This window comes from Zootoca vivipara, chromosome 2, assembly GCF_963506605.1.
Source record: "Zootoca vivipara chromosome 2, rZooViv1.1, whole genome shotgun sequence".
Lineage (NCBI taxonomy): Eukaryota > Metazoa > Chordata > Lepidosauria > Squamata > Lacertidae > Zootoca > Zootoca vivipara.
In genome coordinates, this window is record NC_083277.1 from 104747006 (window position 1) to 104817130 (window position 70125).

At 45.8% G+C, this 70125-nt stretch overlaps 4 protein-coding genes across 6 annotated transcripts in view; 3 read left to right on the forward strand and 1 right to left on the reverse strand.

The window, feature by feature from the left end:
• The first annotated feature begins 849 nt into the window (after positions 1-849).
• PYM1 (PYM homolog 1, exon junction complex associated factor) lies at positions 850-6040 on the forward strand. Of its 2 annotated transcripts, XM_035103924.2 has the most exons (4): positions 869-915; positions 1932-2051; positions 3217-3310; positions 5023-6040. In XM_035103924.2, exons 1-4 carry the CDS (start codon positions 885-887, stop codon positions 5534-5536), a joined length of 759 nt encoding a protein of 252 aa, XP_034959815.2. In that variant the 5' UTR covers positions 869-884; the 3' UTR covers positions 5537-6040. The 2 variants fall into 2 exon arrangements, with proteins under 2 accessions (XP_034959816.2, XP_034959815.2); XM_035103925.2 differs by lacking the exon at positions 1932-2051 and having other exon boundaries at positions 850-915.
• An 18090-nt stretch (positions 6041-24130) lies between these two features.
• On the forward strand, positions 24131-42354 carry MMP19 (matrix metallopeptidase 19). Of its 2 annotated transcripts, XM_035103923.2 has the most exons (9): positions 24131-24466; positions 27878-27966; positions 28858-28988; positions 32551-32766; positions 33596-33841; positions 36992-37120; positions 37839-38003; positions 38727-38854; positions 40279-42354. In XM_035103923.2, the coding sequence occupies exons 1-9, from the start codon at positions 24359-24361 to the stop codon at positions 40504-40506; spliced, it is 1440 nt and encodes a 479-aa protein (XP_034959814.1). In that variant the 5' UTR covers positions 24131-24358; the 3' UTR covers positions 40507-42354. The 2 variants fall into 2 exon arrangements, with proteins under 2 accessions (XP_034959814.1, XP_060127971.1); XM_060271988.1 differs by lacking the exon at positions 24131-24466 and having other exon boundaries at positions 27935-27985.
• A 1331-nt stretch (positions 42355-43685) lies between these two features.
• On the reverse strand, positions 43686-58562 carry LOC118079603 (transmembrane protein 198). The gene is made up of 5 exons (XM_035103922.2): positions 58397-58562; positions 53003-53240; positions 48745-49320; positions 46444-46592; positions 43686-45338 (listed from the first exon to the last, which is right to left on the reverse strand). Exons 2-5 carry the CDS (start codon positions 53181-53183, stop codon positions 45192-45194), a joined length of 1053 nt encoding a protein of 350 aa, XP_034959813.1. The 5' UTR covers positions 53184-53240; positions 58397-58562; the 3' UTR covers positions 43686-45191.
• A 10543-nt stretch (positions 58563-69105) lies between these two features.
• DNAJC14 (DnaJ heat shock protein family (Hsp40) member C14) overlaps positions 69106-70125 on the forward strand; it is a 12102-nt gene continuing 11082 nt past the window's right edge. The window contains exons 1-2 of the mRNA XM_035103921.2: positions 69106-69207; positions 69534-70125. The exon at positions 69534-70125 is cut by the window's right edge and continues 921 nt beyond it. Of these exons, the coding sequence (XP_034959812.2) occupies positions 69604-70125 (522 nt within the window). The 5' untranslated portion in view covers positions 69106-69207; positions 69534-69603. The remainder of the gene's footprint in view (positions 69208-69533) is intronic.

The window sequence follows — 70125 nt, forward strand, 5'->3', positions numbered from 1 at the left end:
GGAGATAATCTTTTATGCACGTGGAGATAATCTAGGATTTCAGTTATGATCTACCTTATTTATTACTGCACTTTGCGACTTAACATTTCACAGCATAACAATGAGAATCGTTCTGCACTTGGCAATGCCCTCCCTGCTCTTCAGGTACTTAAAATGTCCACAAACAAGGATTTTCGAAGTCACAGAAAAGATTTAAAACGTTTAACAAATGGGCAGAGGTCGATGAGGAAGAACGAAGGCCCCTCCTTTCTTTGGACATTTTTGACTGGCCTCCACTGTTCCTGTCAAAATAAGGAACCCAGGCTAGGGCTACTTAGGCCAGGCTTGGGGAACTTGCTGCCACGTAGGAACCTGCTTCTATTCCAAGTCGTTCCTCCGGTTAACGTGGCTCTGTATTGCCAACACGGGCTGGCAGCAACTCTCTGTAGTTTCAGGTCGCAGCTTTTCTCCAGCCCTACTCGGGTGCCACTGAGGCCCGAACCTGGCACCTTGGTGCATGCAAAGCATATGTCTTCCTAACTCCCACCATCCTTGGCTGAGGCCAATGGGAAGTGGGAGACACTACGAGTCCCAACAGCATCGGCAGCGCTGCCTTAGGGGTAAAGTTGAGACGACTCCGCTTTCCACCTCAGAAACACGGGGTTTTGCGTTCTGACGTGCTTATGACGATTGTCGGCGACGTCTATCCAGCCCCTGAACTTTCCGAAACCCTAGCAACGACGCCGTTAACCCTTCAACGAAGAGAAGGCGCTTCCTCAAAAACAAAATGGCCGCAGAGCCGTTTCTCTTTCCCCGTATCCTCCCCGCCCGCACACTCTCTTCTCCCAATTACGCCACATCCGGAGGCGGAGGCGACGCGACCGGAAGTTGGTCGCGTTTCCAAGATGGCGACTCCCTATGTTACTGATGAAACCGGTGAGTGGCGGGGAGCCGCGGCTAGGATGGGAGGGGGGCTCTCGGGTGCCGGCGTCCCCCTCCCCGCCACCGCCACCACCCTGCCTCACCCCAACCCCGACAGGTGCCTCGCCCCACCCCACCCCCGTCCGTTCGCCGCGCTCCTTGGTTATCCCCGATATGACGCCCCTCCCCTTCTCCATCCTTGCTCCGCCTTCCCCTTCCATTCTGCTCCGCGACCACGCCCCCTCTGAAGGCCTTTCCCGCTCCCCGGTTGCGGCTTATCCCGCGCTGCCTTCCGTTGTGGCCCCGCCCCTCGGCTGCGGTGGTCCCGCCCCCGCGGCCGTTATAGCCGAACCTCCCCTCAGTCGCCTCAGATCCCTCTGGCCGGAGGGTGGAGGCGGGTTCTCCTCTACGCCTTTCTTTTAGGACCGGCGGTATTGAGGAACAGCGACGGCGGTTAAGCATTGCCTGCGGCTCGCACTCTAATCCCCCCGTCCCTCTTTATATGAGGACAGTGATGGTGTATAAATCATGAGACCCTTAATCTCAGGGTCATGGGTTCGAGTGCTGCGTTGGGCGAGAGATTCTTGCATTGCAGGGGGTTGGACTAGATGACCCTCGCTGTCCCTTCCAACTCTACAGTTATATGGTTCTGACCTTGCATATGGTGACTCTACCTGGTCGCTCCCTCCAGTGCCAGATTAAACCCTGTGGAGGCCTCCAGGCGATTGAAACCTTGCAAATGATCTCCTAATACCTTTTTGTAATTTTCTTTCAAGATCGCGTCAACGCATCATTTTGATCCGTTGTTACAGGGCCCCTAAAAGTGCCCATTTGGTAATCTGGCACTACCCTCCCTCCCCGTTATGAACTATGTGGAAGCAACGCAAACAGGTTTCAGTGAAGCTACTCCCACCCTGCCACCCCGTATCTAGCTTTTCCACACACAGGTATCCCCTGTTAAGCCAAATGCTGCTAGGGTTTTAAGACTGCGAGTGATTACGGGCCTCTTTTCTCCCACACCCAATACCAAGAGACCAGATGCAAAGTAGGAAACTTGGATAGTTGTGCAGAAGATGAAATTTCAGCAGGGATGGAAAAAGCTGCACCTGCTGCTGCTGCTGCTGCTGCTCTTTCTCCTCTAACAAATCAAGGTACAGAAGAAGCCTTTTCCTCAAATACATATGTAGTGGCAAGGCTTCGTTTTATTTCTGTTTGCTTACTGCATTTATATCCTGCCTTTCCTCCAAAGAGCTAAAGCAGCACCCATGGTTGTCCTTGCCTTTATTTTATTCTCGCAAGACCTCTGCGAGACAGAGGTGGTGACTGGCCTAAAGTCAGCCAGAGAACTTTGTTGTTGAACGAGGATTTGAACCCAGTCTCTCATACCGTAGTCATGCTCAAACTGTTACGCTGCCTAGGCTCAAGTGACCAGTGCATTGTGCACCCTCTGACAGATAATAGTGGTGCAGTTTTTTTTTCTTTTTTCCTACATTGCATTATGGTAGTTCCAATACTCTTCCCCATGGCTTCTAGTGAATGAAACGATTTGTGTGCGTCAGCATATGCTGGGCACTTGCATATTTCATCTTCAATATGGAATTTAAAATACTGAACTGATTTACTCTGCGATCCTTGCAGTAGCCCTGTAAGTGAAGTGTTATTGAAATGTTAAATGTCCTGCAGCAAGAAATTCGCTTGTGGGATAATCAGATGGGATGAGCTGCAGGAATATTTTCACATTTATTTCTGCCTGCAAGCTACTTCCTAATGGGAACATGCAAAGCCGCTAAATAAAGTATGGTTCAAATAACTTGACTTGTTTGAAACTGATGTGTCTTTTTATAGTTTTGCTTTGGAAATGTTTTTATAGTAATTTAGTAAGTATATTAAATAATTCTAAAACCATTTCCAAAGCCAATTTCCATAGAAGCAAAATTCCTCTCGGAGGCAGTAAAAATCAGAAATCAGTATGTATAGGCTAAAGCTCCTCTATTGGCTAGCAAGGGTGATTTTACACCTTAATAACTGTTGATATTTATTATTGTGGTACTGTATATTTTGGGTTTATGGGCCGCAATAAAGCTGTGGGTGGGTGTATCAAATTTAGGCATATGTTGTGTTTTGCTTTTGCTTTTTTAAAAGGTGTGATACAGCTTCATTGTTTGCTGCCTTGGGTGGACATGGTCCAGAAAGGTGGCTTATGAATATTTAAAATAAATATTCACAGGATTTTTTAAAACACTGAAAAGCCCACATGATCACGTAGACATACATAAAGATAGGGTATCTTTTCACAAATATTTTTGAATGTTTTAGGGAAATACATCGCTTCCACACAGCGTCCAGATGGCACCTGGAGGAAACAGAGGAGGGTAAAGGAAGGCTATGTTCCCCAAGAAGAAGTGCCCGTGTAAGTTAAACACTCATCTCTGCTATCCTCTCTTTCTTTTTTTTCTTCTTTCTCCAAACAATGCATTGCCCTAATTTGGTGCAAGCAAAGGGTACATTGCTTGGTATCTTCCCAACAGTACAAAGGAAATAATGTAGAAGGAAATCTGGAAATTTGTGTGGGGCCCATCTATTGTATGTCATATCTTATCTGTTTACACGTATATGTAAACACAGCTCCTAATTCCATTAACACGATTCTATTTTTATGTATTTAATATCAATTTAATAAACTACTGTTAATGTAATTAGGAGCCAGCCATGTCGAGCATGTAAACAGATCAGATGTGCCATACAACAGACGGACCCCACACCAATTTCCAGATGGTACAGACCTATGCTCCTTTCTCCATTCCTCCCATTTTACCATTTGGTACCTTCCCTTCAATCTCACCTTCAGATTATGATTATGATAAACCTAAATATCTGAAAGAGTGGCTGGGGAAACCCAGCCACATGGGTGGGGTAGAAATAATAAATTATTATAATAAGAAACAAAGGACAATCTTGTTGAAACTTGTTTTTCAAGGAATATTTTCTCCCCACTGGCCTCTTGTTATTGAAAATGAGAACAACGTGCAGTTCTGTTTAGGCATTTTGCATATCTGCAGTTAGGACATCACAAACCAAACAGAAACTCCTGTCTCAGTAGTTCTCAGTGTGAAGGTGCAGCAGGAAGGAATTGCAGCAGGAATGGTAAACACACTTGTGTTTGACTTTAGATACTCTCCCCCTCAATTTAAATAAATACATGGGGTGAGATCCAAAGAGCCACCAAATTAGTTTTGTGCCGCCAAGGAAGCTTGTTTCTCAAACCGCTCAATCTGCCACAGTGGGAATTTCAATTTGGGAATTTCAAAAGCAATTTGCAATATTGTCAGGTATGGGGAATGGTTGTCAACATTCTCCCTAGGCACTCCCTGGCCACTCAAAATTTGTGTAAGGTATTTATTTATTTATTTGGTTCCATCCAGTGGTCAGGGACAACAGGACTAGTAGCCCTACAACATCACGAGGGTCCCAGGTTCCCCATCACTGCCCTAGGACCAGGTGATTTAGTATCATAAATAACATTAATGTGGCTTTATCACCCATGTCTTTCTGGCTTTAGAGACACCATTGATGTATCAACAAAAGTGCGCCGAAGGAAGCCATCTATACCAGGCTTCGAAATAAGTAAATAAATTCTGTACCTGCCCCCCTACCTTTTGTAGGTGCTCCTGCTGCACTTTCCTCACCAATCAATGTTTATGGGGCTTCCCCACCACCAACAAAATAACAAACCATCATAGCTAAAAACATCCCTTTAGACTTGGGACGGGCGTTTACTGAAGCAATTACCCCAGACTGCAGTATGCGCCGTCCATCTGAGAACCAAAAGGTGGCATGGATTCTTCAGGGCACTTGTATGCAGCTGCAAAATCAGTGTCTACCCTAAGTAAGCAGCTGCACAGACCATCACTCCTTCCCCAGCACTTGATGCTGCAATATCTGCTGCTTTTTTTATGGAAATGAGCTGGAATTACAAATGGACAATTCTATTATATTTTTAGGGGCTCCCCTGCTCTCCTTTCTCATAGAAGCACTGAAGATAGGATTCCTCCCTTCCCCCCCCCACCTCCTTGATTTCGAGTACTGATAGAAGAGAGTTCTGATAACTTTTGTTCCATGCAGGTACGAGAATAAATATGTGAAATTCTTCAAAAGCAAACCAGACCTGCCTCCGGGCCTGAATCCTGAGGCCAACCCCCCGGTGGCCAGGCAAGCTTCAAAAGGACCAGAAAGTGGTGAGATAGGTCTCTCCAAGACGGCCAAGCGGAACCTAAAACGCAAGGAGAAGAGGAAGCAGCAGCACGAGAAAGGGGATCGTGATACAGAAGATCTGATCCAGTCATTAGAGAAAACGACCTTGTCAGTGACACCAGGCAGCAGTGGGGATGCTAAGCTGGCTGTCCCCGACGGTAGCACAAGGGCCCCTGCAGGCAGCGGTGATTCCTCATCTGCCACAGCCAACTTGGAGAAGAACAAGAAAATAAAAAACGTGAAAAAGAAATTGCGGCAGGTGGAGGAGCTGCAGGCACGGATTGACTCTGGGGAGATCAAGCAACCAACCAAAGAGCAGTTGGACAAGCTGGCTCGAAGGAAAGCTTTGGAAGAGGAACTCGAGGACCTGGAGTTGGATTTGTGAGGGGTTGGAATTTCAACCGGACATAGTGTGCATAGGAACAAACCGTCCCCAGGGGAACATTCTGAGAACTGTGCAACACACAGACCAGAAGAAGCTGTCTTCAGGCTCTTCCTTTGTACCTTTTTATTTTATTTTATGTTGGGTGCTGTCTGAATTTTTAAAAGTATTTCTTCCAGCTATTGATGTGTTAGATACCTGAGGACTCTAAAACCTATTTGCCACCCTCCTTAAATTTCCTCCTAGTCTCTTCCTCCCTGTTGAGGTGGGTGGCTGGGAATGTCATGGCACAGGGGGGGGGGTGGCTTTCAGAGGAACCTGAGTGGGTGGAGTGTCCCCTATCTTCCTTCTCCCTGCCCCTGTATAATACTCAACACCTTTATGTTCTCTGTAGTGGCCACTCCACCTCCCATCTTCTCTTCTTCCTCATTTTTAAAAGAGATGCAATAATAAAAATTGCAGTAGTGATCTCTGCGTCTAGGATGTTCTTCCTCCCTTTTAATCCAAACAGCCTCTTGGTCTAAAGCTTGTTTTTTATATATATATAAAAAAACACCCTTGTACACCCTTCCCTTTTTTAAGCTGGTAACTCAGTTAAACTATTCTTTCGGGTGGCAATTGTGAAAAAGGTAAAGTCAGCGTGAGGGGTTGAAATTGAAGCTGCCAATATTGTAATGTATATCTGAAAATCTATGGTGTAAGGTAAAGGACCCCTGGACAGTTAAGTCCAGCTTTTCCGAGTCATGTGGCCAGCATGACTAAACCGCTTCTGGCGCAGGAACACCACGACGCGTGCCGGAGCGCAAGGAAATGCCGTTTATCTTCCCGCCAAAGCGGTACCTGTTTATCTACTTGCGGTGGTATGCTTTTGAACTGCTAGGTTGGCAGGAGCTGGGACAAAGCAACGGGTGCTCTCTACCGTGTAACCACATTTGGGACACTAGTTCCCACATCTTCTGAAGGATATTGTGGAGCTGGGAAAGGTATGGAAAAGGACAACCAAAATCATCAGGAAGCTGCTCTACTTCCCCTGTTACCAGGCTGGGAAACTTCTGGCCCACCATAAATTGAACTACAATTCCCCTCATTTCTGACCATCACTTGCTGACTGGGCCTAATGGGAGTTTGGGATCCATCAGCATCTGAAGGGCCACAAGTTCCCTATCCCTGCCCTATGAGGAAGGGTCAAATGCGGAGAAAATGGGTTAGAGACCTTTTTCTTCCTCATACTGTAATACGTGAGCGGAGTATCATTCGATGATATCGATTGGCAGTAGATGAAAGGACACATTCAAGAAAGGAATTCCGTGCCATGTGTAGATTTATGGACTTCGCTGCCACAAGATGTGTTTACGGCCACAGGCTTAGAAGCTTAAAAGGGGATTAGACACATTAATGGACTTGTCAAAGTATGATCCCTATGAGTTATGGACCTGCTTTTCTGCCCGGCTGTGTTTAATGTTGCATCTTGGACTGACAGCCTTAGTACACAGCCTCGCTCTATCTCTGTTCATGAGCAATGAGCTGAAGCTCTTAAAAAGCGAGTAGCACTGAGTTATCCACCCATCCTGAACTAAAAGACTGTACACTGCTCCTCTGCTAATCATGTTCTCTCCCAGCAAACATAAAAGCAGGGCTGGGAAACCTTCAGTCGGAGGGCCGCATTGCCTTGTGGAGGCCACATGCCAGTGGCAGGCAGGCCCAGAAACAAAAGTGTTTAGAGCAGGCTTCCTCAAACTCGACCCTCCGGATGTTTTTGGCCTACAACTCCCATGATCCATAGCTAGCACAACCAGTGGTCAGGGATGGTGGGAATTGTAGTCTCAAAACATCTGGAGGGCCGAGTTTGAGGAAGCCTGGTTTAGAGCAATGGATGAAAATATTCCTTTCGTTTCTACACAAATTCGCACTTCTTGTGTTCTCACACAGCCAAGCAAGAAGCATCAGAGTTCAATTATGCATTCTAGACAGGCAAAAATGCCCAGGGAGGTGCAGGGTATGGTCTGGGGAGAGGCCTGGAAGGGTACATTTTACCCCTGGGCTTGAGGTTTGCCATCCCTGCTCAAAAGAGAGGTCGGATAATGAGAGAATAGGATTCCATGTCTTGCTCTTCATTGTCACTGTCCAGCAGGTGGCACCAGAAGGTCTTAGTTGTGCAACATCCCAATAAAGTATAGTATATTGTTCTATTACTAGAGTGTTGAGCTATTTTGCCCTTCCTGAACCCCTCCATACATACGGTAGGGGGAGGTAGTAAAGGATCCCCCCCTTTTTTTAGCCGAGAGGGTGAAATGCCAGTGCTGGTTGGCAGATTCTGTAGCTGTCTTTTTAGGTCAGTGTGGCTGGCGGTGGATTTGGGGAGTATTGCTGACCTAGTTCCCATCCCAGACTCTTGATTATTTTCCAACCCGGCAGCATCACCACCCAATCTTCCAGGGCACTCCATGCTCCATATTCCTCAGGATCATTACAAGTGCCAGTCACTGAGATCATGGCTGAGAATAAAACGGAAATTGCACCAGTGTGGAAAAAGCAAGATTCCATTTGTGTGTGTGTTTTTCTCGGTTTGCACAGCTGCCATAAGTGGCAAGAAACTGCCGTGCACTTGAGGTTGAAATCTTGCCCTTGGGAGACTACTGCCCAAATAGCCAAGGTTTGACAGCCTCTTTGTTCAAATATGGTGCTTATCACTTTAAAAGCACTCAGAAGAAGGGGGCAGTTTTTGATCCACAACAGACAGGATAACGGCTGGCCAAAGGAAAGATTAGTATGGAAAAGTGAATGCAGCCGCTGCTTCTCCCACCTTGCTTCTCGGTCAGGCTGGTTAGCTCCCCTTTCTTTTTCCACCTACTTGAACCAAAATGGATGTTCACATTTCTGGAAGCAGAGGGTGGTTGGTAGAAGTGGTGTAGGCTGGGAGTTCTCCCACTGAATCAGATGAAACAGAACTGGCACACTGGCACCTGTCCCTTCCAGACACGTGATCCTCTCCTGCCTTGTTTTAATTTCTACTGAAACCTCTGTTTTGAGATCACTGCATTTTATATCTTGCTGTTCCATCTAAAGAGCTTGGGGTGGCATCTATATTGTTCTGCCCATCCCTGATGTTTGACTTAACAACCTTGTGAAGTCAGCTAAGCTGAGAGATGGTTTATTAGCAGGCCTAAGTTTCACGGCTTTGGGGATTCGAACCTGCGTTTCCTTGGCCCCAGTCTAGCTCCTGCTCTGCTCTGGTTCTCAGAAATAGCAATAAATGATCCTCAAACTCATTTCTGCCCAAGCTGAGCAGCATGCAAAAAGCCCTCTTAACTCTGCTCCCATGTGTGAATAACAGCTGAGGCTTCGACAGTTGCCCATCAGGAACAAGCAAGAAATTTAATACTGCATCTCCCTCCTGTACATCACACTGAATGAACAACAGCTTAGGCTCTGTCAAGAGTTCTCACCTGCTCATTCCTGCCCAAATGACTACCTCCTTTTTATAGTACTGTGTCCATATACATTCACAGTTTGCTGACGTCTGTCTGTGGATCGTTCCTTGCGGTACATTTCGTGTTGCGATGATCCAACACATAGTCATAAACAGGCGTGGAAGACTCTGGATTTTAAAACTTTCTGCTCAGTTTTTATTACCCAAAGGCTTTGACAGTAGTAGTTCAAGTAGCAAACCAATAGTAAAACAGGCGTCATTTCACCAATGCAAAAACCAGTGGTTCTGCACATACACACTTGTCTTGCCATACTCTCCCCAGGCAAGCAAGAAGGATTATTACACTTCAAGGATACATTCCAGCCTGGCAAAAGCACTTGAGGATGCAGAGTCAGGCCAGCGAATTGTGCAATCTGGAGAGTGGCATGGCCTATAGAGAGACCCAAGTGCCTTAAATTCTCTTGCATGCCTGCTATTACCCCTATCCTTGTGAACCTCCCCCTTCATGCTATTTGCACACCTGCACATTAAATGCAAATCGAGTATGCACTTCACATAATGTCACGTTGGGCTCTCAGTGTATCACCAGTTGCAATTTGTAAGCATGTTTGTGAGGTTAGAGCAGGCATCCCCAAACTTTGGCCCTCCAGATGTTTTGGACTACAATTCCCATCTTCCCTGACCCTGTTAGCTAGGGATCATGGGAGTTGTATGCCAAAACATCTGGAGGGCCGCAGTTTGGGGATGCCTGGGTTAGAGGATGTCAAACCTGGATTCAGTTCCTGTTGTGTCATGAAGCTTGCTGGATAACCTTGGGCCAATAAGTATTCACAGAATTGTTAGGATAAAATTAGATATTTCTTATGTATGTTGCTCTGAGCTCCTTGGAGGGACAGGGTGCCTGCCTCATGTGATCCATAAATGATAATCATTTATTTCTCCTTAGTTTTGATATTAAATAACTGAGGGTAGCCTTTTAGATTTTGTTTCTGCCTTGATTTTTTAAATAATTGGTTAACTTTTATTTACATTATTACCCCTCCAATTTCTAAAACAGGAAATGCTGTTTGTTTGAAGAACAGATAGAAAGGAGGAGGAGGAAGAAACCCACCCTGTTCTTTCTGAATGTTGCCAAATTTTCTTCACACAGCATCTTGTTTACTTCCCATGATAAGGATCCCTGCGTGTATTGCTGAAATTAAACACAAACATTTTGGATAACGAAGTCTAGCAGGCACATGTTGAACTTAGATTGCATAGGCTTGTTTGTAGGGAGCTGGTGCTGGGAATGCTGGACAGGGAGGCATTTTGAGCCCTTTCGAATATGATTCTGCTTGGAGAAAAGCCAGCTCATTATATTCTGCTGACTGAGATAGACAAGATGGAACCCCCTCTCCACATAGAGTTGTCACCCAGACTATCAGTTGAATCTTATTTCAAAGCTGCTGTGCTACTCCACACACACCACTATCCACTGCCTGAGGCAGCTACCTTACTCTGCCTAATGATAGGGCCGGCTCTAGATAAGAAAAGCATCAAGATTTCTGAGAGGAGCTGTATGTGCACATTCAGCTGTCTTACAGTGAGTCAGACCATTGGTCTGTACATAGGGTTGCCAGACTCAATAGAGGACAGGACTTCTGTGCCTTTAATTGCCCTGCTCTCTTTTGAGTTTGGAAACCTTAAAGAGAAAGAAGCAGACCCTTTGCTTGGAAATTAAACAAAGGGTCTGCTGGTTTCTCTTTACTAAGGTTTCCAGACTCAAAAGAGAGCAGGGCAATTAAAGGCACAGAAGTCCTGTCCACTATTGAGTCTGGCAAGCCTATTCTCACACAATGCAAGTTAACCCTTCTTCTGGATTGCCCCCTTACAGAGTGATAAATATACAGCAACATGTCTCTCCTCTCAAAACCTCTGTGCTACAGATAGCTACATAACCAGCTGTGCTCTCTAATGCCCTGTTTCCTCATAGCTTGTCATTCTTGTCGTAATAGGTTTTTATTTTGATTGATGCTTTGCCCCATCCCCAAGGCACAGAGCAAATCACAAGATTTTATTATCTTTTTTAACCTCATAATGGCTAGTGTAACAGCAGAGAGAGGTAAGTGAAGAATCTGAGTGTTACAACCGTTGTCATCCATGAGGGGCTACTGCAAAATAAAAAGACATTTTCAGTAATGTGCAGAGGCCCATTCTGTTTTATCCCTCATCTGTGCTCTGGTTATCTCTCATCTCGGTCATTGGCTTTCCAGCATTCTGCCTTCAAGGAACACTTTCCACACGGGCTTGTCTGCCATAGGAACCTCTGAGCATTGCCAAGGATTCTGGGGGACACTTTAGTGTGTGCACCCATTTCATATGGAACACGAGTCAGCCATGTTGGATCTACACTATTGTTCTGCATGAACCGAGATTGTACCCTAGAACAGGAGTTTTCAGCTTATTCCATCTGGGAGCTATCATTCACCCAAACATATTGTTACATGCCACCCAGGTCTCTGAGCAGCAAGAGATTCCAGGTGTTTCTTTTGAAATCAGGCACAGCAGAGACTGTGGCGTCTTTATTATATATGATTTATTTATGCACATATTCAACCTGAGCCTATGATAGAGGGACTTACAGTGTTGGCACCCCAATAGGTTATTCATTGCTTCTCCCATAGCTGCAGCCATGGATTCAAACAGTAATCAAACTTGTTCTAAAAGGTGGCTCTGACCCTCTCTCCAGCTTGCTTCGTTTTTCAGACTACAACATCGCTGCCAAAACCCATTCCTGATCTCAGTTCGAAAACTTTGTTCCTCTCTTCAGACCAACTTGGAACTGAGGAAGCGGCCCCTCCCATTTCCCCCCTGGCAGGAAGACCCCCTCTTTCTGGCTTTCCTGATACCCCATCACTTTCCCTTTGTATTTGATTAATGGATCATCTCCCAAGCCATTTCCTGAGCATGGGAAGTTGGTATGAACTGTGTTTTAACACTTCACTAAATCCATTGTCTGGCAGCCAATTTTAACACTCCAAGCTTTGATTAAATTCTAACACCTATCAGACCTAGGAATTTAGGGGGTTCTGGAAGCTAAAAACCCTGGCACCCAAAACTCATAACAATGTATTTAGGAACCCAGTTTGCATGTGCATCATAGACCTGTCTCCAAATAATTCCTGTTTCACATCTGTGCATAGCTGCCAAGTTATCCCTTTTTTTAAGGGATATTCCTTTATGCTGAATAGGCTTCCTCATGAGAAAAGGGAAAACTTGGCAGCTATGCATCTGTGAGATGAATACATTATTTCTAAGACAAGTATTTTTTTTAATTCAGGGGTGAAAATAGACTTAATTGCTTGCATGAATGCCAACATTTTTATTACTCTGGTGGTAAAAGCCCTGCTTTCTTCTCTCCTTGGTAAAGAGGCGGGCTCCTTATTCCAGTCCTCAAAAAATGGGTATGTGCCACTCATGTTCAGGCAGGTTCTTGTTGCTTGTGGTAAATAATAAATGCCTCCAAGTTACCAGGCAGGGAAACTTAAATAAATTGAAAATAGGAGTTGGTATTTTAGCCCATCAGTGTGCCAAAAATGATTTTAAAAAATTCCTTCCAGTAGCATCTGAAGAAGTGTGCATGCACACGAAAGCTCACACCAATATCAATCTTAGTTGTTCTCTAAGATACTATACTGGAAGGATTTTTGTTTGTTTGTTTCGACTGCAGCAGATCAACACGGCTACCTACCTGTAACCAAAAATGATTGACAGGGGTGTGGGGGCAGACAAACTGGTAAATATGCTAGTGGGCCAGTATCTCTGGTAAGCTTAATTGCAAAGTTATTATACACAGGTTTGCTTCAAGAGGTTAAGCATCACCTCTCCAGTGTCTTATAGAGCATATTCATCCTTTGCTTTTTGTTCTCAACGCCATTCTTCTTCTCCATTCTTTTTGACATACTTAACGAATTCCAGATGTGAGAAGGCCCAGCTGCAGGTTCACAAAGGTTAACGATCTGCAGTTCCTTGCTTCCATGTGTCTGTGCGTATGTGTTAGCAACAGTGTTTGTTAGGGATAAAAGTTTGTGACTAATTAAAAAGTTCATTGCAGGGGGCGGGGAGGTGAGGAGTGAATGCCTTGGGGATGTTTCCATGGTGACCGGTCATGATGACTAACCCATCCACATGCCAAAAAAACAAAGCGGCTCTGATCTGTCTGAAGCAGGAATGCCAAAGCATCAGAGCAAAATATTTTTAAAAGTGTGCGATAAGTAAAAGAGGCAACTATTTGAGATAGCGCAGTTCCTTTCTGCAGACATGAGACAAAACCTTACAGTACTTTGTTTCCCAAACCTCTGCTACTCTATGCATTTTCTATCCTGCATCTGAAAGTGAAAGCAGATGCCACTCTCAGCTTCCCCCCCAACACACAAAAAGGATTATTTTTTTCAGCCTGGAGGTTGTTTTCCACCTGTGCTTCTCTGTGTGTCAACATTAGTGTCTCTCACCCCTGCATGACAAGCTGCAACTGCTAAACTTCTCTCTGCCACATAACTTGCAGGAACCCTACTCTTCTCCGCAGCTTGACACATCCTGGGTTGTATTCGACTAACCCAGGGAGCGGGTGGTGCTGTGGTCTAAACCACTGAGCCTCTTGGGCTTGCTGATCAAAAGGTTGACAGTTCAAATCCGCGCAACAGGGTGAGTTCCTATTGCTCTGTCCTAGCTTCTGCTAGAAAAAAACTTTCGTTAAGCGGAAATTTCGTTAAGCAGGGCATTCGTTAAGTGAGGCACCACTGTAACTGACTCAGTGTAGACCCATCAATGTTAACGACCATATATCAGTTCACTCCATTAGTTTCAATGGGTCAACTCAAAATTAGTTGACTACCCTCTCCACCACCACCACGCCGGAAATGTAATTGTGGAAATGCCATTTCTTCTTTGATCATATCTCTAGGGGGGTGCTTTTGAATTCCGCAACTATCTGCTGCTCTAGCAAATACCGTTGCTCAGTTGCCCACATCCTTTCCCTCCTAAGTGGGGAAAGAAGGATGAAAATAGAAATAAAGTATTAGCTCAGGAGGACATGGGTTTTGCTGTGCCACACAAGTTTCCTAACTGACCTTGAGTTAATCACTTGCAGGCTGCATATCTGTTCCTTGCTGGTGATAGTGGGAGTGGGATGCTGTGCCGTGTTCGGCTTGGCAGTTTGGCCTCCTCTGTCCTCTCAACAGTGGGGGCCCTGAGCTCTTGCTAAGGAATATCGAGGGGGCTGACAACACCTCCGCTCCCTAGAGTTGCCTCTCCTGTTCAGTGTTATTTATCATCCATATTACCCTTCACTCCCAGGGCAGGCTCCAGCATATACAGTGTAAAACAAGTTGCAGTCATAAAAACTGTCTGTTCCAGCCTTCCCCAACCTGGACTACAGCTCCCATGGGATTCAGCCGATGAGGCTAATGGTCGGGGATTATGGGAGCTGTATTCTAAAACATATGGAGAGCGGATAGTTGGGGGAAAGTAGGACTTCTTTGACAGGCAGTAGCTTTCTAGGATCTTGGGGTGGAGAGGTCTTTTCCATCCTACTTGGTCCTTTTTTTCAGCTGCCATTAATCGAACCAGAAACCTTCTGCATGCAAAGCACACTGAGTTATGAAGGACCTGCACCCCACCCCATCACCCAGCTGTTAAAGCAGGCATCCCCAAACTGCGGCCCTCCAGATGTTTTGGATTACAATTCCCATCTTCCCTGACCACTGGTCCTGTTAGCTAGGGATCATGGGAGTTGTAGGCCAAAACATCTGGAGGGCCGCAGTTTGGGGATGCCTGTGTTAAAGGGACAGGAACTTGGCCAGAAGAAACTAAACTAAACCAGAAGTAGAAACTCAGCAGTGACAGGAATACTCCCTTTTGCAGGAAGAAGGAGATGAGATTAGATAAATGGGATGGAAAGCTTTCTTATTAAGCAATGGAACAAGTTCACAGAGGGCGTGAAGCCTCCTTCCTTTGAGTGTTTTTTGAGATGTTTGAAGAAACAGCTCCAGTCCCTGTTTGCTGTGCATCATCTTACATTTCCTTCACTTCCCCAAAGGACAGGGAGTTCATGGGGCAATTGGCTTGTGAGAAAAGAGTACTGGAGACTGTGCTTTTACAAAAGGTGGTATTAAACACTAGTCCTATCCAGTGTAGACCAACTGAAGTTAATGGGCATGACTAGAATCGTAGAGTTGGAAAGGACCCCTACGGTAATCTAACCCAACACCCTGCAATGAGGGAATCTCAGCTAAAGCATCCATGAGTGATGGCCATCCAACCGTTGCTTTAAAATTTCCAAGGAAGGAGAGTCTATAACCTCTCGAGGGAGACCATTTCACTGCCAGACAGCTCTTACTGTCAGAAAGTTCTTCCTGATGTTTAGTTGGAATCTCCTTTCTTGTAATTTGAAGCCATTGGTTTGAGTCCTGCCCTCCAGAGCAGGAGAAAATGAACTTGCTCCATCTTGCATGTGACAGCCCTTGAGATATTTGAAGATGGCTATCACACCTCCTCTCAGCCTCCTCTTTTCCAGGCTAAACATACCCAGCTCCTTCAACCGTTGCTCATAAGGCCTGGTTTCCAGACTCTTTGATCACCTTGATAAGGCATCCCCAAACTTTGGCCCTCCAGATGTTTTGGACTACAATTCCCATCATCCCTGACCACTGGTCCTCTTAGCTAGGGATCATGGGAGTTGTAGGCCAAAACATCCGGAAGGCCGCAGTTTGGGGATGGCTGATCTTGATTGCCCTCCTCTGCACATATTCCAGCTTGTCAACATCCTTCTTAAATCGTTGTGCCCAGAATTGGACTAACTTAGGTTCATTAATTTCAGTGGTCTACTCTGAGTAGGACTAAGTTGACTACAACTCAAGCATCATGCCTGCAAGCCTTTCTACAGGAAACACCAATGATTGGCTTAGTGTGTTGTGAAAACTAGGATCTCATGCTTTATGTAGGTTGCCTTTTATTTACTGCTTTTAACTAGAAATTCATTCCATGGTTTTTTATTTTTAAAAATCCTCCTTTCAAAAGGTTTAAGACTATCGCCCCCTTATATATATATTTTATATAAGTTAAAATATTAACTTACGCAATTACCTGGGAGTAAGCCCCATTGAACTGACATGTTTAGAATTGTACTGTAATGTGTTCATTTTCATTTCCTGTCTACAAAAATGTTATTACAAAAATGAAGAAAGAATGATCATCACTCCAAGAATAAATCTTTATAGTCTAAGCTGTGCCTCAGATGTAATTTTGCCTAACTTTGAGCACCGAAACTCTCTGTCTGCAGGGTATGGGGTTGGGGGCTGAGCAGAAACGGGGGCCCGTTTATTTCTTATCAGAATTCACAATGAAACAAAAAGGTTGGCATGTAAACTCCTTCATTTAAGTCCCACGGAATGGTAAATTGTTTTCCCCCTCAAGTACCCTTCATGACAATTGTATCTAATCCAATCATGCTGTCGCAAACTGTTCCCGCTTTGTGCTTAATAGCTTTTGAGAAAATACAACATTTGGCAAGATACAAAACTTATTTACATTGATTGTTGGAGTTTGCTCACTCTTAAGCCCAACAGCAACAAAAGAGAGTAGAGAGGTGCTTGCAGAATGTCACTATTTTTAGCAGGATTCAATCACACACTGGTTGCACAATGAAAATGGATTTGCTGCCCTTGTGCAACAAACCTGTTATCCAATCCCTCCCACAATCAGACCTGTTGAAATTCATTGGAGAGTGTGAGATAACATTTGACACAATGTTTTATAGCCCCCTCCCCTACACACATACACAAACAAATCAGATTGAATGCTCAGTATTGCCTAATGTAATCTAACCTTCCTGCAGACTTTGGGCAAACAAATCAGGACACCTTCTCAAAGAAAATAAGTATCTACCGTAGCTTCCATTTGTTATTTTCCCTACACACTCTCTCGTTTCCCTGGGGTGGGGTGGGCGGGTGGCATCTATGTGTATTTATTTTTGGTACTTAATTAATAGTAATAATAATAATTCAAGCTTGTAGTTTGAAATGTTAGAGCTGAATGGCTGCAACAAAAAAGTTGTGGATCGTAAAGTGGCTCAAGCGCCATCTTCCATGATTCCCTCCACCAGCGCTTGCCTGGATACATTTGCATAGATAATATCACTGTGCAATGATTGACTCTAGACAGTGTGACTGGCTTGGCTTCCAGGCTTTTTTGAATTGATAATCAGAGACAATGGTAAAAATTTAAAACAACAACAACTGGCTGTTAGCAGTTCATGTGGAAACTTGCAAGTCACTGAGTACAGTTCCAGATCAGAAATAGTTTCACTGCTATGCTCTGCCCCATCCACTACCCCACTCTTTACCCCAGTGATTTAAAGTCCTCAAGTGAGAGAGACACACCAGAGAAACAAAAAACAAAATAATTGCTTATCTGTGCCCATCACAAACAAATGCAAGCAGGAAGATCTGTGTTACATACATACATAAAACACATTTCCTCCCTCTCAGCAAATAATCCTGGGAAGTTTGCAGTTTGTTAAGCATGCTAGGAATTGCAGCTTGGGGGGGGGGGGTAAACTACAGTTCCCAGCATCCTTTGCTGGGTGCTCGTATTTTAAATCTAGATACAGGAGAGGGAAGTGAAGGATACTATGGACGGAGATTTGCCTCCCAACTGATGTGGCCAAGGGCCTAACCATGCAATAATTTAGGTTTCTAGGTAGGATGTCGAAAGCCAAGAACTTCAAGGTAGATTTACCTGAAATGCTGCTTGTTCCATGCATAGGAAAAGCAGCAGATTTTTTTTTAAAAGAAATGTTTTGATTTGGATTCACACAGTGGCATCGTAAGAGGTAGTCTAGGGTTAATGATTTCCTGTGACCCCCTTCCAGTCCATCAGTTCTATCATTATAAGCTACAGTAATCACTGGACGTCATTTGTTTTCTAGTATGACGACAACAGATGAAGCGATGCCTCTTGGCAGAAATAGATTTCTGCTGGGAGCAAACGGGACGTGGGTGAATGCACTTGGAAGTGGTATTGCAGTGGGTGATTTATCAAGTGATGAATCCGGCTGTTTCTGAGATATAAATAGCATGTCCTCCCTTTTTCCCTCTTCCTTCAATTGGCACTTTTTGTACTTTCTTTGCCTTGTCAGATCTGTGATTCACGTCCCCCCCTTTCCTTCCTCTCTCTCTCTCTCCTCGTCCCCCCCCCCATCATTGTCTAGGAGTATTTCTGGACAATTGTGCCACACACGTTTCCTGGCATACTTGCCTCATTGCTATGCCACCTGTGCCAGTTTCACCCCACAAGATGCATGTGGGATTGCTGCCACCATCACCCACTGAATCTTTCTGGGAAAACAGCTGAATCCCACAAAGGAAGTCGTTCAGAGTCATTGGTTTGTCTTTTGTTAATTTTCTTCTTGGCTGTAAAACTGGAGTCATTTTCCTTCTTCCAGCCAAGTTCAGAATAGGGATAAGAACTACTGACCAACCTTACAATTTCACCCTCCCTTTGTCATAATGGGTACCCAAAAGACAGAGATATCTCTCAGGCAAAATCGGAAAGGATTAAACCAGGGTTTCCCAAACTGGTTTTGGACTACAACTCCCATCATCCCTAGCTAGCAGGACCAGTGGTCAAGGATGATGGGAATTGTAGTCCAAAAACATCTGGAGAATCAAGTTTGAAAAACTCTGGGTTAACCATATCAGGAGAAAGCCTAGCATCTGCGGAGCTGGGGAATATTTTCCTAGTAAATGAAGGTTTCTGCAGAGACTTGGAGCCATTGGAGCCATAGAGCAGAGGGTGGCAACATGGTGTCCTGCAGGTGTCGTTAGCAGGGGATGATGGGAGGCGTAGTCTGAAAATTTCTGGAGGGTGCCACATTAGATATCCCTGCCTTAGAGACACACCTCAGGGTGTCATCGGCACCCAGCAGATAGGATAACATAACACTGTATGGTATTAAAGTTGTTCAGGGCTTTGTAAATCCATTCAAGAACCTTGAACCCAGCTTGGTAGCATATAAGCAGCCACTGCATTTATTTGAACAATGGTTAAATTGTCAAATGTTAACCAAATGTGAGTGGGGTAGGGGAACTAGGATCTACCCACTGTCCGTTCTCCTAACTTCTTTTTTTTTTATGCAGGCAAAGGTGTGAATTAGAGATGGAAGAATTTGCCGATTTTGGTTCTCTTGGTTTCTAATGTTTTCAGTTTCTCGTTAAATCCAGTTCTCATTTCTGTAGCGATGTGATTATTTTTTTTAAAAAAAACTCCTAATGAAAACCTATCAGCAATTCAGTTTAAATTTATCTCAATAAATACATTCTTTTTATGCCGTCTAAACTGACGCACACATTTTAGCAAGCAATTTTTCTCTAATATAATACATTTCGTATGTTATTTCCATGAACGTATTTATATTTATTCATCGGTTCCTCTAGTAAACAAGTTTGAATGTTGAATGTTGAAGGATGGCTGCTTCCCAGTTCTCATATTTTCTCCCCCATTCTCTCTCTCTCTCCCTCTTTCTGCTTGACTGGGAATCCTGAAAAGAGTTGTTGTTGTTTAGTAGTTTAGTCGTGTCCAACTCTTCATGACCCCATGGACCAGAGCACGCCAGGCACTCCTGTCTTCCACTGCCTCTCGCAGTTTGGTCAAACTCATGTTCGTAGCTTCGAGAACACTGTCCAACCATCTCGTCCTCTGTCGTCCCCTTCTCCTAGTGCAAGAAGATCAAACCAATCCATTCTTAAGGAAATCAGCCCTGAGTGCTCACTGGAAGGACAGATCGTGAAGCTGAGGCTCCAATACTTTGGCCACCTCATGAGAAGAGAAGACTCCCTGGAAAAGACCCTGATGTTGGGAAAGATGGAGGGCACAAGGAGAAGGGGACGACAGAGGACGAGATGGTTGGACAGCGTTCTTGAAGTGACTAACATGAGTTTGACCAAACTGCGAGAGGCAGTGGAAGACAGGAGTGCCTGGCGTGCTCTGGTCCATGGGGTCACGAAGAGTTGGACATGATTAAACAATGAAACAACAACAAGAGCCATGTGCAAGGACCAATGGGACTGGAAGCAAGTGGGCAATGAAAACCAGACAGTTTAAGTTCCATGAGGGCTTAAGATAGTGCCAGTGTTCTCTTCACACTAATGACAAGTTACTCAGACCAAGGAGTGAGTGCTGAGAGCAGGGCTTTATAGGTCAGGGTGGGCAGGGATTTTTTTCCCTTGGGGGGCGGGGTTTGCTGGCTGAATACTCAAGCAGGCGGGCATAATAGATCATAGAAATGTAGAGTTGGAAGGGACTGTGATGGTCATTTTAGTCCAACCCGCTGCAATACAGGAATCTCGAACCCACGACCCTGAGATTAAGAGCCCCACTCTCTACTGAATGAGCTATGCTTCAGGGCTGTATGTGATGGTGCCCATGACTCGCATGATTCAGTCTGCCAGGCTTGCAGTGGAAATGGAGCATTGGGAGTGGGAAGGGATGAGGTTATCAGATCCTGGGATCCATTGCTCAAGGCACGCAAGAATGCAAAAACCAACCAACCAACCAACCAACAAACAAACAAACAGGTGTATTGTCAACCATCCGGCATGCTACAATATACGTGGCTGCTGGATTGTGTTGACCCAGGTGAGACACAAATGGGAATGTGAAGGACATTGTCTTTGGGAAGGCCATTTATGAAGTCTGCAGTGATGCCTTCTACATTGGACAGATGGGATATGTATTTCAGAAGCTGGCTTTGCATGTACGGAAAGGATAGCCCAAGCCACTCTGGCTGGCTTCCAACCTATATGAAACCAAAATAAAACATTAAACATTTTTTAAAAAATTACCTTCCCTATACAGGGCTGCCTTCAGATGTCTTCTAAAGGTTGTGTAGTTACTGATCTTCTTGGCTCAAGGGGTTGTATAACTCCATTCCCTCTAACATTTAACTGATGAAAATAAGGACATCCTAAGGAAAAGCGGGACATCCCGGGATCAAATCAGAAACCAAGACGGCTTCTGTAAATCTGGGACTGTCCCTGGAAAATAGAAACACTTGGAGGGTCTGTAAAATCTCACAAACATTTGACGCAGCAGCGGTTGAATCATGATTCTTGTACAAAAAGGGGAATCCTTTGATTCATGGTAAGTCACAGTGCCTGTGTAGACTATACAATGTGCTGTGCACTCTTGACGCTGGTTTGTGTCAATTTCTCTGTTTGTGGTTGATTCACATGCCTGTTGTGTGTGTGTGTAGGAGGAATTCATATCAAGGCCAAAAACAACATCTTGTTAGGATAAAACGAAAAGGCTGCCGGCAGATGCTTGGCGTGAATGATGGGAACAAGGAACGAGAGCCTCTGCAGTCGCTCTTTTCCAGCTTATACTTTTTCTAATTGGAGTCTGGGAGAGTGGTCTGTTGTTGTTGTTGTTTTAAAAAAAACTCTTGCCATGAGACTGAAGTAGATGATACATGTTCTCTGGGGACACAGGAGCAAAACTCTGCTTGGAAAACGGGGTGCTGGATTCTGCTGGAGCGTAACCAGTAACCAGTTTTTAATGCTCAACATAATTTTTAAACCATTTAACAAATGAAACCTGATTAGTTTAGAGCAATTGGCTTACTTGTCTGGTGCTGGTGTTTTGCCAGTTTTCATTCAGTGATGTTGCCACCTCGACCACCAGATTTGACTCTGATTTACCCCACACAAGGACCTTGTGCCCAGAGCTTCTTTACAGCTGAATGGGCAACAGGGTGGGATGCAGGTGTCTTGAGCAACATCTGTAGAAAGTGTGAGCTGTTGTTCTTTCAAACAGAGGTTAATTTCTTCAGAGCTGTGGAGCCTGCCCTACCATTAGGGTGAGTCAGCTGATTCGCGGTGTCATTAAAGGATGGTAGAATGATTAGTTATTTGACTTATTAGTGTTGTAGCTTTATTGCTAGGGAAGGGGAGAGGTGCGCAGCCTCAACTGACAGGCTGGTCTAGGCTCTGCATCTTGAGTTGAGGGTGGGGAAAAGTGGCATTTGCTGCTGTGTGTCAGGCAGCAAAATGTATTGGGCTAGGCTTGTGGCCAGAGGGCTCAGGATTGTTTCAAAATACGCCCTTTGACCTGAGATCCCTACCCCTTTACTCACCCACATGGGTCAACGACTCCGGGCAGCTTGTTGTCTGTCCCGCCGCCAAATGGCTTGGCTCCCTTGAAGGAGTCATTGTGCGCTGCTGCTTTGTGAGTCATCTCCCCTGCATGAGTCATTTCATTTGCTTGGTAAGCACTTCACCTTTCTGCATCGCACCAGATCTCTGCTTAATATATAGCATTCTGTAGTTCTTGCCTGAGTACGGAAAGAGGACAAGAGAATGGGTTGCAGCTCATCTTTGCTACAGGGACTCCTTTGCCAAACAGCATTTAGGAATCTTCCGGTTATAGGTTTTTGCTTTGAAGGCTGTTGTCACTCAGCGATATGGGGAAATGCACTCTGTACATGCTCCGTGACTTGCCTGTCCCAATTATTTATTTCATTCCCCCCGCCACCCGGCCTGAGTATTCCCAATAGGGGTGAGGCCTGGTAAGCGCAGGGCGTGTTAAATTCTTCAATGTTCAAATTCCAAAAAATGAGGGGTGGCAAAAAGTTGAAACAAGATTTGGGACTTGAAAAGTTATTTTGGTTAAGTTAATATAATTTAGTTTTGCCTGGTAAGCAAAATGTGTGTACAATTGCATAGAAATCATTAAAAACTATTGCCAAGTACTTGCAGTTATTTTATACATCAACATTATTATTATTGATTATTTGTTGTTGTTGTTGTTATAGGGGGTGTTAGGGGAGGGGTAGTACCTCTGGTGGGGGCATATTGACCCTTCCATCAGATGTCAAGGAAATAAGCAGCTATCCTAATTTTAAAATACATCTGAAAGCAGCCCTGTTTAGGGAAGCTTTTAATATTTAATGTTGTATTGTTTTAATATACAATTGGGAGCCGCCCAGAGTGGCTGGGGAGACTCAGCCAGATGGGTGGGGTATAAATAATAAATTATTATTATATTATTATTTTCAGAAGATAAAATTACAATTCTTTGGTTTTCCAAAAGCAGTTTATGTGCTTCTTCACCAAGTGTAGATTTACCAAGCTAGATGTTGTCCAATCACAAACATAATAGCAGGTATGAATTCCTCATGCTCAAAAACACATTGCAGAAAAAAATTGCAAAAAAATAAGTTTCACCCCCTTAAGATGACATGCCCTGCTGGGGAGGCCTATATCCATACCATGGTGCAGACTATCCCAGGCTTAGGCAAACTCGGCCCTCCAGATGTTTTGGGACTACAACTCCCATCATCCCTAGCTAACAGGACCAGTGGTCAGGGATGATGGGAGTTGTAGTCCAAAACATCTAGAGCAGGCATCCCCAAACGTCGGCCCTCTAGATGTTTTGGACTACAATCCCCATCATCCCTGACCACTGCTCCTGTTAGCTAGGGATCATGGGAGTTGTAGGCCAAAACATCTGGAGGGCCGCAGTTTGGGGATGCCTGATCTAGAGGGCCGAGTTTGCCTATGACTGGCCTATCTGAAGCATTTCTGGGGAATAAGAAGCAAGTGAGACTTCCTCAGTGCAAGGCCTTGACAGAATGTTATGCAGGTTTCATTCCTGGCACTTGCGCATCCATGAATACAAACTGCTGGGAATTCTCTGGATTCAACTGCAAAGATGGCAGTGGGCCAGGAGTGGGGGCCCTCCAGATGTTACAATTGGCTCCAGCATAGCCAATGGTCAGGGAAGATGGGAACCGTAGCACCACATCTGGATGACCACAGGTTTATCCATCCCTACAACAGGTCCTTGCAGCTGCAGAGACTCTCTTATGCTTTGTGTACTTGTGTGTGTGTGTGTGTGTGTGTGTGTGTGTGTGTGTGTGTGTGCTACTTTTCTTGTGTCTCTGAATTGCAGGCCTTTATCTGAACCACAATGAGACCCCAATGCCACCGTACAGGGCTTGTTATTAGCAGCCCTTGCAACAGGAGGGCTTGCAGGGAGCATTTGCTCTGCGAAGAGTTAATATTCACAGAGGGGGGCTCCTCCAGGCTTTGCGGTTGCAACATGTTTGAGTTGGAAATGACTCACTCTTGCTGTGAGGAGATTTATAAACTTGAGAAAGCAGGGAGCGAAGATATGGATGGATGGAGGGAGCAGGGAGGGCAGAGCAAAGCTTGAGCCGCGGAGGGAGGAAGTGGAGAAAAAGAGATCCAGCGTCGCTTTGGTTCCGCTCCAGCAAAAGCAGTTTCTGAAGAGCTCTGTGGAGTTTCCTGAAAGGAAGCGTTGCTCTGTGTTGCTGTCGGGGGTCTGCGGAGAAACTGGACATGAGGCTGCCACAGCTTCCGTTGCTGCTGCTGCTGTTCCAGGTCTATGCTTTGATCTTCTCTTCCAAAGGTGCTGCTCTCAACCGAGCGGAGAAGAAAGAAGCCATGGTATGTAGGGCTTGGAAGGCCCCTCTTCCTCTAAGACTGTAGATTGAGAAGTGGAGTCAGTACATTTGCAGTGATGGGGGGGTCACACGGGAGAATGTGGACAAGCAGGGTAGGATGTTCCTCAGTTGTGACCTACAACCCCGACCCCAGACTTTTCCAACTTTCTCCAGGTCTTCGGTCCTGGCAATTGAACCTTGGAACTTTCCTAGATGCCTCCAGCCTTATTATCCGTGTCTCCTGGCTTATCTTGCAAAGCTTTGTGTAGTGCAAACTTTCCCCAGAAAGGGACAGGAGGCCTGGGGGAAGATTTCCCTGGCCAAAAGAAACCCTCCGCTGCCCGGGCCTCCCTGTAGCAGCAGGAACCAAGCTGAACATCTATGGGCGGGTGCGGTGGGCAATCATAACAGAAGGAAACCGCTTTGGCTGCTGTGCAGAAGATTGGCAAGGAGTTTCCATCCTTTGTGAGCTGTTTGTGGTGTGTTTGTGTGGGATGAGTCTCTCAGCTGTCCTAGTGCTGACTGACTTCTCTATTCCTCCTCCTCCTCCTCCTCCTCCTCCTCCTCCTCCTCCTCCTCCTCCTCCTCCTCCTCCACAGTTTTACTCTTGTTCCTTGAACCCAGCTTGCATTCTCCACTGTTCCTGCAACCTTGGGTTTGCTTCTGTTTAACGAAAGGCCGTAGCTCATGGGAAGGACATCTCCCTTGCCTGCAGAAGGTCCTAGGTTCCTTCCCTGGCATCTCCTGTAGAGCTGGGAATATTCCCTCCCTAAAAACCCTGAGAGTCCCTGCCAGCCAGTGGAGACAGTTGTGAGGTAGATGGGCCAATGTTCTGGCTCAGTACTGTATAAAGAAGGCAGCTTTAACCCCAAGATATACCGGTATCTGTCTTATTCTCCTGAGGCGATTTTCTTGGCCAGGTCTCCTAATTCCTGAAACATCCATTCCCTTTGCAAGATTACCCAGCTGTTTTAGGCACCAAAGAAGTCTTTCTGAACCAAGGACAAGTTAAAGAATGAGATATAGTTGGGAAATGCTAGAAGGAAGACTTGAAGCTTTCTCTGTGACCTATCCAAAGTGTGCTGCTGCTGCTGCTTTGAACATGGAGGCTTCCCCTTTTCTTCCTTTCTTTTTGCCCTTGGTGATGCCTTGCCTGTGTTAAAACGGTCATTTAACTGATTCATTTTCCATGAGCAGAACTTCCAGCTTTGGCTGACATGGAGAAGACTTGAAGTGGCATGTAGAAGGGGAATTTTGGCTCACAGCAAACAAGTCAAGTAATAGCTGTCTGGCAAGAGTAGTGGGGGGCAGGGGGGGCGGGGAGGTCATCACCAGCATTTTTTTTTAAAAAAGCAGCAGATTAGTTCTCCTCACCAGCTCTCAACCCACTGGATGTTGCTTAAAACTGGGTACAGAAGCCCTCTGGAAGATGAGTACAGCAAATGGGAATGTGGTGTCCAAAAAGGAAAACTGGACATTCTTTGTAAACCAGTATTTGTTGTGTAAAGCAGTGTTGTTGTTGTTGTTGTTGTTGTTGTTGTTGTTGTTGTTGTTGTTGTTGTTGTTGTTGAGCTATGCATCTGTTTCGTGCGAGATGGAGAAAGCCTTTGCAAGAATGAAGGGCAAAGCTACATCTTACACTGGTGTTCCGTGTTTGGAACTTCCCATGTAATTTTCTTTTTCAAATAGCATCTGCTTGGTGTCCCAATTTGGATTTGGTTTGGGGACAGGGGTTCTAGCCAAGGGCGTACCCACCACGGGGCAAGTTAGGGCAGCTGCCCTACTCTAGAAGCAGGGCTGGTGGGCAGAGGCGGAGCACAGCCCGGCGGAGCGCGAGTTCGCCATTCCCGCCGCGCCGCGCCGCACCCTCCCTCCAGCTCCCCGGCGCGCCCTCAGGCAAGGCCAAGCGCGGCGGGGAACCAGGGAGCGCAGCGCGGTGGGCGGGAACGCCCAACTCGCGCTCCGCTGGGCTGGGCTCCGCCTCCGCCCACCAGCCCTGCTTCTAGGGAGGGGCACAGCCCGGCGGAGCGCGAGTTCGCCGTTCCCGCCTGCCGCGCTGCGCCCTCCCTCCAGCTCCCCGTCGCGCCCTCTGGCAAGGCCAAGCACGGCGGGGAACCAGAGAGCGCGGCGCGGCGGGCGGGAACGCTGAACTCGCGCTCCGCTGGGCTGGGCTCCGCCTCCGCCCACCAGCCCTGCTTCTAGGGAGGGGCACAGCCCGGCGGAGCGCGAGTTCGCCGTTCCCGCCCACTTTGTGGCCCCTCCCCTTCTGTGCCTTGGCCCCTCCCCTTGCCCCCCCCTAGTTTTGATCCTGGGTACGCCCATGGTTCTAGCCCTTTGCCCCTGTACTGATCCACTGATTTAAATCACCTCCCTGTTCCCAGTTGCTATTAGTTGTAATGTGTGTGTGTGTGTGTGTGTGTGTATGGCCCAATGCAAAATTCATGGGGATTTAATTGTTGGTTTCATTTACAGAGTTGAGATTTAATTGTCTGTTTGATATACGGAATTGAGATGGACTCCGAAAGTTCTGGGAGAACGGCCTTAACAATTACGAACTCTTTAGAAGTAATAGGAGAGTCTGGGGTATCTGAAAGTATGTGGAGCTTGTTGAAAGACTAAGGTACCCTTTCGAAGAGTGAAGAGTTTGGGTATAAATGTTTTGCCCATTGTTCCTGAGCATCACCAGTTTTCCTTCTGTGAAATAAGGGTGCTTGCAACAGTTTCTTGGATTTCCAAATGCACCACCAGGCAGAAAAAGTTTGAGGACCCCTGTTGGAGATGGGTGGGAAAATCTGTTTAGTTGTAGCAGCAGGCAGACCATAGATCCAGTTGTGCGAAAGTGCAGAAAAACAAGTACCATGCACATCATTGCAAAAGCAAGGAACGATGCCGTGAAGAATTTCAACTCCAGACAGGGACATTTGAGATTTCTACTGATGGAGGAGGGTTGCTAGCAGAGATGGCTGTGGCCAGCCTGTTATTTGCTGAGTAAGTAGTAGTAGTTTGAGTTTCCCGATTCATGTCTAGAAAGGAGAGGCCCTGGCTTTTATGCTTAAGTGCTGGAGTGGAATCGGGCCTATGACGATGAAAATCAGGAGGGTACCTTGTTCCCACATTTAGCTATTAAGTTAGAATAAGGGACAACATGTACACATCTCTTGGCTCCAGACCAGCACAACCCCATTCTGCTTAGTAGGCTTCCCTGTAAAAAGAGGGGGGTGGAGTATTTCAAGAGATATAAAGCACGGGAAAAGCCAGTCCAAACTGTGGTCTGTTGCCCACCCAGCAACACTCATTGCCACAGAAGTGGGTCTTTTTACAAGAACACCCATGTGGGCCTCCTGCCCCGTTCTCTGAGAGACTGTGCCAATGATTTGGGGCTGAGAGTTGGTTTTAACAAGTGTCATCATTTCAGGACTTCCTGCTCCAGTTCGGATACTTAGAGAAGCCGCTGGAGCAGTTCTCGGATGCCTTGACAGAAGAGGAGATCGAGAATGCTGTGAGGTAAAACTTGAGCCGTGAGGTAAAGGAAACAAGAAACACACAGCCAAACCATTACAAAGGCTTCGATTTCCCCGCGAAGCATCTTATAATGGCCCGGTTCCCACAACATGGTAGGGCCACATTCCCATCATATACAGTGGTACCTCGGTTTGCGAACGCAATCTGTTCCGCAGAGGCGTTCCCTCGCCGAGGTATTTGCTCGCCGAAGGCACGCTTCTGCGCATGCGCGAAGCGCCGCTAGAGCGCTTCTGCGCACGCACACACTGCGTCTGCAGATCCAACGCCACGGAACCCGGATGTAAACACTTCCAGGTCTGCGGCGTTCGTAAACGGAGGTTTTCGTAAACGGAGGTAGTCGTAAACCGAGGTTCCACTGTATTTAAAGCACCATGAAACCACTTTAAACAGTCATGGCTTCCCACCCACCCCAAAGTATTCTGGGAGCTGTAGTTTGTTAAGGGTGCTGAGGATTGTTCCCCTCACCTCACAAAGCTACCATTCCTATAGTTCCCTACTTGTCAAAGCACTCTGGCAACTGTCATTTTATGAGGGGAATAGGGATTTTTCTAACAACTCTCAGCACCCTTAACAAACTACAGTGCACAGGACTCTTTGGAGGAAGCCATGACTGTTTAAAGTGGTATCGCTGCTCTTTAAAAGTATAGTATGAATACAGGCTTAGCGAGAATTTATGAATATGTGGGATCCCACGCGTGGCTGGGGGTGAGCAAAGTGGCTGTGAACTCCTCTCTGGAAACCTGCACATTCACACAGTCTCTCTAAGGCATACCATAGTTTGGTTCACCATGTTGCACAAACCACCCGTCATGTCGGAGCCACAGTTAAATGCTGACTTATTCCCCTCCTGCCCCCCAACTTCTGCCCCCTTAGGGCTTTCCAGCTTGCATCAGGACTGCGTTCTACCGGGCGTCTGGATGCAGCAACCCTCTCCCAGATGCGGCAGCCCCGTTGCGGCGTAGAAGACCCATTCAATGAGAGGACCCTCAAATATCTACTCTTGGGTGAGCATTCTTCATACTGTTGAATTTGGGGCCAAGCAAGATGCAGGGCAAATGATTTCTCCTCCTGGCCAAAGCAGAGGGATGGATAGGGCTGAGGGAAGCTGGTGCGAAGGCATTTCCCTAAAAAGGGAGTTCGCCTGCTGTGTGGATCTTTAAACAGAGAATTCTGCTGGTTGAAATGTTGGGATCAGAGGTCATAATAATGCTGGGATTGGAGTTCTCCTTATAATGAACAATTCCAGTGGAGGGTTGAATGGACAGTATGCTTCACAGGCGCTGCCAAGCTCATCTGCGCAAGAATTCTACGAAGTAGATTTGCTAGTCCTTCAAATTGCTTTGTGTGGTCAGACTAGTGCCTTCAATGAAACTCATTGAAATCTATGGAACTTCTAAATGGAGGCCTATAGAATTAGGGTATTCATTTACGAGCCAAACCCTGCCCTTGCCCAGAGACAGAGGGTTTTCTCTTAACTGTGCAGGAGGTATGGAGAAGCAAGTGGGAGAGGCTCCTCTTGTTGTTGTTTTCTCTTATACAAACTGCAGCACAAAACCCTACTGTTATCCCAAGTCATCGCACTTGCCAGAGGGCCTGGGTAGAGTCATTTCTTCTCATTTGGAGAAGCTAAAAAATAATTTTGAAAAATCAGCAGGGTCTTCTTGTACTTTTTAATGTTCATACACAGCCGTGGTGAGCTAGGAAGCATGTAGAAGCAACTGGTGAGCTAGCAAACAGATTTGCCTTGAATAAGGTCTGTTTAGTGGTGGCCCCACAGTTTTGGAATGTCCTCCTTTTCTTTGCTAAGTTTTTGGCAGGAGATGAAAGCTCCCCTCCCACTTCTTTATAGGTGGTAATTTACTTGGGTTGCTGATTTTTGAGTTGTTATAAAAACATCAGCTGAATTTGATTTGTTTGTTGTTGTTATTTCTATTTATGAAGATGCTCTTCTCATGGTGTGTTCCTTTTATTGGGAGAGGGAAAGCAGCTAATACTTTTTAAAATAGCACAAAAGATATTTTCCATTTTCTTCCAGTTGGGAAACTGAGGCTAGACTTTCCCAAAGTGTTTCTGGGTAAATAGGAACTGGAACCCAACTCACTTGAGCCCAAACCTGAGTCCCCATCCACCAGCTGAAACTGTGATTTCTGACATTATGGCCAACTTGGGTACCACTCGAGCCATGTGCCATTGTTGCCATGTTAAGCGCCAGCCAGTGTCATAGACAGAAGTGGAGTCAAGGAAGATTTGACAAAGCTTGGATTAAGTCCTGCTAGCTGAGGACGTGCTCTGTAGCTCTCTGCTTGTAGAAAGTGGGTTATCTAATTAACCCGCCTCCGCTAAGAGAAGTTGGAATGTCTTATGCATTGTTCCATCCACACTGTTGACGGCGGCATGTAAAGATGCAGATTCAGCACGTGGCAAACAACCAAAGTCTGTGGTTTTCAAACTTTTTAGATCATCAGGGGATTCTTGTCTGCTGAGAAACTGCAGCACATTGGAGAGGCATGTTCTGCAGCACAAACTCATGTAGGGCAAAAGTCAGGTCTGTTCAGCCTCACTATTACCCAGCTTTCAAGGACAAAGTCTCCCAGAGATCCACATTTCCAGGGAAGATCAGTAGTGGTGATCATGTATGGCTGAAAAAGTGGTTGCAGAAAAATGCGGGCTTGGCTTTCTCTGGCCAACTCCCCAAGACACTCTGAGTCCCCTAAGTCCATGATTGGTCAGAGAAGAATGAACGGAGGTCTTTTCTGTTGCAAGATTCCCCCCGCCCTTTGCAGGCCTAAACAACCTCAATTAGCTTCTGAAGCAGCACACAGTTTCCTGGGAAACAATTCTGAAATCCATTGAAGTTGGTGACACATTGGCAACAAGCAGTGATTTTTTAAAAAATAAGAGCCCCTGGAGGCAGAATGGGCATATGAACCGGCTCTGAGTCAAAAATGGGGGCCCGGAGATGACTGCAGTATCATGAATAAGACATGCAGCAGGATCATATTGAAAGTAAATCCCATTGATTTCCCTGGGACTTCCCCCCCAAGTAAGTCTGCGTAAGGTTGCAGGCTTAGTCAAAGAACTGTCCGGAACAAATTGGACTGCAACAAAATGTTATAATGTGGAGTGTTCCTGTTTGTCCAGCCTGCCAACCAGCAAGCAATGACCTTTCTCAGGATACTCCATTCCATTCCACCAGTTTGACTGTTTTCCCCACCCATGCCCATGCCCTGTGAACATGTTCTCTCTCCCCCAAATAATTTTTATTCATTTTCCAATATTACAAAAACAAAAAACAAAACTAAAACAAAAAAAAACATTTTAAAAACATATCAATTATTGCATTTTTTTACTTAACATTGTTGACTTCCTCAATTCCCCCCTCACTGGGTCCATTTAAAAATTCCAATTAAGCAATCCGTATATCTTAAATCATTCTAACACATTTTATCATTATCACTCAAATATTCTATTCTAAAAGCATCATCTATTCTTCACTAATAATTAATCAATTTATCCAAATCAAATTTTATTTTCCCGTCCTTCTATCTTCTATTTCTCCCCTTAGCCTAAAATTTATTACCAAGAATTTTCCATAAATTTAAATATTAATTCTTCTATCATACTAACATTTAAACACTTAAAACTAATTCAGCCCCCCTTCCCCTGGACTCAGGGTCTCCCAGATACTCCAGCGAGTTCCATAAGTTGTTCCAGTTTCAGACCATTCTAGATCAATCAAAAATTTACATCCATTATTAACCCTCACCCCACTCCCCCTGTCCCAGCCTACCCCCCATTCTTCCTTGATCACCCAAGAGCATGTTCTCTTCTTCACTGAACTGCTTGACCACCACAAGCGTTTCCCCCATAAACATTTTCTTTTTTTGTACTTCTGCAATCCTTGGAGTGCCGTCAACCACCCAAACCTCTTGTTACATCTCTCTAGTTCCTTGGATTCTGTAAGGTTTTCACGCTCTGAAAACTGGGCTCCCTATTAAGTAAAGAGTTTGTTCTCAAGGTTGGAAGACTGGAGAAGTACCAACAAAAGACCAATGGCAAGAAAAACTGATGAATTACGCAGGATTAGCAAAGTTAACAGACAAATGACATGAAAAGGACAATAGTGACTTTGAAAAAGAATGGGAACCTTTCACAACTTACCAGCTACAGAAACAACAAAAAGAGATGGACTCATTGGCAGGTTTTGAATAAACATTCACAATTTTATTCAAGTAAAATATGAAGAAAGACAATGCAATAACACTTAAAAGTTATTTAACATGCAGAAGAGAACAAATAATGTAACAAACCAGAAGCGGAAGATGAGGGAAGTCAGTGGGAGGGAGGGGGATTGTAAAATATAAAATTGGATAATTGCATTTGCAATTTGCTATAACAAAAAAAAAATCTAACCAAAAAATTATACATATAAAAGAGAGTTTGTTACGCCTTCTCCCTGTAACCCAGGCTAAGCTGTGTCTTTCCTGCCCCCAGCTCCCACGCTACTTCCGAGTGAGATAAACGCCCCAGTTTCTGACACCTCTTGCTCTGGGTCTCCCCCTGCAGGACGCTGGCGCAAAAAGCACCTGACCTACCGGATCTACAGCCACAGTGAGGATTTGGGGGCCGCAGCCACACGCACTGCCATCCAGACAGCTTTCAAGTACTGGAGTGACGTGACCCGGCTCACCTTCCAGGAGGTGCGGAGCGGCCGGGCTGACATCCGCCTCTCCTTCCACGGCACTTCTACTTGGGGCTGCTCACGGCCCTTCGATGGGCCTGGTATGGACTCAAGCTTTGCTCTTGGGGGGGGGGGTTGGGGAGTGACTTGGGGTGTAGAATAGGGCTGGCAAGGAGCAGGGATCTTGAAGCAGGTGTGCCACAGGGAGGTGTGATCTGCTGTGCTGCAGGGATTGGATGGAGCATCGGCTGAGGGGGTGCCAGGGGGTGCCAGAAGCTGGAAGCATCAACAGGAGGTGCTTTGTGGTCAGGTGGAGCGGTGGGAAGGAGGCACAGGAGCAAGCCCTCTCTTGTGCCAGAATGGATTGACTTTAAAGTAGGGCTGGGCGATATCGTGATACATCGTCCCAAACTGGTTTGAACAAAAGCAGGCGCCGGCAAAAATCACCATGCGGGGAAAACCGTGAAACTGGCCAGTGCTTCCATCCTTATTTCAGACATCATGATGTATATCGGTACATCGCAATGTTTAGCTGCTGATATATCACGATGTTGAAAACCAGTTATCGCCCAGCCCTACTTTAAAGCTGAGACGGTTTCCTAAATCGCAGGGCAGAATGGATTGGCCTAAATAGCTGATTCTGTCGTTTTGTAGTGCAGTGGGCTTGAAAAAGCAGCAAAGATTCCTCCTTGTTGCATCTCACTCAGTATGATCGTTAGCATGTGCCTATTTATAGTTTATACAGGGCACTTTCACTAGATTTGCTATAGCTTTTTGCTACACAGGCGGGGTGCAACACACCAGCATACATTATAATTATTATAGATTTTAGTTTAGCTTAGCTTAGCTTAATTTAGCTTAGTTTAGTTTAGTTTAGTTTGCAAGGGCTTCTTGCAGAGCTCTCAACCCACCGTCCTTTATCTTCCTCAGGACATGTCTTGGCCCACGCCGACATCCCTGAGTTAGGCACAGTTCACTTTGATTCCGATGAGCACTGGACGGAAGGGACCTCGCGCGGCGTCAACCTGCGCATCATTGCCGCCCATGAGATTGGCCATGCTTTGGGGCTGGGCCATTCCCGGCAACCGGGTGCCCTCATGGCTCCCGCCTACAGCGGTTACCGGCTGCGCTTCCGACTGCACCGTGACGACATAGAAGGCATCCAGGCCCTTTATGGTACGGACTGGGGGGGGGGGTTCAAAGCACAGCCCACTGATGTGCCCCTTTTGCTTTGCAAACCATCACCCCTTGCTTTGAACACGATGGGAGCAGATCTGGGTTTAAACAACTGACACCTAATTTGGCCCTCAGGCCTTTCCAGCACGTGACTGAGGTGTGCCATAAAGGCAGGGAAGGGTCTTGGGAATCAAGGCTGGAGGCAGGTGCAAAGTCCTTGGGGCCAGATAATGCGTGTCCCCTGTCTCTTCTACATCTGCCAGTTGCCTATGCCTCATTTGGGTCTTTGGGAGCCTCCCAGAGTCCAGCTAAAAAGCAATCCAAGTATAACGAAGTCATGAAATTAATGGGGTTTTTTTAATCTTAAAAACCCAGTTTTCTGTATTGTAATACAGTGGTACCTTGGTTCTCAAACGTAATCCGTTCCAGAAGTCCATTCAACTTCCGAAACATTTGGAAACCAAGGCACGGCTTCCGATTGGCTACAGGAACTTCTTGCACTCAAGCGGGAAGCTGCGTTGGACATTTGGCTTCCAAAAAACGTTCAAAAACCGGGACACTTGCTCCCGGGTTTTCAGCGTTTGGGAGCTGATTTCTTCATCAACTAAGCTGTTCAAGAACCAAGGCTCCACTGTATTTCTTAATCTGTAAAGGTTTTGTAGCAGTGTAGACATATTTTTAAAACAACAATGGATTACATTTCAAATAGATGTTTAAATGAAGCCAGGGAAGATATGCTCTATAGACATATTACTCTTATCCCCCACCTCATTTTAATGCACAGTGTGTGCAAATTCGCCTTTGAGATAGCTGTGGTGTGGTGTGTCCATGTTGAAAATATGTATGGTCGGTCCTCGTGACAAACTATTAAGTAATTATCCTAAACCAGGCATCCCCAAACTGTGGCCCTCTAGATGTTTTGGCCTACAACTCCCATGATCCCTAGCTAACAGGACCAGTGGTCAGGGATGATGGGAGTTGTAGTCCAAAACATCTGGAGGGCCGAAGTTTGGGGATGCCTGTCCTAAACTTACAAAGAAATAGTTCTGCCTTTCCTCTGGATTATCCCCTGCCCCAATTCCAACACTCATTTCCTCTCTCTGCATTCCCCCACCCACCCACTGCTGCCTTCATGATCTGTTTCAGACTTTCAGCTATTGTATCCCCTAGCAACAGGGAGGCCTGTTCCTAATTATGAGATGCTTGGGCCTGTTTTCAAATCATGAGGCGGGGCGCTGCTCTCTAGGGGAGGTGCGGACGGTTGCCAGGTAACACCAGAACTTCTTCCTCATCCTTTCTCAATTAGGTTCTGGATGGGTTAGGAGGCAAAACGCCAACTTGTCAATCCAGCGCCAAGGGATCAGTAGCTGGCCAAGCATTTGCCCCTCTTTCTCACCCCAATTATTTCCCTTCCTTTAATATATATGACTTCTCAATTTTATACATTTTAATAATTTTACAATCATTTTAACAATTTGAAACTCGACTTCCTTCCCCCTCTTTCTGCAGTTCCTTAAAAATTTTTTAAAATTCCCCCCCTGCATATTACAAATTAACTTAATCATTTATTCGTCTACTTTAAATGTATACAGTGGTATCTCCGGTTGTGAATGGGATCCGTTCCGGAGGTCCGGCCGGATCCTGAGGTTTTTGCAACCAGAGGAGAAGCAGTAGACTGCTTCTGCGCATGCATGCACGGCAAAACACTTCCGGGTTTGCAGCTTTCACAACCCGAAGTTTACATTACCTGAGGGTAACGTAAGCCGAGGTGCTACTGTATTCTTATAAAACTGCAGGTTGTTACAATAATCCTGCCAATGTCCTTAGCTGTTTAAAGTTTGTTTGTAAATATTCAGTAAACCATTTCCGTTCTTTTATTTTTTAAAAAATTGTTATCTTTATTTCTTCTTTTTCTGGTAAGTTTCGCCATTTCTGCTTATTCCATAAGTTTTTGTATCCGTTCTTCTTTCGTTGGGACTTCCTCTTTCCATTTTTTGGAAATAACATTCTTGCCGCAGTAGCCGCATACATTAATAAATTTCTGTTCAATAAAAAAATTCCTTCAGTAGCACCTTAAAGACCAACTAAGTTTTTATTTTGGTATGAGCTTTCGTGTGCATGCACACTTCTTCAGATACAGTGAAATGGAAGTTTCCAGGCACTTATGTAGAGAAGGGGTGGGGAGGGGTGGGGATGGGGATGGGGAGGGGGGATCACTCAGAAGGGTGGTGGAAATGGGTGATTGACTGACTGATAGCTGTTGATGACCGCAAACGACTGCAAATGGTTTTGCATGAAAAAGCAAGGGTTGAGATGGCTGAAGATCGCTTATCATGTATAATGTGATAAGAACCCGATATCTCTGTTCAAACCAGGTCCCTCCATGGTTTTGAGCTTGGTGATAAGTTGCAATTCAGCAACTTCTCTTTCCAGTCTATTTCTGAAATTCTTTTGTAGTAAGACAGCTACTTTGAGATCTTGTATAGAATGTCCTGGGAGATTGAAGTGTTCTCCTACTGGTTTTTCTGTCTTCTGGCGATCTTCAGCCATCTCAACCCTTGCTTTTTCATGCAAAACCATTTGCAGTCGTTTGCGGTCATCAACAGCTATCAGTCAGTCAATCACCCATTTCCACCACCCTTCTGAGTGATCCCCCCTCCCCATCCCCATCCCCACCCCTCCCCACCCCTTCTCTACATAAGTGCCTGGAAACTTCCATTTCACTGTATCTGAAGAAGTGTGCATGCACACGAAAGCTCATACCAAAATAAAAACTTAGTTGGTCTTTAAGGTGCTACTGAAGGAATTTTTTTATTTTACTTCGATCCAGACCAACACGGCTACCTACCTGCAACCAAATTTCTGTTCAGTTTGGGTAGTTCTGCCCCTGTAGTTCCCAAAAGGAAAGATTCTGTCTTTTTTTATTTTTAAACAAATGTTATTTTAAACATCTTTTTCAATTCATTATATATCATTTCCTGGTAAGCTTTAACCTTGCTACAAGACCACATCATATGATAAAAATAAACCTTCTTTCTCTTTCCATTTCCAACACTTTTACAATTATTTCCCTTTTTCTTTTTTTTTGGTGGAGATGATGGGCACCAAAATAAAAGATGAAATATTTCCCTTCCTATTATTTTCCTGCAGGCAAGAAGACCATTCTAACGACATCGACGACTGTGACTTCACCTGCCCACATGACTGTTCCGGCTGTTTCACAGAAGCCTAGTAAAATTCCTAACCCATGCAAAGATGGACTGGATGCTATCATGCTAGGTAAGTCCCCTCCAGAACATACTCCACCCATCCCAGGTTTGCACAAATGGCTGTCTCCCCGGTGTCCCTTTCTAGCCGGCTATATGCTGTTTCGTCATACAGTGGCACCTTGGTTCCCAAACTTAATCCGTTCCGGAAGTCCATTCCAAAACTAAAGTGTTCTTAAACCAAGGCGTGCTTTCCCATAGAAAGTAATGCAAAATGGATTAATCCATTCCAGACTTTTAAAAACAACCCCTAAAACAGCAGTTTAACATGAATTTTACTATCTCACAAGACCATTGATCCATAAAATGAAAGCAATAGCCAATGCACTGTACTATAAAATAAATAAGACAGTATTGTAGAAGATAAAAATCAGAATTATTTCCCCCCCCCTTACATGCACTGATGATAGTCATTGTTTGGATGGGGGGGGGGGGTTATCCATTTTTGCAGTCACAAAATCAATCAATCAGTAGCTGAACTGGGTTCCACACAGTCGCAAAAACAGAGTCGCAAGCCACAGTCACAAAAATGAAGTCACAAGTCAGTCCCATAAAACGAAGAACAAGTCCCCCTGTGTACCCCAGGAAAAAAACACAAACCACTGGGTTTATGAATGAACACATGCAAAACTGACTCAAAGCAGAAACACACACCTTTCAGGACTAAAAATATTATCATGCTAGATTCCCACTTTTTAATAGTTCGTCCATCTCTTCTGCACCTTGCCTAGGGCCTTATGACAAAACTTACGCTTTCCGTGGTGATTACGTGTGGACGGTGACAGATTTTGGTACCAACCCACCCATGAAGATCTCGGCGCTGTGGAAGGGGCTGCCTGGGGGGCTGGATGCGGCTGTACATTCTCCCCGAACTGGGCGCACTTACTTCTTCAAAGGTCTGTTCGAGATAGTTGAGAAATAAGCTTCCCTAAAGGATAGAAACTTGGTCCTTTGGAGAGAGATTATGACTATGATTATTACGCCAAAGGCCGTGTACTTCTGCAGATGCGGCTCTTCTTTGTCTTGATCAACTGCGTGCAACTCAAAAGTCTTGGTGCTGACCTTTATAGCCCTGAACGGCCTCGGCCCAGTATACCTGAAGGAGCGTCTCCACCCCCATCGTTCAGCCCAGACACTGAGGTCCAGCTCCAAGGGCCTTCTGGCGGTTCCCTCACTGCGAGAAGCAAAGCTACAGGGAACCAGGCAGAGGGCCTTCTCGGTAGTGGTGCCCGCCCTGTGGAATGCCCTACCATCAAATGTCAAGGAAATAAGCAACTCTCTGACTTTTAGAAGACATCTGAAAGCAGCCCTGCTTAGGGAAGTTTTTAATGTTTGATGTTTTATCGTGTTTTTAATATTCTGTTGGAAGCCGTCCTGAGTGGCTGGGGAAACCCAGCCAGATGGGTGGGGTATAAATTAATTAATTATTATTATTATTATTATTATTATTATTATTATTATTATTATTCCCCTTTTTTCTCTCCCACAAGCCCCAAAGGGCCAAACCCCAAGAGACCGTAAGCCTCTGACATAGATTGCATTTGTATTACCAGCTTTTAGTCAGCTGGAGTGTTATCCTTGCATTGCCTCCTTATTAATTCATGTCACTCCGGCTACAGGTATTAAACTGTGGCGTTACCGGGGATTTAAGCTGGATCCTGGCTATCCCAAACCCCTCACCCGCATCCCAGCTAAGATAGATGCTGCCCTCTACTGGCCTCAAAACAAGAAGATATTCATCTTTAAGGTAAATTGCAATAATAATAATTGCAAAACATTTTACGCTATCCGGACATGTAGAATGCAGACATGTGTTTTAATCTTCTTCTTCTTCTTTTGCTTACTGTTGATTTTAATTATCTTTTGAACATGTTTAAATGCCTGGTTTTAATGGTCTTTTGTTGTTAATTTAATATTTTATGGTTTTGGTGTGGGGGGGCGGTTGTAAACAGCTTAGAGGTTTTTTCGCAATAAAGCAGTATATGAATGTTGTGAAATAAACCTAAGGGACCGATGACTACCGTGTTTCTCATATTATAAGACATGTCTTATATTTATTTTTTCCTCAAAAAAACACACTATGGCTTATTTTCGAGGGATGTCTTAATTTTTTCCTCCTCCTCCTGCCGCGGCCGGCATTGCTGCTGCGCCTATCACTATGTCTTATTTTCGGGGTATGGCTTATATTCCTTGAATGCTTAAAAATCCTGCTATGGCTTATTTTATGGGTATGTCTTAAAATATGAGAAACAGGGTATTGGCTAGTATTGAAGCAGGAATAATTTCAACAAATGGGCTCCCTAGGAGCAGAATGTGAGCAAGGAGACAAATAATAGAAAGTTTGGGCGAATGAATGACTAGGGTGTGGGGATACTGGCTTTTTAGTCACAACAGTGTTCGTTCTGTGCTGTTCAAATATTCCTTTCAGCAGATCCATGCGGCACTTTTCATGTACCGATTCACTGGCATTTACTGGGGGGGGGGGGTTAGAAAGACGCAGGAATTCCCTAGACCCCAAGGCATTGTGGGAGATTTTTGAGGGGACATAATGGGCACAACAGATGCTGCCTTATTATGAGCCCTGACAGGTGGATGCTAGCTTTGAGGTGATGAGAGACATAAGAGAAGGGTGTGGAGATGGATTGAGTACTGTCCGTAGGAGCAGGCAGGAGGCAACAGAGGGAAAAGGGAATCACACTGTTCTAGCGATGGCAAAATGGCCAATAACATCTCTTTATGGCTCCCAAGACAATGGGAGGTTAGGGTGATCACTGCCTGCTTTCTGGCTGAACGGTTTTCTTGTTTGCCTTTCTTGCAGCACGTTTTTAAATAGGAATAAAAAGCCTTTTGCCCGGAACTGTTTCACGTACACTTTTTCATGTCCAGCGGTGACTTGCACCTCGAAATGAAAAGGTTAGGAGATGATAGATAGATGATAGATAGATAGATAGATAGATGATAGATAGAGTTCTCCTAGGAAATGGAACAACCTTTAGAAGCCATCTGAAAGCAGCCCTGTATAGGGACGTTTTAAATGTTTAGTGTTTTGTTCTGTTTTTGTATATGCTGGAAGCCACCCAGAGGGTCTGGGGCAGCCCAGTCAGATGGGTGGGGTACAAATAATAAAATTAGTACTAGGGAGAGTGCAATCATTCCTCTCTTTTTTCCTAGGGCACGGGCTACTGGCAATGGGACGAACTGGGAAGCCACTTCTCCACTCTCCCCAGGAAGATCTCCAGCCTTTTCTCAGGGGCCCCATCATACCTGGACGCTGCATTCACCTGGGAGAACGGCAAAGTCTACTTTTTCAAGGGCGGCATCTACTGGAGACTCAACGACCAGCTGAGAGTAGACCGGGGCTACCCACTGAGCACAGCCGAGCGCTGGATGAACTGTTAACGCTGGCAATGATGCCCTGGCACGCTTCCCAGGACTGGCACGGGTGTGCCAATTAGACAGCACACAACTATTGTTAACAGACCCAACAGTGACGCCTAGAGGTGGTGTGTAGGAACAACAACTCTTCTGGAAAGAACCAAGCTTGGGAGAGCTGGAGCAAAACTATAATTCTGTTCCTGCTGCGCATTTACCTTTTCAGTGCTGGACATCATAAACATCCCCATTTACCTTGGCATCAGCATAGGTGGCAGAAGGGACCTATCTCACTTCAGGACACAGGGAGTCTTGGTTGGGGGACATGGGGTATGTGCCTAAGTGTCTTGTCTCGATGTGAGAAGAAAGTAGAGGAGTTCAAAGTCGAAGGCGGGGCTTTTTCCTGTTTCTGCTGTGGTTTTGTAAGATTTGAAGGGGGTGGGTATGAGACAGGCACCATTGCTCACCAACAGGCCTGCAAGTTTGGGTAGCAGAATACTGACTGCTCACTTTTATCTCCATCAGTAGAAGAGCTAGCTGTTCATTTTTTAAATAAAAATAAAATTTAATTAGGATGACATTTTTAGGGGAAGGGTCTGGCATACCCATGAAGGGCAGAGGGCTGGTCCTTGCGCCAGACACACACACAATTTCTGTGGCAGACCCAGAGGGTTATTATTGTATTCCGTGTGATCTTGTGTATCTAGCAATATGAATGACGACTCCAATTTGCAGGGCTGGAATGGCACTCACGCCATATTTACTCAGCCCACAATAAAAGGGATATGTGTCCCTCCTCCCACTCTCTTTTCAGCATCTTTTAAGCCAGTGGTTTTCAACCAGTGTGCTGTGGCACCCTGGGGTGCCTTGAATGACAGTCAGGGGTGTTGCAGACAACACTGGCCTCTGTCCCTTTCCTTCCCTCCCTCCTCTGATGCCCTCTTGCATCTTTGCCCCCCCAAAGAGTTGCACGGTCCAGGTGAAGCGTGCTTCTGGGGCTGGCCAGAGGGTGCTTCCCAGGCCCCTGTGGGACAGTGAGAGGAGGCAGCTTTCTTTGGGGCAGCTCAGATACCAGGGGCAGCAGCTGCAACTGCCCAGAGGACTCCCAAGGAGGAGGGAGAGGAGGCTGAGGGAACACTTCACAAAAGAGGGTGTCCAAAAAGTGGCGAGGGGCTGCCGGCTCTGCAGGCAAGGAGTGGCATAACTGGGCTCCTGAGCCCCACAGGGGTGCTGTAGAAAGAATGTTGTAGGTCAAGGGAGCCGTGGACTTGAAAAGGTTGAAAACCTCTGCTTTAAGCAATATTCTACCCACCCCCTCCAAATTTAGTGATGGGAAACCTGTAGCCTAACACCTGTTGTTGAATCCCACCTCCCCTAATCCCTCACCATGGGCCTGCTGGTATAGCAATTGGGCTTGGGGGGGGGCATACAAATTTGCTATCTCTGCTGTAAAACTTCCGCTGTGTGCATCAGTGTTGGTGCTTATCTTTATTAAGAGGCTCACTACATGTCATCTCTTGTCTATTTTCCAAGGGGGGGTGGGGAGGAATCCAGCCTTGCTAATGTGCAGTTGGGATTTACTTTCACTCTTCGCAGAATTAAGGGTAGGTAGTTTTTCCGTTTTCTGCAATGCCACTCTGGCCCCATTTTGCAGGAGGCTGCAGTGCAGAACTCTTTTCAGTTGACCTTCCAAACAAAGAAGCCATAGCCATTTCCAGGCAGCAAACATTCCCAACCTCCAGTAATTTAGCTCAACCATGTCCTCTTATAATACTAGAACTCCTCGGTCACAGGAGACGACCCGATCGCAGGCACCATGCTCAAGTATACAAACTCTTTTTGTAGATCCTACACAAAACCGGTGGCTTTCATTTATTGTTCTCACTCATGGGAATACATTCTCTTTCCTACTGGAAATGATGCACTGCAAAGAAGGCAAAAGCCGGCGCCCACCCAGGCAGAAGGGGTGTGGTTGGGCCAATACCTCTTCATATCCTTTCCCCCCACCTGCTGCGTGATGGAGGACTTAAAATCCAAGGCCCCAATCCCACTGTATGTCTGCAGCAGTCACAGCAACAGACTCCTCCAAATCACAGAAAGCAGGTTGATGGGGGGGGGGGATGACAAAACCAGTTTCTCCTCCTCCCTGTCCTCAGAAGCAGCTGATGGGCATTCAGAAGAGAACCCCATGAGCACGTCAGGCCCTCAACCTGCTGGAACGGTCTTTCCCACACAGTAGATCCAGGGGACACCACTATGCCGCAAGGAATGAATGCTTTTATGAGCCCAAGACACTCCTCCACAAAGGAGGCTGCGCACCATGTATCTGCGTGCTTCAAGGCTCTGGCTTTCTATTCCATCTATGCCCCGTTTCTATTCCACCTCCAGTCGACGATGCAGTCATTCCGTCACAAATATGTATCACTGGCTCAGCAGAGCACGAGACGGCAAGGTTACAGGTCCACCTAGTCAGGAGATGCACTCGGAACAACAAAGTAATTAAAAGGGGTGGCACCCTTTGCTATCACACTGTGAAAGTGTACTTTAGTTACTGGGTATTCAGGAAACACTGAGGTTAGTCCCATGCCCCCAGCAATTCAGATTACTGAGGCAAACATTTCTGAAAGGGGAAAGAGCTAACTTTCGATGAGATTGTCAGGCATTAGAATAGAAAGTTCGGCAACAGCGAAATTATTTCTAATGCAGCCCAAGTCTCAAGCTGGTAACTGCTTGTCCGCTTTTAAACTTTTGTGAACAGGACACCAGAACCTTTTCTTTCTGCTAGGCAGATTTGTATCACACTACACGCAGATGCACACAACTTCCCAGCAGCAATGTTTGGACCCGGGCAGAGAAAGAGTCAAAGCAGTATGTGACTGGATGTCAATGGAGTAAGAACCAGCCCCCCCCAACTTTCTTTTGTATACAGGGGGCAATCAATAATTTTGTGATAGTTTTGAAGGTTCTGCATGCTTGGCTGCTCTGTAAAAATGGGTGGTTTTTACAGTTCAGTCAACGATGGAGAGAGATGCAATTGGAAATCCCTGGGGAAATTATACAGTTTCAAAAGGATCCATTTTGCTGGATCTGATTTGTGTACACATCTGTGCTCTGACCCCCTGCTGCACCCCATTTTCTCCCCGCCCCCCAATTTCGCCCAACTCCAACCTCTTTATAGTGTGACCCAAGTGATTATAGAGACAGACTGCATAGCACAAATGTATCAGTGTTAAGCATTATCAGCAAAAGTTATAAAAACAGTAACAACAACAAATATCCACAGGAAACAATCTGCTATAACAAAACAAGTCTCTTGACCAGGATTCAAACCCACTGTGTCCTCACTGAATTCAGATTAATAGTTTAGGAACTGAAACCTGGGTGGTTAGCCTACAGTTTAGAGTTCAAGCTCCCCCCCCCCCATTTTTATTTTTATTTTAAAAAAGAATAGTTTTTAATCCTTCTCTTTAAGTGTTTTCAAAAAGCACCAGTGTCAGGTTAAACCAGGCACAGGCAACCTTGGCTCTCCAATGTTTTGCCTATGCCTGGGTTAAACTGAAAGCCACTTCAGTGCAGGTAAGGCTCTGTATAGACGAGAAAAGGCACTTTGGATGATAATTAGAGCCCTTTGGGGGAATCCTTCCCTTACACACTTACAGCCATTTTAGCAGGAAGGTGGGGCAATATTTGCGAACTCTGCTATCCCTGTCATAAAAATAATCAAGGGTTTGTGAATGACCAAACAGGATCTGGGAAAGTAACTTTTGAGTTTGAGGGGCGGTGTGGAGAGAAAAGCACAATTTTCCCTTCTTATATAACCCTGGTGTGGCAAACTTTCGGGCCTTCGGGTGTTTCTGGACAACAACTCCCCTAATCCCTTGATAGGCCACTGACCATGTTTGCTATGAAGGGAGATGTAGTTCAAATAACTTTGGACGGTCCAAACGTTCCCTGTGCACGTTGTATCGGCAAGCCAAACTGCCCTAGAGAAAGGATAATTGAATGGCGACTCGACTCACAAGATTCTGCCATCTGACCCACACACACACACAAAAAAAAAATGTTGTGAGAAGCACCATAAATCAGAACCATTTACCTCACCAACCTGTGGTGCAAAGTTTTCAAGTTACCCCCTAGCTATTTTACCCCCGAGGTAAAATAGGGTAGTTTCATCCAAGCCAAAATGTAATCAAAGTATCCTGTTGCTAGTTCTAGACCTCTAGGGCATCTAGACCCCATCATCCCCCCAAAAGTGGTGATGTCTATGGCTTAACTGAGCCCGCAGAGGACAGATACTATACTAGCTTCAAAGTTAAGGACAGCCACCTTAAGAGGGAACCAGTTCATTGCAGCATGGCTTGACAGGCAGCTGCAGGTATCCTGCAGAGGAAGATAGCTTCCTTCCTTCACTTGACTTAATTGGGAATAAATTAACAGTGTTGTTGTTGTTGTTTTTCTATTTAAAAACATCCCTTCTTTCCTACTGCTTTTGATTCAGTCACATTGTTGGCCCCGTGTGCTGTTCCAGGGAAACGAAACTGCCTGCTGTTGAACAACATTTTCCTTAAAATATATATAGCAGGCTAGCCGAGGGTGCTTGCATATCAGTCGAGGGACTGCACGGGACAAAAATATTCAGACCCCTCCCCAGTGAGGGCCGAGTTGTGCTATGTCCCTGCTTAAGGCACAGGCGGAAGTAGAAACCGTCCCCTTCAGAGGCAGCCACGGGGCGTGGTGAGGGGAACAGTCGAGCCAGAGTCGTAATCCAGGTCCACAGTGGTGTGAGCGCTGGCACTGAGGTTGCTCAGAGAGGTCCCAGTTCCCAGTTGCTGGCGGTCGCGCAGGCTCTGAATATAACTCTTTGGGGTGGAGAAAAAGAATGGAATGCCAGTGAGTGAACTGGGAAAGGGGAACAACATAATAACCCCTCCCCACACAACTCCATTAGGAGCCAATCCACATTGACAAAGAACCTGCCTTATGCTCAGTTATAAACAGTGGCGTAGCGTGGGGGCAGGGCCACGGGGTAGTTGCAAAATTCTTAGGGGTGCAAAAATTTCAACACCCAGTGCTGCCTCAATACAGCTGCGCGCTTCCGCCGCTGGGCTCCATTGAAACCAGCTTCGAACCATGAACTAACCTCTCCAGACAATAGAACATCTTTTCTCTGTGGCTGCGATCTCCTGGGTGATGCAGACACGGTTAGGCAGTTGAACGAGAATGTGTATTCCATCCGTTTCCCTCTCTCCCATCCCATGCGGTCCCGGGCCCTGGCAACCCCCGCTACGCCACCAATTTTAAATGTAAAGGGTGGAAGGGACAGAGCAGATTTGTGCAAAGGAGTGACGGTCCACACTCCCATTGGCTGGCTGCAAAGTAGTCATGGGGAACAGGGCAGTTCATAAAAAAACTTTTTTTTTAAATGCCTGCTCCAAAGGTCTTAACTTACTACATTAGGGATTATATAGCTTTATCTGAAATTTCATGCATATCAGTTAATAGCTTGACCCTGCTCCACGGAGTTGAAATTTCAGCCTTTACGACATAGGAAAACGGCCAAGTAAACAGCTATTTTCGTGGTGGAGGGTCAAGATATTAACTGATATGCATGAAATTTCAGATATAGCTGTATAATCCCTAGTGTAGTGAGATAAGACCTTTGGAGCAGGCATTTAAAAAAAAATTTTTTTTTTAAATGAACCCCCCTAATGGGGAACCTTTTCAGTTCTCATCATCCCTGGCAGCCATTAGTCATGTTTGTTGGGGAGTTGAGGAACAGCTAGTTGGTGAAAAAGTTCCCCCACGCCTGCACTAGAGGATCGAGAAGATGCCAGGGAAAGGCCGAAGGGGCATTCTGAAGGTGACAACGCAGTTGGGATCGTGGGTTTGGCACTGCACGTTGCCAACGGGGGCCAAGAGTAAAGATTGTGAACATTTGTGACAGGAAGTCTTTCAGCCACTCACCGGTGCAAGGACATCTCCTGCACAGCGCTTGACAGCGCTGGGCTTATGCCGGTACGAGCCGTCCTGAGGAAGCTGGCTCTGCCTCTTCTTGGCTTCGCGCTGCCGGATCCGTAAGAGCTGCAGCTGCTTCTGGCGCCGATTCAGGACCACTGGGCAAGAGAGTTGTGAGAAAGCAGAGGGAGACTACACCTAAGAAGGCTGGTTTATAAATACAAATTTACACGTATGTGGAATATAAATTACACACACACAGTCATGGGAAAAAGGAAGTACACCCTCTTTGAATTCTGTGGTTTTACATATCAGAACATAATAGCAACCATTTGTTCCTTAGCAGGTCTTCAAATTAGTTAAATACAACCTCAAATGAACAACAACACTTGGCATATTACACCGTGTCCTGATATGTAAAACCACAGAATTCAAAGAGGGTACAGTTTCTTTTTCCCATGACTGTGTGTATGTGTATGTATATATCAGGCATGTCCAACAGGTAGACCGTGATCTACCGGTGGATCACTGGACGCCTGCGGTAGATCACTGGTAGATCATTGGCTCCCCCCAAAGAAGCTGAACAACTGTGTCTCCCTTTAAAAAAGCTCAACATTTTACCTCCTCCCTGAAAAAACTCAACTTTGACCCAACCCTCCCCCCCATGGGCCTTCCTTCTTCCTAAATAAAAGCCCAACAACTTTCACCCGAACCCCCAAAAAGGGGGTAGATTATTGCCAATTTTTAACTCTGTGATTAGATCGCAGTCTCTTGGGAGTTGGCCACCCCTGGTATATATCAATATATCTTAATTTTTTTTTAAAAAAAGGAGAGGCAATGCTAAGAAAGAAAACGAATGCTCTCACTCTTCAGCTATGGGGGAATTCCTTTCCTGACCGGAGAATCAAATGTAGGCAAGTGGAGGTGGGGAGGAAGGAGAAAAAAATGGTCCCAAACAAGTCTCTCTCTTTCACGTGCTGGGAGGAGAACAGTGAGCTTTCTGAGCCAATTGGGGATTTAAACTGGGTCTCCCTAGCCCTTGGTTTGACACTCTCGACACTCCGTGTCATACAAGTGAGAAATGATTTGCACGAGGCCTTTGGGGATAAGGAAGGACAGAAGAAAAAGTGATTAACTGTGCAGCACACCTCCCTGCCTCTCTATGACTGTTGGCACTCTGCTGCCCATCAACTTTCCCTCCACTACCAGCGTTAGAAACTCTAGGTGCCATATGGCTCCTTAAACCAAGGTTACAGTCACCAAAACGGAATGTCTAGTTGCCATTTTGGGGCAAGACGACTCTAAATTCTTTTTTTTCTTTTTTCAAATGATGGACTAACTGTGATTGATTCTCGGTTAAAATATCTGGCTAGTTCAGATGACAACCTTGAGCTAGGTTAAGAACTTTTGAGAACGTAAAGGAGAAACAAAAAATTTAAAAAATTCCTTCCAGTAGCACCTTAGAGACCAACTAAGTTTGTCATAGGTATGAGCTTTTGTGTGCATGCACACTTCTTCAGAAAAGTCACTTGATCCAGGGACAGCCCACGTGTATACAACCTCTTTTTCCTTAGTTGTGACTGTTCCTGCTGAGGCTGAACAGAAAAAGCATTTTGGTTCCAGAAATTTATTCTGATTGCGCAGATAAAAAAAACTAACTGATAGAATTCCACAGGATGGGGCATTAGTGTGTGAAACTCGTCCAGAGCAAATGACCCTCAGAAGGTGGAGATGTCAGGTACCATCTTGGCACCCAAGCATCTTCACTTGGTCGGGTGCAAAATCTGCCTGGCGCCTGACTAATCTCGCACACTGTCTGCTACTAAAGTCTCTTACAAAAATGGGCCACATTTCACCGGGCATGAGGTAGGCAGGTACAGGCCCGCCTCCAGATTTTTGAGGGGTGGGGGTCCTGGGCAGGTTGTCACTAATGCTCCCTGCCCAGTACAACTGGAACTTCTCCCCTCCGCCAGCATGGTCCTAAAGCCTTCCACCATACCTGCCAAGTTCCTGCCGGAAAAATAAGGGATCGGCAGACCGGAAGTCATGCTGCAGCCATTTTGGAACTGGGCAGAGCAGCATCGAAAGTCGCTTCTGAGCATGCTCCGCCCAGTTCCAAAACAGCCACCGCGTCAGAAATCGCTTCTGTGTATGTTCAGAGACTCCAGACATGCACAGAAGGAGCCTCCCCCAGCTGGTAAGTAAACCGGGTGGAAACAAAAAAAATCCATTTTTCCAGCTGGGAATGGCTGGAAAAACGGGGGTTTCCCGGGGAATACGGGAGACTTGGCAGCTATGCCTTCCACTCACCATCCGTGTGAGAGAAGCCCTCTGCAGTCACTCTCCACTGCAGCAACATTCCCATCAAGGCCAGGACAGGCCACGTGGCCAGCACGGCCCAGCCACACCAGCACAGCGGGGAAGGAGGAGCCAGGCGGAGGCGGTCGTACACATGGTGTCCCAGCGCCAAGTTCTCCACAGCGTAGTCCAAGCAGAGGATCATCACAGCACCCCCAAACACTGCCGTGGAGACCACCGTCAGGGCCTTCTGCCAGCGCAAGGCCAAGACAGCACCCAGGAGGGCTGATCCCAGCAGCGAGCCAGCAGGGACCCAGGCGCTAGATAGCTGGCACAGAGGCTCTGTAGCCACCATTCCAGCCGTCGCCAGGAGCAAGCCGAGGAGGAGCCCCGTCAGGAACAAGCCAACCGAGTGCACCAGCATCGTGACTAAGCCGCAGAGGACTCCGATGCCCAGGGCAATGCCCGCGCTGACTTCCAGGCTCAGCTGCGTGTCCAAGATGCGCTCTTTGTAGCAAAGCAGGAAGATGACGGCCGAGCCGAAGAGCAGGCCAGAGAGGAACATGATGGCTTTGAAACAGCGGTAGCCTGGCAACAGAAAGAGGGCCGAGTTTAGCAGAGGGGAGAAAGAAGGTTCTTTTTATCAAGACTATTTTTTTAATTAACGATTTTCTTGATTTACAAAAATATGTGCAATGTCTCTCATGCCATTTTTACAAGTCAGTTTCATTTGTTGAGACATTGGGAAGAAAAGGGGGAAAGAGGTAGAAGGGGGGAGGGTGTGGTTGGGTGACGATGTTTCTATTTTACTTAATGTATGTGGGTTTTTTTTGTCAGCGTCGCTTGTGTAGGTTCTCTGCTGTTTGCTTGTGTTCCTTTGGTGGTGAGAGATGTTGGGGTTGGCCTAGGATATGGTTGTTCATTTGTGGTTGGCTGTGGTGGTCTTTGTTTCGTGTGTGAGTGGGGTGTGCGTGTGTTTTGGGTCAGGTTAATCATATTGATTTGTATGCTGTTGGTGGATTTTTGTCATTGTCTTGTTGGGCTCTGTATGTGATAAAGTGGAGCCATACCGGGGTGAAACCGTCTTCTTCTATTTGTCCCTGTGTCAGTTTCAGCTTATTGGTTAATTTTTCTAGTAAGGCTGTTTCCCATGGTACTATTTGATACCATTGGTCCATGCGTACTCCTGATAGTGTCTGGTTATGGTGTTTCTGGCTGCGGAGAGTAAGTGGGTTATGAGTTCTTTGTGGTGTAAGTGGGCATTATTGTCTTGGAAGATGTTTAGTACGAGAAATATGTAAAATAACCAAGCAAACATTAGAGAAAAGAATGTTCTTTTTATCATATGTGGTGGTCCTGTAGTAAAGTTAAAGCTTGCTGGGAAATGATATATAATGAAATGAAAAGGATGTTTAAAATAACGTTTAAAAACCCCCAGAAGTTTTTCTTTTGGGAATTATAGGGACAGAACTACCCAAACTGTATAGAAACTTATTCATGTGTGCTGCTACAGCAGCAGGAATGCTACTTGCCCCAAAATGAAAGAAGCAGAAGTCTCAGCAAAGGAAGAATGGATACCAAAACTTATGGAATATGCAGAAATGGTGAAACTTACCAGAAGAATAAGAAATCAAGATAAGAAACTTTTTATAAAAGAATGGAAATGGTTTAATATTTACAGATAAATTGTAAACAGATAAGAACATTGGCAGGATTATTGTAATAACCTGCAGTTTCATACGAGTATATATTTAAAGAAGATGAATAAGTGAGCAAATTAAGTTAATTTGGATATGCAGAAGATATTAAAAATAAATTTAAGGAACCACAGAAAGAGAGGGAAGGAAGTCGAGTTTTGAAATGTCAAAGATTGTAAAATCAGTGAAATGTATAAACCTGAATATATATATATATATATATATATATATATATATATATATATAGGAAGATGTCCTAGACGTAATCTGGGGGCTTCTGCACACACCAAGTTTAGCAGAGGAAATCTTAAAAAGTGGGGGTGGGGTTATATTTTGTCAATAGGATATTCTGGGACGGGCTACTGGAAAAAGGTTACATCTAAATTCTCATTGTGGTTAAGCTAGAATCTCTTAAGACTGAAAACATGGAAAGAAAAGCTACCATGTTTTGGGGAAGGGTGTAGGGAAACAGTCCTTCTTCGCTAAACCTCAAGAAAGAAAAGTTTTCTGACGCAGACTTACTGTTATCACAATTACCAGAGGACAACTTGTTACTTGTTGCTTTTTGAAATAGGTCAAGTATGGAGGACACACAGTTCTTATTAGCTTGGATAGTTCATGTAATTCAAAACATGGAATGAGAGGTTGTTGTGTTTTTTTGCAGGGTGGCAGGGAAGAAGAGGTGGAATTTCTGACTTTTTAAAGAAAACACAACTCTGATTCCCCCTAGCATTTTTTTAAAATGAAAAGAACAATGAAAAATTATATCCCTCTTCTCTCCCTCCCTCGTCATTCTTTGAAGGTTAAATTGCCCAAGTCAGTAAGTACATGTGACAGGATCATTTAAGACTCTTAATATATGGTTAGCCTACAGAGCTAGGTTCCAAATAAGTCATCACTTATAAGCCACCAACCTTCCACAATAGACTCTGTTTTCTATCTCCCTTGCAAAGTTCAGGTTGGCCAACAGAGTGTTTTTTTCTTTTAAAAAAATGTTTAGGGGTACTCTCATTTTCCTACTCATATTGAAATACTGCCCCTCAATGAGGCCAAAGTTAGATTCACAAAATGTTTAGGGGTATGTGTACCCCTGCATCCATCCAGGGGAAAAAGCACTGTACACACACACACACACGTCAGATCTATACAGTTATATAGGGCATACTGCCTTCAATATGCTTATATGGCCATTAGAGCATCAGTCCTCTATTTGCTTGGAAACAGATACAACATTGCTTATACAGTATAGGCTTGTTCCTGTTCATCCTTCAGTTATGCACTTACCGTAATACTTTCAGGTGACTTAAAAGGGCAACTTTTATATGCTGGAAAACACTGGAGTCTTTGGGCTTTCCTTCAAACTGTTATTGTATTATTAATTATTATTTTCTTACATTTATATCCCACATTTCGCCCGAAGAGCTCAAGGTGGGGTACATGGTTCTCCCCTCCCTATTTTATCCTCACAACAACCCTGTGAGGTAGGACAGGCTGATAGACAGCGACTGGCCCAGGGATACCCAGTCAACTTCACAGCTGAGTGGGGATTTGAACCCTGGTGCTTTATTCAGCTAATTTTTTATTTTCTTTTTCCCGAAGGCACGGCAAAGGGGCTGCGCGTGGTATTAAAAAAAAAAAAGTACAGTACACACAATTTTGGAAAGTTGTTCATTGGCTGTGTATTCAGACACCACTTAAGATGTCGCCGCCCAATTTTGCACGATGGTTCTCAAAACGAAGGAGCGGGTCTCCGCGTGTGTTTGAATACAATCAGACGCCATTTTGAATCAAGATGGCAGACCGAACCTTTTGAAACAGCCCTGTTTTTTTTTGTATCTTAGAACTCCCAAACAACTCCAGGAACAAACTGCTAAACACACACACACACACACACACAAATGGGAGCATTTGGATGTAAAGAATCTGCGTTGAGTACACAGGAAACACATATGCTTTATTTTATGATGTAAAGGTACTTCAAGATGGTGCCAACTAGTGCTGGATTTATGTATAAGCTAAACAAGCTATAGCTTAGGGCAGGCACCCCAAACCTCGGCCCTCCAGATGTTTTGGACTACAATTCCCATCATCCCTGACCGCTGGTCCTGTTAGCTAGGGATCATGGGAGTTGTAGGCCAAAACATCTGGAGGGCCGCAGTTTGGGGATGCCTGGCTTAGGGCCCCACTCTCTTGGTGGCCCCCCAAAAAATTAAAGAAAAAACCCTGGATGTACATTTCCAAAATATAAGAACAAATAAAATAAAACCTACATACAGCAACAGTGTTTTTTGTTGTGTGGGCGCCTATGATGTAAGTAATGGGCATATATAGCATATATTCACCACAAAAAAAACAGTGGCAATTTGTTGTTGACAAAGGACAGCTGGACATATAAAGGGCCCCATTACCTTCAGTAGCTAGGGCCTCATCAAACCTAAATCTGGCCCGGGCGCCAACCACTATTCCTGGTGCATGTAAAAAACCCACTGGGAACAGAGGAAAAAGGAAAGAGAAGTGACGTTTGAGATGGGCTCAGAGAGAGACAGAACTGCCTCTTTCCCCTTTCTACTCACCAAAGCAGCAGTAGACAACTCCAAAAACGCAGCAGAGGCCACAGATCACACAGGGAATCACCTCGTAGTGCCTTTCGGAAAGGAGGGCGCAGGGATCGGAGGCAGGGTCGCCGGGCTCTGTTGCCCCCTCATTAAAGCCCCGGGGGTCAGGAGTAAGTGGAAGCAGCGGTGTAGGGTCCATGCTGGTCAGCCGGGATGCAGCTCAGCTTTCAAGAGCCATCCAAGCGGGATGGACAGCCTGCAGAGGGGGAGAGAGGGTTACCCTCAGCTTGAAGAATGCCAAATGCGAATTTTAGAAAAACCAACAACCAACCAACTCCTCTTCCTCCAGGAGCACAGCAGGGGCCGTCTGAGATCTAAATCCTTTAGGAAGCCTGGGGGAAGTTGGAGAGATGGGGCTGGAGGAGGATAGCAGTGCAAGGAATGTCCGATGGGAGCGTGGGGGGAAAGAGCTGTGGTGGCACAGCTGAAACGGAGCCACAAACCCCACACCAAGTATTTTTGTTTAGGGGCAGTTGTGTGTTTCAAGGAAAAAGAGCGCAGCAGAACAAGGGAACACACATTAGGACATCAAAACGATGCTAAAGTGTGTAAGAAAACATAATAAAAAAGATGCCAACTGCCCAGTACGTATAGGTAGAAATATTCCTCAGGGATACAAATTAGGATTATAATATGACATTTGTGACTGCACCACTGCCACTAAAGAAATTTATTTTGGGAGGCGGAGGAAGAGAGATTTCTGTTGTCCCTCCCAGCACTCCTCAGCCCAAATCTCAAGAACAGGGTAATTCCACTACACATAAGGATATAACCACATATTCGTTTATTGACTTAATCTAAGTTACTGGCTCTGAACCAGGAGTGAAACTGATTAATAGTCTCCCAGTGTCTCCTCCCTAGAGGTAGAAAAGGTGCAGAAAAAGGAAAAACCAAAGCAATCAAAGCAAGCAACACTTAAGCTTCTTAGTTTAGGGGGAAGACAGGTAAGGGGACAGGGACATAAATTTACAGTATATGATTATTTATGGTAAAGAGAGAGAAAGAGGAGCTTTCTTGTGTTGGGGGTACTTCAGTGGGTGGAGGGATGCTGGTAGTCATTAAGAACATAAACAGGTGTGTGATGGGCATACAGACTGCAGAGTAAATTGCCTGCCTGGTAGGGCTGGGCGATATCTGGTTTTCAGCTTCATGATATATCACCAGCTAAACATTGCAATATACTGATATATCGCAATGTATGAAACAAGGATGAAGCTATGTAGAGGCATTGGCTGACTTCACGGTTTTCCCACACTGTGATTTTAGCATAGCAGACACACATACACACCGTGATTCATGATATATTTACCAGCTCAAAAATTATGAAACAGATATCGTGATATGGACATCAAACCAGTTCTGGACGATATATCGTTATATCACCCAGCCCTACTGCCTGATGTGAAGGTTGCAAATGTTGCCCATCACCTATTTAGTGCAGTAGTCAGCGGTCATTTGGCAAATTGGCACCAATAACACAGGGAAATGTAGTTGTGAGGTCCTGGAAGCCAAAATGAATGGTCTCTACTTGTACTGGGATGGAACCAGGCTGATTGTTAGCCGCTTTGAGACTCCTTAAGGGGAGTGAAAAGCAGGATATCAAGTCCAGACTCTTGTTCTGTTGGTGCTTGAAATAAACAAGATGGCAGAGCAGCCTTTAAAGTGATTAAGAGTGCAAAGTTGGCAAGAGCTGAGGAGGGTCTCCCTACGCTGTCAGAGGCAGTATGTCTCCAAATACCAGTTGATGGAAATCACAGGTGGGCAGAGGGCTCTTGTGCTAGAATCCTGCTTGCAGGCTCCCCACAGTCATCTGGTTGGCCACGGTGAGAACAGGATGCTGGACTAGATGGGCCACTGGCCTGATCCAGCAGGATCTTCTAATGTTCACTAGGCCTTGCCCACCTCATTTCCTATCTCCCTTTCCTGCTCCCCAAGGGTTAAGCTATTCACATGACCCAAGCGGTGAAAAGACATAACTAATCTCTATTCCCACCCCCTAAAACACCCAGATGGAATTGGCAACGGATTATTTCTCCCCTCTCTCCTCAAATCTGGCATCCATCACATACAATCCAAGCCAAAGCTTGTGCATACAACCTTTAACCCCCTCCCCTTGCAATAGGGAGAGATGAAAGGGGGTAGTTTGGGGGCTGTCAAGAGACACAAAGAGGTGGAAGTCAACAATTACATCTAAATTCAACAACTATTAAACTTGGTCACCAGCCATGGCTTCTAGGTCCTATTCCCAGCTCTGAAGGGGAAGGGGAAGCCTAGTGAATTGGAGCAGGAGATAGAACTAGGTGCCAGAACTTCTGGGCTCTTTTCCCAGCTTCAAGGGAGAAGGTATCCATCATTTTTCATACAGGCCCTGGGTGAAAGGCAAGGAAATCTAGACAGCCCCCAAGACTTGCCTGTCAGTAGGGTTGCCAAGTGGCCCCTTTCTCCAAGAAATGCCCCATCATTCAGAGCATCACAGTCTCCCACAGAACATGACAACAAATTTCCTGATTTCTGTGGAGTGTTGTGTTCTACAGTTAAAAGTTGGCAACTTTGCCTACATCCATCCACTGTTCCCTTTGTGTAATATTTGATGGAGTGGCCTCTAAAATAACCAGTAAAGCTGGCAAGGAGACGGATGGCAAAGTCATCAGGAGACAAAGTCAATGCAGGAGACAAGTGGAACATTTATCCTGGGTGCAGACCTTTGGGGGGGGGGCACAGGACAGCCAGATACTGAGCTGCACAGTGACGCTTTTCTATTTTGGCCCTAATTCTGCCAGGCCCTTGAAGAAAGATGCTTGGGCAGCTTTAAAAGAGAATTAGACAAATTCACGGGGGGTATGGCTATAAGTGGCTACTAGTCACAATTGCTCTCTGCAACATCTGCAGGCTGCTTCTGAGTACCAGGAGAACAGCAACCAGAAAGTGTTGTTGCCCTTTTGGCTTCCTATAGGCATCTGGTTGGGCAACCCAGCGGGACTTTCATTCTCTTTGCTTGTTGCTGAAAATCACAAATGGGAAGATTGCTGCTGCCCTGATTGTGGGCTTCAAATAGGCATCTTGTTGACCATTTCTTTATATGGTTCAGGACTCCTATACCTAAAGGTTCGGCTTTCCTCATATGAACCTGCCCAGATCCCAAAATGGTCATCTGAGGCCCTTCTCTGTACGCCACCTCCAAGGAAGGTCCAGAAGATGGGAACGAGAGAGTGGTCTTTCTGCGACAGCCTCCCCATCTATAGAATGCTCTCTCCAAGGAGGTCCACCGCGCACCAACTTTGTCATTGTTTTAGCTCCAGGGAAATACATTGTTGCTTTCTCAGGCGTTTGGGCAGCACTAATGATTGGTTGTTTTTATGTTATGTTTCAATACGTTTACCTGTTTTTATTAGTGCATTTTATTCTCATCATAAATCACTTGGGGACTTTGTGGAAAGCAATACACAAATTCAACAAACCTAAAACCTGTAAGAACGCAAGACTCCACTTGATGGGCCTTTAGTCTAGTCCAGTTCTTACAACAGGGCAATGAAATATTACAAGGTAGTCTTGAGAGGAAGGGAATACAGTTATACAAGAAGCAGGAGATGTATTCACAAAGAACACCTCTCACCTGCGCAAGGTACTGAAGCAGCCTCAGCTAGCCATGAGTAATTGTAGGTTGCAATTCTTGTTATACCATCAACAAAAGATTACATTTGATTCCATTATTCTATCATTCTCGCCACTCCTTTCAGTATTCTCAATCACTAATGTGCACTGAAGTGATTTTAAAATTCCACTTTTTAAAATCACCCTAAATGTGACAGGATAGCTAAAGCAGGTAACTTAATTCAAAACTTAAAAGCAATTCGAAAGACGGTACCTTTGAGTCATACGCATTTCATTGCAGAAAAACAACACCAAACCCACATGGGGAGAGTCAGGTGTGATTATCATAAACAGATGCCCATCAATTTGTGCGGATGGGGAAACAACGATTGACAGGGGGGTGGTACACACAGGGTTTGGTTATACATTGTACATAATGACTTCACATAGAAAATTGCATGAAACTCTTGTGCCAGTTATTAAATGAGAACTCTTCTCCTGCAAGAAAATTAGCACGAAGCAGCACAACGCTAGAGACATCTATAGAGAAGAGTTATTTCCAGGGAAGTACATATAGGGCTGCAGCCTTGTTTTTGAACTTTCAGGACGCGTGTCAGAAAGATTGTCGGAACTCATCTGCTGGAAGCTATGGCCCATCTCTCCTTTAAGGGGAGGCGGCATTAATTTGGGTGAGTGGATGGTAGTTAAAGGGGGAAACACTCTGCAAATATGCAGAAGCATTTTTTCTTTATTATCACCTATATGTACTGTATAATATGAAGACCTTGCCCCAGTTTCATGGCTGAGCCCTGGCTCAAATCAAAACTTAGTCAAACTCCCTGAATATATTTGCTCCCATCACACACACACACAGCATTTTCACATGCAATATTCCACTCATGCACGTGTGCCACGTTGAGGACGGCAGCTGAGCCAGTGGGTCCCAAAATCCTGGCTATTTGCATGTGTATATACAATATTGGCTACAGAGGGGCTGCTGGCTCCTCCCCTAGCCATGGCTTGACTCCCAGACAGGAAAACGGTGCTGAGTTTAACGGAAATATTCCCTTTGGGATCAGAGAACAAGAATCAGTTTAGAATACCATTAGCTTGCTTGAGCTCAGAGGGAGGGAAGAAAGGACACAGCTGGGAATCTGGGAGGTGGGTGGAAGGCTTAGCAAGCAATCCCTAAAATTTAGGGCTCGCAACAAAGTTCTGCGGGTTGCTGAAGTGCTAGAGAGCCGTAAAAATAAAAAATAAAGCAATCAAATTACGGACAGTGGTAGGAGGAGGCTCACACTGCTTGGCCCTCGTTCTTTTTTTTCTGAACTCAGTGGTAAAAGCTTCCCAAATATTAAATAGAGGAATGCATTCTACGGAAGCTCAGAAGGATTCACAGAATAATCCGGACACGGGGAGGAGAGAACTGTTGCTGGTCTGCCCCCCCCCCGGTTTACCAATCTTAAAATCTCGTTCAGGAGAGATCACTCACCTCCCTCCAGTCACCCTGATCTGAATTCCAGCCAACTTTCCAAGTTGGCAAAGAGCTTCTGAAACGATGCAGAACATTTCCCCAAAAACATTATTTTTGAAGCGCGCACGCACAGGCACAAACAAAAACTAGATTAAACTTGGAGGGGGTGGGCGGATGCGCGAGACAACCGCCCTTGGAGCTTTAACGCTTAGCATAAAGGGAGCCCGGATTTCTATATTCCACATCACCGGAAAAGAAAAGTAAGCCGCTTGGTAGATATAACTTACCAGTCCAGAACAGGGTTCCCACCACGGCATATAGACGGGACTGGTTTGCAAAAGAACCATCCCATCAATCAGCTCCACCCACTCCGGAGAGTAACTGTTGGGAACTGAAAGAGCATGCAAAAGAGGTGCCTAAATAAAAGATCAAATCTCCTCCTCCGCCTCTTCTCCCTCCCCCGCACAGACCCCACCCCCGATTTAGCCCCCCCTTTCCTCCAGTTCAAAAAACTCGGGGCAAAATCATCTCTCCCCCCACGACAGCTGAAGAGTGAGCTCATCAAGCGCTGGGCGGGGCCAGCGGAGAAGCTGGGCGACCCGAGGGAGAACATAATGGGGTCTCGAGAAAGAAAGGAGAAAGTAACCGCCTCCTCCTTCTCCATGTTTCTGGCAAAAAAACAACAACAGAGGGGTAGCGGAAAGTGCGAGAGAAAGGAAACTGGGCTCTTGAATCCGCGGAGAACCGCGGCTGGAAAAGAATGGTCTATTCCCCCCACCCCCCTCTCTTTTTAGGGGCAAGAGGGTTGGTTCCTTCCAGTTGCAGAGAATGGTTTGATTGTCTTGCAGAGAAAGGAGCAATTTAGACTTATCTGTGCGCGGGGAGAGCGGCCTTGTGGGGGCTTCTATAGGGCCAACTGTTGCAGGGCAGGGAGGGGGAGGAATCCTGGGGGTCGCCACCAGCCTCTCTCTTTGCGTCGCCCCCTCTCAGCTGGGCTGGTTGTTGGGGACGTTGGAAGCTTTGCAATCTCTCCTTCCCGCCATTGGGCCCTTTCGAAAGGTGGGAGACTTGTAGAGTTGGAAGAGACCCTGAGGGCCAATCTCATCCATGCCCCTGCAATGCAGGAACAGGCAGCTGTCCCATACGGGGATCGAACCTGCAACCTTGGCATGATGGGCACCATACTCTAATCAACTGAGCCAGGACACAGAAGACCTGCCTGCTGCTGTGTTCTAGCCCCAAGGGCTAAGCTTTGGCGCTGCCGGGTCCTAGGCTTGCTAGCCTTAGCTCCTCCAGGAATGCCGGCAGTGGGCATGTCAAGCAGCAGAAGACTTTCCTCGCAGGATTATTAGCCAGCCATCTGGCCAAGCAGGTGTCTGAAGCCCAGCCAGCAACTGGAGCGGGATGGGCCCGGGTGTGGAGTGGACAGCCAGGGGGGGAGGGGGGGCTGATCCTAAAAGAGGGCTGGAGCCCCTAGCAAAGAATCGGCCTGCTTCCTGGCTGGGAGATGGGCCAGCTATACGGCTGCGCTAACTCACGAACCCCCCAAACGTAACTAGTCCCGAGGCCTTTTCTCGTGCAATGCCAAAGCTGCAACGTTGTTTTTTCCACATCTGCTCTTGTACAGATGTTTGTTTAAAAGAAAAAAAAGCATGGGCCAAAGTTAACATTTGATTTGAAAACGACCCCCTCCTCCTCCTCCTCTTGCACAAATGTTTTCAGATGCGCAGCAAATAACACAAAGAAAAATAAAAAGTATTTTTCATAGAATGCATGAAAAAGAACCTCTACTTAGTCTAACCTTACTGGATGCCACTCCTAGCCAGAAACTAGGTGGGAAATTAGGGCGGGGGGGGGAGGGCTGATTCTAGGGTCCTAGTCCCTGGCTCTGCTATTTGAATTCAAGTAAGCCCCACCTCCTTTTCCATGTCCCAGATCCTGCTATCAGTATAGTACAGTGTTGTCAGTGCCCTTTCCAACAGTGACAACTAGGGAGGACTAGAGCAGATGGTCCCAACAGAACATTTTTAATTGGCATCAGCCCCTTCTCTTTGTCACTGCAGGAGGAACGTAATGAGCAATGGAGGCTTGGCTTCTTCCTGCCCTGAACATCAGTGTATCAGTAGCTCATCCACCCGCCCAGGAAAGAATACTCAACTGTTGGTCCATATGTCTTTTTGGGAGGTTGGTTCTCTCCTCTCTGATTCCTTCCAAGACTAGGGAGGAGAGAGAGAGAGAGAGAGAGAGAGAGAGAGAGAGAGAGAGAGAGAGAGAGAGAGAGAGAGAGATACTGGTAATACAGTGGTACCTCGGTTTATGAACACAATTGGTTCTGGAAGTCTGTTCATAAACTGAAGCGTTCATAAACTGAAGCGAACTTTCCCATTGAAAGTCATGGAAAGTGGATTAATCTGTTCCAGACGGTCCGCGGAGTACTTAAACTGAAGCGTTTATAAACTGAAGTGAACTTTCCCATTGAAAGTAATGGAAAGTGGATTAATCCGTTCCAGACGGGTCCGCGGAGTACTCAACCTGAAGCATACTTAACCCGAAGCATGGGTGTAATTGGTTCCGGAAGTCTGTTCATAAACTGAAGCGTTCATAAACTGAAGCAAACTTTCCCATTGAAAGTAATGGAAAGTGAATTAATCCGTTCCAGATGGGTCCGCGGCGTTCGTAAACTGAAAATTCGTAAACCGAGGTGTTCATAAACCAAGGTTCCACTGTATTGCTGCAGCCTCTGAGATACTGCTCATTTCACCTGCAGAAATATTTTCTCATCCTTTGTTGAGCAAGGCTCAATGCCACTTCTCAGTAGTTGAGTCCTGCCAAGGCAAAGCAGGAACCCTCTTGCACTGCAAACTGGTGTTAGGAGTTGGGGCTGTCTTGGTTGCTGCTTTGAAGCAATCTGTGTGCGGCCGTAGGCTTTAGGAAAATAACAGTAATGTTCCTTGATAGCTGGAAATCTCCCTCTAGTCATTGGGATGCAATCCCCAAGGTGTTTTGGAAATGGGACACTATGCACCAAGTAGAAGGGGAAAGGGCCACAGTTTAGACCAGTGTTCTTCAACCTTAGGCCGCCCAATGTTGTTGGATTACAGCTTCCATCATCCAGAGCCAGCTTAGCCCAACGGTCAAGGGAGATGGGAGATGTAGTCCAACAGACCATGGTTCAAAGACACTGGTTTAGAGACAGTGTCATCCTTTGACTCTGGCTGAGAGCAAAAAGTTTAAGCCGTTGCAACCTTGGGGAGCTAAAACAAACTCCCTGGGACCCTGAGACTCTTATCTGCATTCCGGTAGGAATCTGTTTGCATCCAGAAACAACAAAGAATCTACTCTTGGTTGTTTTTCCTGCAACAGACTAACATGGTTACCCTCTGGTGAGTCTTGCTTCCAGCAGGCTATGCTTGTATATTTGTGAATAAAACAAAGAATACAAAGACATCAGAAGTTGCCGGAGTGCACATATCCAAGGAAACTAAACCAGTCATACTGTCCATGGGACTTTTTGCTCTTTGGGGAAATGCGTAGAGCAGAACATTAGGATCCAGTCCAATTCTGGGTATTGTAGAGAATATAGGCAGAAGCCAACAGAAGCTTGGATTGGAGAGTTGCCTTTGAAGTATCCCAACATCAAAGCAATAAATAAACGAGTAAGAAAAAACAAAAAACACAGGTCTTTGGAAAGTTCATTTCTTCCAAGCCAGAGCTCCCATAGTATATAACCTATTTGGGATCCAAAATTTCGTTCACCCCTGTACCAGTCCCCCGTTTTGTCTGCTCTCCTTTCAAAGCCATGCCCCAGGAAACTCTTCAAGAGTGGCTCCCAAGTTGGTCTCATGGTGAAGGAAAAGGGAATCTGACTGGACAAAAGAGGAAGCCTTAGATAGAGCAAAGAGCCCAAAAAGTAAAGGATGCCTTTCAGTATGGAATTGTTCTGGTGAGAGTAGGGTGCTTCTGAGTTGCACAGCTTTCTCCCAATAAAAGGTGGAATCTGAACCACTTTGTGCACCACCTCCAATCACTAATCTCTGCTGCTTTCCTCATTAGCTTCCAGTCACGCTGATCCACTAGTCTCTCATTCCCTTTAGGCGCTCCAGACTCTTACAGAGTCTCCCCTAGACTACCGTGGCCTCATTTCTTTAACTTCCACAGGGGACAGCAGCCATATTAATCTTTTGCGGCAAAACCGACAAAGAATCTTCTGATCAGCTTCTGAAAGATTAACATAAGTTATTAGGGCATGATCTTCTTGCGGATTCGAGTCCGTAATAAATGTGTTGATCTTTAAGGTGCCACAAGTTTCTCTATTTTTTCCTCTACCGCAGACCGAATCGGGGCCTCCTCGGTGCTGATTTTTCACTTGCAGGGCATTGCTCACCCCCACCCCACCCCCCGCGGGAGATGGGTAATAATGTCCAAATGTTGCGATCTCCTGCAAGTCTCCAAACAATGTGCCCTCTGCCCCCCCCTTCCTCGGAGGCACACTGGATTCTCTCAGGCCCTGGCTGGAGCAAACAGAGGGGGCTTTGTGTCAGAGGCAACTCTCAGCACCCAAGGCCCATAGGGCCCGGTACTCGTAATACTAGGCGCATGATCCTGGGAGGAGGGGTTGTCCCATAGTGGCTGGGTCACCCATGACCAGCTCCCTGCTGCTGTTCTGTTTGCTGCCGGTGGGTTAGAATGGAGAGCAGGCCGGGAGCCAGAGGGCTTTGAGTTCTCGCCAGCGCTCTGGGGGAGAAGAAAGAGGAGTCTATTGAGTCATCACAAAGAAGGGAGAATGGGAGCAGGATAACCGGGTTTTTTTTTTAATCCGCAGATTGGAGAGAATGGGGTTTAGTGGGTCAGGGCAGAGGAGTGGGTTTAGAACAGGGTGGATTTGATTTAAATCAAAGTGATTTAAATCATGATTTAAATCACTAGTCAGTAAGGCTTGATTTAAATCATAGTTTTTTACATAAAGACTAATTCTTGCTGGTATAACTTTAATATGCTGGTAGATGAAGATTTTTAGAATAACAACTTTTCATATTAGTTTTTTTTACCCCCAGTTTGATAGGTTAATCCAGTGGTTCCCAACAGGTGGTCCGGGGACCCCCAGGGGTCCGCGAGCTATGCCAGAGGGGTCCTCAAGATGCTATTAGATGCCAAGCCTCTGGCCCGCCGGAACCGGCGGAACTGCTGCCGCCGGTGCGCGGGCGCCAAGCGAACCCGGTGGATCAACCGGGGAGCCGCTGAAGGCCCCCCGGCGACCCCACCGTACCGAGGCTGAGTGTGCCCGGCCGGAGACTCGGCGGAACCCCTGGGCCTAGAGGCCCGAAACCGCCTTCCAGGCCGCGGACCCCGTGGTGACCGCGTGGGCGTTGGAAACGTCCGGCGGAGCAAGCGAGGAGCCGCTGAGGCCCCCCGCAGGCCCGCCTGGCCGACGGCCGAGCGGAGCTCCGTGGCCCGAGACCTCCCACCGCGCAACGATCCTGGGGGGCCTGCCTCGCGACTGCAGTCGCCATCACCCCTAGCTGCCCAAGGGGGGAAGGAGCCCCCCCAAGCGAAGGGCCCCCGATCCCGCAGCTCCTGCGCGCCACACGGGGAGCCTCGTGGGGACCCGAAGAACAAAGGCCGCACTGAACCTGCTGGCGCTGGCGCTCCTACCGCCGCAAATACAGCCACCCCCAGAGGAGGAGAAAAGAAGAGGGGACGACAGGGAAGAGAGGGCCCCACCACCACCCTCAACCCAGGTGAAAGGGTAGAAACCTCCCCCCCTCCAGAGGGAAACCCCCCGACCCCCAGATGGCCATCACACCGCCGCCACCACCGCCACCACCACACCAACGCCGCCCCCCCAAGAAGGATAAAGAAAAGAGGAAAACAACTGAAAAATGAATAAAACCACTTTTTAATTTTAGGATTAGGAATTAATGGGGGTCCTTGTCACAATAGCGGCTCGATGAGGGATCCTCGAGAAAATTTTGTTGGGAACCCCTGGGTTAATCATTCATACTGTATTTGGACAACTTTTCTGTTGTACTTAGGAAGGAGAAAAATAATCATTACCTTAATGATAACAATTTAAATAGATTTATTCAACTGAAACAATAACATTACAGCATATGTTATTTGCTTAAACAAACATCCATGTTTGTTAAGTAATTTGGCTAAACAAAAACACAAAATATATATATTTTAAGAAACTTAGACTGCCAGCCCAGCCTACACATGAAAAACTTAAATACTGTCTACTCCAAACAATCAGAAAAATATTGTTTCTATTCTATTCACTGAACTTCTTGAAACTTAGCACTGAAGGGGTTGATTCTGTATTCATAGGTTTGTAGAACAATAGGATTAAGGTCTTTTTTCCAACTCTGTTCATGTTATAACATTTTTGCTGTGAAGAAGAGGCATGTGATCTCTGTTGAGTCAAATTCAGTTTTGAGAACTGCAAAAGTAAACCAAGCACCTGTGATAATATCTTGCAGGCAGAGAAACTGCCCAATAATCTTACAAAAACCTCTGGAAGAGCATGACATTGTGAATGGATTAATGGAATGTATTTACCCCCAAAAAATAAACATATACAACCTTATTCTACATAATTAAAAAACTAATCTTTATTTCATGATGGAATAACCTTTGGATGGTAATATATTTTCCTCAAAAAGCATTTTATTTAAAAAAACGATTTAAATAAAAAAAATCCGATTTTTTAAAAAAAATCATTGATTTTTTCCCACCCTGGTTTAGAAGCAATCACTGTGGGCTGTCTCCCCCACCCCCTCGTCTATAATCAGAAGTCCAAAACCTGAATAAAGGCATGTGGCTTCTACAGCTGTTGGATCTGGGCAAAGGTTGGCATTTGGTGGGACTTGGCTGCTAACTTCATGTACAGCCTTGAGCATTTCACTTGGTTAGAAAGCCATCATCATTATATTTTGAGAGGTGGGTGGACAAAAGTCACGCCTAAGTAGAAACTTCCTCACTTCTAGGTTCTTACAAAAGTCTTCATAACTCTAGCTCAGCTTCGGAACCACATGTAAAAGGGGTTCTGCACACCATCCAAAATCTGCAAAGGGGAAATTGAACACCACAACATATTAAACAAGGGAGCCAATGCACGCCAATGGAGGTAGATAAATAGGTACCGCTGTGGCGGGAAGGTAAACGGTGTTTCTGTGCGCTCTTGTTTCCGTCATGGTGTCCTGTTGTGCCAGAAGTAGTTTAGTCATGCTGGTCACATGATCCGGAAAACTCTGTGGACAAACGCCCGCTCCCTCAGCCTGAAAGCGAGATGAGTGCCACAACCCCATAGTCACCTTTGACTGGACTTAACTGTCCAGGGGTCCTTTACCTTTTTTAGATATATTTTTTACTATACTGACTATACAGTTAAACACTTTTTATGTACCTTCTTCTTGTAAAACGTAGTCTTAAGCTTCCCACCTGCTAGGTCCAAGTATCGTTATTTTATTTGCAGTAAGGGCCCAGTTCTATAGCTTATTCTAACTAATAATTAATCCAGCTATGTCCTAGATTCTTCTGTGAAAGTCCAACGTGTGGAAGGAAGCGGGTTGTCTGGGGGATTGAGGAAACACACCTGGCTGAATCTAATGAAACCCCAAGCAGAAATGCAGTAGGGAAGATTTTGTGTCCAAAAGAGTGGAAAATATTGTTCCTTGCTCTACGAAGGCAGCCAAATTTCCAAGCTGCTCCCACAGACTCCCAAATCACTGGTTCTGCATTCTCGGTGAGCTTGTGCTTCCTCAAGTTACAGGATATACCCCTGGCTTCGAAGGTCCAACTCATTCCCCAGATGCCACGATGCCAGCCAGGACATGCCCACGCCAATTTCCTTTGCAACAATGCATATCTACCAGCTGTTGCCTCTTGTGAGAGAGGGGAGTTTAAAGGGGATGAATTGTCCTCTGCTGGTGAAAACTGGAACTTGATTTGAAAACCCTTTACAGTACATTCTTAGCATTTGCAGCTTTGAATGAGATAATGCTTTTCCTGAAGCACCAATTTCCCTCGGAAGACTGCATGGTCTTTTAGGACTCGGGCTTGGGTAAAAGCCAGCCCAAATGAAAATATTCTCAAGTGCTTCCAGTTGATATTCAGGTTCTGGGCGCGCATCCAGCGGAAGGGAGTTCCATGACGAATCTTTGCATGGCTTTGTTAGATGACCTCAGTATATAGTCAGGAGAGAACTTTTGCAACCCAGGCCTTTGCATGCTCTTGGAAGTCCGCGGAAGCATGTTTCCATTCTCTGCTTTTTGTAGTGGTGTTTTCCTTCTCAACTTTTCTGCTGGGCAAGTACAGCATACTGCAATCCTAACTCCATTTACCTAAGAGTTAGCCCTCTTAACTTCAAGAGGACTTCTTGAATAGACATGGTTAGGATTGTGCTGTTCTGTAAGTTGTGCTCATCTTCAGGTAGCAAAAGTACCACTCTATTATCGAGGCTATAGAATTGACCTGCCTGGTTCTTTATTTTAATCTTGGGAGTCTCCATTTCTTCATCCAGAGAGCCAGTGTGGTGTAGTGGTTAAGAGTGGTAGACTCGTAATCTGGGGAACCGGGTTCGCGTCTCCGCTCCTCCACATGCAGCTGCTGGGTGACCTTGGGCTAGTCACACTTCTTTGAAGTCTCTCAGCCCCACTCACCTCACAGGGTGTCTGTTGTGGGGGAGGAGGGGAAAGGAGATTGTTAGCCGCTTTGAGACTCCTTCGGGTAGTGATAAAGCGGGATATCAAATCCAAACTACTTCTTCTTCTTCTTCTTCTTCTTCTTCTTCTTCTTCTTCTTCTTCTTCTTCTTCTTCTTCTTCTTCTTCTTCTTCTTCTTCTTCTTCATCCACTGTAAAGTCCAAATCATGAAAACTGGAGTAGCTATAGATGTATACATTAATTAAAATCATATTTCAAATGGTGTGCCAAAAAAGCAAAAAAAAATTTACAATGCTTCCTATTACTTTGCTTCAGGGACTTATCTGCTCCATTTTAAACTTCTATCAGTGAATGCCTTTCTTATCATGAAATCAAAAAGGAGTCTTGCGGCACCCTAAAGACAAACAGATTTATTGCAGCACAAGCTTTTGCAGACTGAAGCCCACTTGTTTCAATCCACAAAATGAAATTATCTTGCTAACAACGGAGCTATGTCTTGCAGGGAACATTGATTTAGTAACTCGTGTTTTGATCCAATACCTCAGGCTTTTCAGGTCTTAATTTTTAAAATGCTTTGCTTTGATTTATCACAGTGGCATTCAAACTTCTACCCTCAGGGAACTCTTTCCATATTGATCCATTTGTCATGGAACCACTGTATTTGGCAAGCAAGGTCAGCTCATTCAGCAGTACTTTAAATGCCGACCCAGTGACCTATTCTGCTTTAGTATTATCTGGAGGTTTCCCTGTCTAAAATATCTCTTTGCAGTGTACTCCTAGGATTAAGTGCATGGCTCTGACAACTGAGCCTTGGTCACCTCTACTTTTAACTGATTCAGCACTGACCAGAATGAAATCAAACTTGCAGCCAGATCCAGTGTATGTATGCTTGTTCAGAAGCAAGCACTATTGATTTCATTCTTGCTGTATTGGAGATCGTACATAAATTCAAGGTGTTTCCAAGTGTATTGCTCTGCTTTCCTTCAGACCACATCAGCAAGGCCAAGAAAGGTAGCCCAGAACAATGCCTCTTTGAAACACATATTTGTACAGTGTTCTTTACTTAACAAGTTTTGGGAGAAAAAGCTGAACTAACTGGGTAACCATGACTGTGCAGAAAAAGTTAAATCTTTCAGCGGAGAATATTTTATTGAACTATATACTTGTAGTATGGAAATTATCAACGGGACAACGGAAATGGATTTTCTGTGTTCTAATGGTGGCCAAGTGATTGATTTTGAGGAACTGGAAAAATAAAGATTTATAATTAATTAATTTTTAGTTAAATATTTTTTTAACCCTTCAATCAATGGACTTGACAATATGGCCTCAATGGCAATTTATGAACGGACTGCTTACAGGCGCAGACTCTGTACGGATAAATATGATAACATTTGGAATGAGTTTATACAAAATGTAGTAGGCTTATTTACATAAGTACTAGGACAATAACACTATACCAATTTATACAAGTCTGTATAAATTGTACATTGCTTTTTTTGGCATATAACTTTTATATATATCTTTGCGGTTGTTGTTTTTCTCCCTGTGACTTTTCTTTCCCCTGTATCACTTTATTTCTTTTTACTGAAATCACCTTAATAAAATATAATATCTGGCTAGTCCAGAACCTCCATATATACTGCCCAGGCGTGTCTCTCGAGGCAGATGGATGCCAACAACAAGATTAAAAAAAAATCAGGGGTGGACAGAAGCTAGATCGACTGGTTGATGCCTGAGGTGACTTGTTAAAAGATTGGGAATTGTTTCTGACTCCCAGCTGCTAAACAACAAGATTCCCCCCCCCCAAACACCTAAATTTGCCAGATAGAGCGAAGAAACCTAGCCAAGCGCGGACTTTTGCGCGTGAAACGAATTCCTAGACTCATAATGCGCTCAGAGGCACAGTTGTTCTTTAACTCTTAACTGGATCTCTTCTGGATCTGGGCGTGGCTGGCAGGGACCTGGTGGCTCCTAGAAAATAAAACAGAGCCGATCCGACGAGCACGAAGTTTGCGCCCCCTGGATAAGGCTGATCAGCTCTGAATCACCTTTGCCATTAGAGAAGCCAGTCAGCCAGCCAGCCGACAGGCGGTCCAAGCACCTCCCGCCCCCTGATCGGTCCGAGGCAACCGCGCCAGCAAGCGAACTCGCCCCACTCTGATCCGGGCTCAGGGGGGAAGAGTCAGAGGGAGGCGCTGCTGCCGGGAATTTTGCGCTCGGGCCCTTTAAGAAAAAGAACGAGGCGGCCGGGACGGGTGATGACGCTACCACGCGCCCCGCCCCCTCCCTTCCCACCCACGCACTTGACCCGGACGCAGAAGGCGGGGAAAGAGATGTCACACATAGGCGGGCGGAAGTGGAGGCTCGCGGAGAGAGGGGGCAGGAGGCGGGAGAGGTAGCGCCCCCTCTCGTTGCCAGGGTAACAGGATCAGGTAAGCTTCCCCCCCCCGTCCTCCCCGCTCTCTTTCGTGTCTCCTGTCCCCCTTCGTTTGGGGGGGGGCACGCTTTGAGTCCTTTCTCGCCACCCCAAGCATGGAGCGGCTCCCGCTTTTCTCTGCCCCCACCCTAGTCCTAGAAGTGGGTGGTAGGGATCTAGCTTCCTGTTAACCATTACTGTATTGGGGGTTGGGGTGGGGTGAGAGATCGTGGGACACGCGTCCAGGGCGTGGGAGGGGGGGGCGGGCGGGTTGGTGCTGCGGTTTTTAGAAGGAGCGCCTGGATTTTTTAATCTCCGGCTATTGCTATTATTTTTTTGCAGGCGGAAGGATCGACGATGGCTGTAACTTAACCGTCCGTCGAGGCCAGAGTAACCCTGGAAGCCCAACGCCATGGAGGTCGCTGGGTGTGAGACTGGAGATCTGTTTGAACGCAAGCCAGGTTGCCCTGATTTGGGCAGGACTGTTCCGGGGACTGGCAGCCCTTGTATGGCGAACGAGAGCAGCTCCGTCTCCTCAGGCGGTGCTGATGCAGGAAGCGACCTGCTAGCCGCCGGCCAGGTCTCCCAAGGGTGCTGCAGTTGCGAAGGTTGCCTCCGCAAAGAGGGGCTGGTTTTGGAAGCGGCAGAGGCTTGTGAGCACGCTGCTGGAGAAGCTGGAATTTTGGGCGAGGAGGAGGGTGCTAGAGGAACTGAAACCACTTGGAAGAAAAGGAGCGATCAAGATAACGGCAACTTGCACTTCGCTGGCTACAACACTGCAGGCAATACTCCTTGTAATTGTCAAGGAGATACCCCTGATCTCTCCGAAACTTATTCAGAGAAGGGGAATGGCTTGTGTGGTTTCACTTGCCAGCACTGGCTTTCGGCCTCCAAGGAGAAAGGCCCGTCCAAGTTACCACAAGGCCAGGAGGAA

Coding starts and splice junctions, on each gene's coding strand:
- PYM1 (XM_035103924.2), top strand. CDS start 885: ATGGCGACTCCCTATGTTACTGATGAAACCG. Junction 2,052..3,216: donor TTCTCCTCTAACAAATCAAG/GTACAGAAGAAG, acceptor TGAATGTTTTAG/GGAAATACATCGCTTCCACA. Junction 3,311..5,022: donor CCCCAAGAAGAAGTGCCCGT/GTAAGTTAAACA, acceptor TGTTCCATGCAG/GTACGAGAATAAATATGTGA.
- MMP19 (XM_035103923.2), top strand. CDS start 24,359: ATGAGGCTGCCACAGCTTCCGTTGCTGCTGCTGCTGTTCCAGGTCTAT. Junction 27,967..28,857: donor GAGATCGAGAATGCTGTGAG/GTAAAACTTGAG, acceptor CTGCCCCCTTAG/GGCTTTCCAGCTTGCATCAG. Junction 33,842..36,991: donor AGGCATCCAGGCCCTTTATG/GTACGGACTGGG, acceptor ATTTTCCTGCAG/GCAAGAAGACCATTCTAACG.
- LOC118079603 (XM_035103922.2), bottom strand. CDS start 53,183: ATGGACCCTACACCGCTGCTTCCACTTACTCCTGACCCCCGGGGCTTT. Junction 46,593..48,744: donor GGGCTTCTCTCACACGGATG/GTGAGTGGAAGG, acceptor TCTCTTGCCCAG/TGGTCCTGAATCGGCGCCAG. Junction 45,339..46,443: donor CAGGAGATGTCCTTGCACCG/GTGAGTGGCTGA, acceptor TCCACCCCAAAG/AGTTATATTCAGAGCCTGCG.